Consider the following 72,089-nt stretch of genomic DNA (forward strand, 5'->3'; position numbering starts at 1 on the left):
CACATAATGCAGTTCTGGAACCAGTATATATTTTATGTAGAAAATAGTGAAGATACTAAGTAATGTATCACAAAATATCCACTGTGCAAGAAATTAAAAAAAATATACAATAATATGGATTATAAATTATAAAAACAGAAGGCAATATGAAATGCAAAAGCAGAAAGACATTTAGGATTTGGCAACATTAAAGCAGGAGGCAGAGCAAAATAGAATACTGGAATATGTTCATTGGAGAATTCCTAGCCCACTATAAATGTGCACAAAACACTATATAACAAAACTATACAGGTATTTTATTTACGGGGGGGGGGGATATATGTACAAAGCTCTTGTGAATGAAACAGATTATAAATGAATGTCTGGTTCTGGTTCTCGTACAATGTCTAACCTGCAACTGAATTAAAAAAAAAAAATCTATTTTTTTCCCAGTAATATTTTATATATACATTTTATCCTTTAAGGAATTTGCAAGGTAATTTGTGAAAAAATATTCCCTCTTAATCTTCAACGTTTCAGTGAAGTAGCCTCAATTAATTATGGAGAACCCTGCCTGTACCCTCCAGCTACAAGTCTCCGCCGCTGCTACAATGTGACCAGAGACCGGCGGGTTAGACATCAGCCGTTAACTTAAAGGGGAACTATCATGAAAATGTAATATAAACTTCTTCATACTGAAATAAGAAACACATAAATACAATCAATTCAATATTCTGTACAGGTTCTGGAATATTCAAGTTTATCTTCACTATCCCTCTCTCAGCATCTGTTTCTCCTCATTCTGTCTTCATGCAGCAGTTGGGTGTCAGATATTCATTGACCGTTAGATCCAATATATCTTATAGGGGGGCTCCTTTTGCCTAGAAGATGTATTAGAGCTCAGTCTCTTAAAATTACCAGACATCATGTCTCTCTACATGCAGGATTTGTGCAAAAGGCAGTTATTTAGTTAGATTTTGTTTGTACTGGAATCAGTTATTCGAGTGGGTGGCTTCCTTTCCTAGCAGAAGTATTAGAGCTCACTCGAATAACTGATTCCAGTACAAACAAAACCTAACTAAATAACTGCCTTTTGCACAAATTCTGCATGTAGAGAGACATGATGTCTGGTGATTTTAATAGACTGAGCTCTAATACATCTTCTAGGCAAAAGGAGCCTCCTATAAGATATATTGGATCTAACTGTCAATTAATATCTGACACTCAACTGCTGCATGGAGACAAAATGAAGAGAAAGAGATTTGGATAGAGGAATAGTAAATATAAACTTGATTATTTCAGAAACGATGCAGAATATTTAATTGATTGAATTAATAAAGTTTCTTATTTCAGTATGCTGAAGCGGATATTACATTTTCATAATAGTTCCCCTTTAAGGCAGCAGTATTTAGAGCAGGAATATAGCACATAAACTTTACTATACATTTACTGCTCAAAGCTGGGATTGCTCAATCATCAGACCTGCTGTTGTACTAGAACTTTGTAGCTGCTCTTTAAGGTTCCTGGAAGGCTGAGCCAAAGGAACCGTACCTGCCTTCTTACTAGGAATGCACTGAATCCACTATTTTGGATTCGACCAAACCCCCGAATCCTTCGCGAAAGATTTGGCCGAATACTGAACCAAATCCTAATTTGCATATGCAAATTAGGGCTGGGAAGGGGAAAACATGTTTTACTTCCTTGTTGTGTGACAAAAAGTCACGTGATCCCCCCCTAATTTGCATATGCAAATTAGGATTTGGTTCGGCTGGGCACAAGGATTCGGTTGAATCCTGCTGAAAAAGGCTGAAGAATCCTGAACCGAATCCTGGATTTGGTGCATCCCTACTTCTTACAGCTACACATGGCCAGAATGGTCAGGTTCTTATTGCGACACAAAAGAAAATGAAAACTGTATTAAGCTAAAATAAGATGAGTATTTTCAGGTTCTTCCAGGTTGCCTGTACTCTGCTCCTCTTCTGGTGTCAGGAAGGAGTGGGGATAGAGTAAACCAGACAGGCAAGAGGCAGTGCTATATTCCTACAGCAAATGCTTCCCGTCTGCTAAACTGAGCCCGGCCCACGGGTTCTGTAGAGAGAAGACCTGGCTCCGTAACGGAGATACTCTGCTCTAAGCAGTTTGTTGGGACGTAGTCATAGGTGCTGAATGCAAAACAATGGCCATTTATAAATAAATCACCCAGGTTGCATACAATAGAACAAGGGCTACTCTTAAATTATAATACTATATTACAAGACTATATACAGTGTAGTAGCTACACTCTAAACAAACCACCCCTGCCCCCAAAACTATTCAACTAAATACAATAACATTGATGCAATTTGGGGTATCTTGATGTACACCTGTTTTACATTCTAAGCACTTCATTAACTTATATTTTGTACAGAGTAATCCATTAGAATAAAAAGGTTGTTATCGTATAAATTAACTTTTCTCATATTTTGTATCCGGCTAAATCACTGACGCTTTGTCCTTTTCGGTGCGATCTCTTCTTGCTGCCCGTGAGACTTAACCGGAGGAGGACTTGGTTCTCGACGCCGCTTTGTGCCGGACAATTGCGTTTTTATCCTTTAATATAAAAAAAGACAAATTAAATATGGGCAATTGATTACATTTAAACTTTCTTCATTTTTTTTTTTGACCTTCCAAGCACAGAAATGATAAAAACAAATTTCTTGAGATGGTTAACACATCAATAATTATGTAAGGGATTGGGGCATTACCTGCATTATCAAAAGTTGACCCTTCCCAGTGTTGGAGTGTTGTGTCGGCCTATACACTAGGACAATGGTTTTACAAAACCTGTTTCTGTCCCCGCCCACTTTTGACGACAATACTCCGGTTTGCAGCACCATCACTTCTTGTTTGATGGTGGTCGGCTGTTTGCTGATAAGGCAGTTGCGGGTCCGGATTGGGTAGTGGATTATAGTGGGTAAATATGCGGGTTGCAATTCGGGTATCGGGCTGCGGGTCTTAGAAACTGGTTCCGCGCAGGACTCTAATCTTAGTATCACCTAGATGTGTCCACCATGTTCCCTCTTGAATTACACCCAGGGCAGCCATAAGAGCAGATGGCTGAAAGTATTGTGCTTTAAACAAGCCTCTTTAGCTTCCATTGACCTAATCAATTCAACTATAAGGACGAGGACCTGTGTTGGCAAATTGTGTGTAGCAAATTGTAACAGTTCAGAATGAATCTGGCAGCTCAGTGACCCAGGTACAAACACTAGAGACAGGAATTTTATACTTAAAGTGCTGTGATATCACGGTAACTACACAGCATTCACACCTCTGTGAGTTTCAGCGGTCACCTCTCTGAAAAGTTACAATGGGCCATAGTGATTGGATTAGTATAGGAGTTTATAATACACAACAGCCATGAATATTTTGTAAATTATATCCTTATAAACGGTGAGTTCTGATGTCATCAGTTATAAACGGTGAGCAGTGATGTCATTTCTGTCACGACTCACTGAAACGTGTGTATTATAATTAATAAAGTACTCCCTCTTGTAAAATATGAGGATATTAGAAGTTAACTCGGAGTTCCATGACCTGTATAAAAACACTCGGCCTTCGGCCTCGTGTTTTTATATGGTCATGAAACTCCTCGGTAACTTATAATATCCTTATATTTTACAAGAGGGGGTACTTTATTCACTATATATCCCAGGGATTTCCCATACCAGTCCGTTGAACTGAAGAAGCTGATCGGATGAGTAATGAAATGAATTCAATGATTACTCAGCAAGTCCAGTTGCTCTAGAATTACTTCTACTAGATAATCTGAAAACAACTGAACTGGAAAAAGATTCCAGAATATTGTACTTCTCCCTCTGCATAAATGCCTTTGTAGATTTCCAAGTGTGTTTAGGGTCATTGTCTTGTAGGAATATCCAACCCCTGCGTAACTTCAACTTTGTGACTGATGCTTGAACATTATCCTCGATTTTAACAAGGGCCCCAGTCCCTGAACTCGCCACACAGCCCCACAGCATGATGGAACCTCCACCAAATTTGACAGTAGGTAGCAGGTATTTTACTTGGATTGCGGAGTTCGTCTTCCGCCATGCAAAGTGATTTTTGTTATGAACAAATAACTCAATTTTTGTCGCATCAGTCCAAGCACTTTGTTCCAAAATGACTGCAGCTTGTCTAAATGAGCTTTTGCATACAACAAGTGACTGTTTGTGGCGTGAGTGCAGAAAGGGCGTCTTTCTCATCACCCTGCCATACAGATGTTCTTTGTGTAAATTGCGCTGAATTGTAGAACAATGTACAGATACTCCATCTGCAGCAAGATGTTCTTGCAGGTCTTTGGAGGTGATCTTTGGGTTGTCTGTAACCATTCTCACAATCCTCCGCAAATGCCACTCCTGTATTTTTCTTGGCCTGCCAGACCTGGGTTTTACAGCAACTGTGCCTGTGGCCTTCCATTTCCTGATTACATTCCTTACAGTTGAAACTGACAGTTTAAACCTCTGAGATAGCTTTTTGTAGCCTTTCCCTAAACCATGATACTGAAGAATCTGTTTTCAGATCTTTTGAGAGTTGCTTTGAGGATCCCATGCTGTCACTCTTCTGAGGAGAGTCAAACAAAAGCACAACTTGCAGTTGGCCACCTTAAATACCTTTTCTCATGATTGGACTCACCTGCCTATGAAGTTCAAGGCTTAATGAGCTATTCCAACCAATTTGGTGTTGCCAGTCATCAGTATTGAGCAGTTACATGCATTCAAATGAGCAAAATTACAAGGGTACACAGATTTTTGCACAGTTTTTTCACCTTTGATTTAATTTCATACAACTCAGATGTTCCTGGGAAATTGAAAGACATACCACTGTTATCTTTTTTTGTTGAAAGTGGAGTAAATTATTTCAGGCTGAGAGGGGTTCCCAAACTTTCATATAACTGTAAAGGAGCGCTAACCTTGTAAATGGCAAATCCAACATTTAGTTTAGGATTAAAAAGTTTCATTAGATAAAAGTATATCTATATATATATATCTATATATATATATCTATATATATATCTCTATATATATATCTATATATATATATATATATATATATATATATATCTATATATCTATATATATATCTCTATCTATATATCTATATCTATATATATCTATCTATAGGGATGCATCAATCTATATTGGATTTGGCCGAACCCCCAAATCCTTTGCAAAAGATTTGGCTGAATACTGAACCGAATACTATATTTGCATGTGCAAATTAGGGGTGGTAAACTGAAAACATTTTTTACTTCATTGTTTTATGACAAAAAGTCACGTGATTTCCCTCCCCGCCCTAATTTGCATATGCAATTTAGGATTCTGATTCGGTTCGCCGGGCAGAAGTATTCGGCCGAATCCTGCTGAAAAAGGTTGAATCCTGGCTGAATCGCGAACCGAATCCTTGATTCAGTGCATCCCTACTAAAGAGTCAAAGACTCTGAATGTCCCAACAGCGTAAGGCTTTACACTCACCTCATTTGTGTGTTTTTGAGTGATTTGGATTCCGATGGACTTTTATCTTTGCGCTTCTTACGTGAAGAAGGCTCTGGGCTGCTGAACTTAGAGGCAGCACGGGTAGTGGGCTTGTGAGGCAGGTTTCTGAAAATAAAACATCAAGTACATTTTATTCTAATGCTACAGTAATCCATTAGGAAAAAGTGTGAATTTCCATAATACAGCCAAGAAAATACCTGAAAAATCCTTTAATATACTTTTGGCATTTTGCAATTTCCTAATTATATCTGCCTTCTTAATCCCAAATTCCTAACTGTAAATACAGTTAACCGTCCCCCGTATTCAGCCAAGTTTAATGTAATAGTAGCTAATGATTTGTGCAACAGCAGCTGGCAGATATTAAAGGGATACTATCATGGGAAAAAAACATTTTTTCAAAATGAATCAGTTAATAGTGCTGCTCCAGCAGAATTCTGCGCTGAAATCCATTTCTCAAAAGAGCAAACAGATTTTTTTTATATTCAATTTTGAAATCTGACATGGGGCTAGACATAATGTCAATTTCCCAGCTGCCTCCAGTCATGTGACTTGTGCTCTGATAAACTTCAATCACTCTTTACTGCTGTACTGCAAGTTGGAGTGATATCACCCCCTCCCTTTCCCCCCAGCAGCCAAACAAAAGAACAATAGGAAGGTAACCAGATAGCAGCTCCATAACACAAGATACCAGCTCCGTGGTAGATCTAAGAACAACACTCAATAGTAAAAACCCATGTCCCACTGAGACACATTCAGTTACATTGAGAAGGAAAAACAGCAGCCTGCCAGAAAGCATTTCTCTCCTAAAGTGCAGGCACAAGTCACATGACCCGGGGCAGCTGGGAAATTGACAAAATGTCTAGCACCATGTCAGATTTCAAAATTTAATATAAAAAAATCTGTTTGCTCTTTTGAGAAATGGATTTCAGTGCATAATTCTGCTGGAGCAGCACTATTAACTGATGTGTTTTCAAAAAATGTTTTTTTTCCCATGACAGTATCCCTTTAATATCTGCCAGCTACTGTTGCACAAATCATTAGCTACAATTACATTAGACTTGGCTGAATACGGGGGACGGTTATTGAAAAAAACATGTTTTCCGATGACAGGATCCCTTTAACTATGTATAAGATCCCTTATCTGGTAACCTGTTATACAGAAACACCCAAATTACTGGAAAGCCATCCCCATAGAGTCCATTTCAAACAAATTATTGCAATTTAAAAAAAAAAAAAAAAAAATAGAATTCCTGTTGCTGGCAAAACAATCCTAATATGTTAATTTAATGTTTGAAGGAACAGTAACACCATAAACAAAGTCTTAAAGTAATAAAACAGCATGTTAAAACTGGTGTGTTTGCGCCAGAAACACTACTATAGTTCATATAAACAAGCTGTTGTGTAGCCTTCTGAAAAAGGAGAAGAGGATTCACAGCAGATAACAGATAACCTCTATAATACACAATGTGATTCTTCAGAACTTATTTGTTATCCATTGAGTATTCTGTGCTTGAATGGCTACCTCCATGGCTACAAAGAAGCTTGTTTATATGAACTATAGTTTTTTTTTCTGCAAACACACCAGTTTTACCAGTGCAGGGCAACAGTACATTATATTGTCATTCTTTTAAGACACTTTCAGTTTTTGGTGTTACGGTTCCTTTAAATTATATTTAGCAGATTTAAAAAATTATTCCAAATCCTATTTTATCAAATTAATCAAGCAAAATTAACTTTAATTACACTGTATAAATTATTTGAATCTTGTTTCCATCAGTCTGGGAATTCATAATTATAGCAAGCAGGCAGGAGCCATTTTGTAGACACTTATTAAAGCAAGACTTGCATCATCTCAGAATCTTGTTTGTGCACCAGAATGGGGGACCTGATGTCCATCCCCATGCCCTGGTTACACATTTAAATGGTGAAGAGAACTGGGGAATGTGTGGAGAGCAGTGACATCTAGGAAGTGCTGAATGGAAAGTGATTGTATGCCCCGCCTCTATGCCTAGTGCATAGAGGAGAAGCAGCCAATATTTGATCGACAGCAGAGATTTTTAAATGAACTAAAAACAGCTTTGAATGCTTTAATAAAAAAATAGAAATTGGATTTCATGTTTAATTTGAAAAGGACTTTTATTATACAGATTTTTGTGTCTGGATGACAGGTCCACTTTAAGGTTTTCTGGGTGTTCTGGATTACAGGTGCCATGCCTACATTTGCTAACACTACATATTGTAACCATGTCTGTATTATTTTAGAAAGAACAATACCAAGAATCCAAGGATCTATCCTGGGAATATACTAAAGTACTCTTACATAAAAAAGGATTCCCATGGGTTTGTGGTTATCGAAAGGATACTGCTTGTGTGAGACTGAGGCCTGCTGTGGTGCAGCAAAGGAAGCAGTCACTGTAGCATATTACATAGGCAGGAGAAGGTAGAAAAACCACTAACCACTAGTGTAACGCATGATCTTATGGCAGTGTACGCAAGCTTAAAAATTTCTAAATGGCTACATGTTACTCTCCAACCCCTTGGATGTTACTCATAGTGGCCTCAAAGCAGATACTTATTATAACAGCCTCCTGTAGGCTCCTAGTCCACATAGGGGCTACAAAATAGCCAATCGTAGCCCTGATTTGGCACCCCCAGGGACTTTTTTCATGCTTGTGTTCTTCCCCAGCTATTTTTACATATAGATTTGGCACGTGGGTAAAAAAGGGACTCTTGCTTTAAACTAATTAAGTATAAAAATAAAAACTGGGTAAATAGATAGGCTGTGCAAAATAAAAAAATGTTTCCAATATAGTTAGTCAATAATGTAATGTATAAAGGCTGGAGTGACTGTATGTCTAACAATAGCCAGAACACTACTTCCTCCTTTTCAGCTCTCTTGGTTTCCACTGATTGGTTACCAGGCAGTAACCAATAAATGGGGCTCATTTATGAACACTGGGCAAATTTGCCCATGGGCAGTTACCTATAGCAACCAATCAGTGATTAGCTTTTTAAAGCCAGCTGCAAGTAGAATAATAAATGCAGCAATCTGATTGGTTTCCATGGGTTAATGCCCATGGGCAAATTTGGCCAGTGTTGATAAATGACCCCCAGTGACTTGAGGGGGGTCACATGGATCATAACTGTTGAATCTGAGCTGAATGCTGAGGATCACTTGCAAACTCACTGAACAGTTATGTCCCATGTGCCCCCACTTGTATAGAGCTGAAAAGCAGGAAGTAGTGTTCTGGCTATTATGTTACACATCCAGTCACTCCAGCCTTTATACATTACATTTTTGGCTAACTAACTATATTAGAAACATTTTTATTTTGCACAGCCTATCGATTTACCTTGTTTTTATTTTTATACTGAACTGTCCCTTTAAGCCATGGTCCACATTCCTAAGCAGGCAGTAATTTAGGAAAGCAAATCACTAAGCCAAGATAATTACTTCTCTGCTTCCAGTCGAGAGGCTGCTCGTGTTGTGGCACCTTTATGATCATCTTCATTGTCAGAGTCTTCTGTATGTTCAGCATTCTCCTCCTCCTCCTCCGCTTCTTCTTCTGAGACAGACTTCTTGCGCTTTTTTTCTGGTTCTAGGAACAATAAAAACAATATGTAACACACTGCTACTTATTAAAGACAGCTCATCTGAAAGCACTGCAAGAAAACAAGAGGCTGATGAACCCAAGGCAGGTAACATGAGTCTTTTGTCCCCCTCCACCCCCAAATTACATCACAATCTGTCCATTTACTAGGGATGCACCGAATCCAGGATTCGGCCTTTTTCAGAAGGATTCAGATTCGGCCGAATCATTCTGCCCCGGCCGAACCGAATCTTAATTTAAATATGCAAATTAGGGTCGGGAGGGAAATCACCTGACTTTTTGTCACAAAACAAGGAAGTAAAAAATGTTTTCCCCTTCCCACCCCTAATTTGCATATGCAAATTAGGATTTGGATTCAGCCGAATCTTTTATGAAGGATTCTGGGGTTCGGCCTAATCCAAAAAAGTGGATTCGGTGCATCCCTACCATATACAGTAATATCCGGTCGCTTGCGATTGAGTTTTCCAGATGAGCAAACCTGTTCTTGATCTGCCCACAACTGATTCACATAGGGGTCCTTGTATGTGGTCCAGATTAACAAAGGAATGAACAGTGATTAGATTTCAGAAAGATCTAGGTACAGGTATGAGATCTGTTATCTGGAAACCAGTTATCCAGAAAGCTCCGAATTACAGAAAAGTCACCTCCCATTGACTCCATTATAATAAAGTAATCCAACATTTTTAAAATGATTATTCTCTGTAATAATAAAACATTACCTTGTACTTGATCCAAACTAAGATATAATTCATCCATATTGGAAGCAGAACCAGCCTATTTGCTCAATTTAATATGATTTTCTAGTAGACTTAAGGTATGAAGATCAAAATTATGGAAATATCCGTTATACGGAAACCCCCAGGTCCCGAGCATTCTGGACAACAGATCCCATAGCTGTATTAGGAATGCACGAAATCAAGGATGCGGTCCAGTATTTTGCCAGGATAAGGCCTTTTTTTAGCAGGATTTCGTAAAATCATGAGACTTTTCATCACACACGAGGATGTAAAAAAAATGAGCATGTGGTTCTTTTCTTAGTATATGGAAATTAGGGGTTGGATTTGGCAGAATCCCAAAAGAGTGGATTTGGTACATTCCTACTAGGTATAAACCCACACAAAAGTCAGCCAGCAGCCGAAACGAGCCAGTGGCTAAGTTTTGTTCAATATATTAAAAACAGTGTACTGTGATTGGGGGCTCCTCGTGGCTGCACAGTAATGCTCCACCCAAATGAATCTGCTTTGGTTCCAAGAAAATCCAGTACTTTACTTCAGCAGTATATCTTTAAAGGGCAAGTCAACCCCAAAATAAAAAATTGCCAAATAAAAGAAAACATAATTCTAAGCAACTTTCCAATATACATTCATTATACATTTTCTGTGCTTTTAAAGGACATGTAAAGCCAACATTTTCCTACCATGTATATAAATTGGTCATATCTTCCCCACCAAAGCCACATCATTTGTACTGCATATACCCCTCCATTTGACAGCACCATCACATTTTCCTAAAACAAATAGCAGCTTTCACCCAGCGGCCATTTTCCCTCATCAGTAACAGTGAGACATGTATGCTGTAAAATCCATGCAATGCAAAATGCAGGGTTACACAGGTACAAAATACTTTGATAAAACGTTCTGCTGGGGTTGAGCACTGTAATGGTTAAGCTAAGCTCAGGAGAAAAAAAATAGGATTAGACAACTAGTGCAGAGTTTCTTTGGGAACCAGCAATGCTATCTCTTCATTGGCTGTTAGACTGCAGGATGTGTTTAGTAATCTGAGCTGAGAAGAACGGGGCATGCTCATAAGTCAACAGCCAAAGCGGGTTAGAGGAGTAGGAGGATTTCTAAGTGATTAAGGGGATGACACAGCCTTACTGTTAACCTTTTAACAACCAGAGTGGCAGCTATCTAAAGATTTCAAAGAGGCTGTTCACGGATTACATTTTTGTGGAGGGGGTTTACATGTCCTTTAAAAACCACACATATATATTGCTCGTTCACTACTGCAAGAAGGCCCTTATTAGAAAGCCTTTGGAAGTTACCACTCTCTGAAGAGCTAAGGGAACGTTTTGGCTTCCTTCCTCTCCGACGAACAATCTCCACACTTTTATCTTCAGACCTTTCCTAAATAACAAAGAATTAAAGAGTATTAGCTGTTAAAGCCTCCTGAAGCAGCGGGATTAATAGGTTGCCACGCAGAAGAGTCACTTACATCAGAATGTCTCTGACATTGCTCAGTCTTCTCTACGGTATGCACATCTATTAGATAAACAAAACAGTTTGTTTAGATTTTTGTTTCCAAGAACTCAGTTCAGAAGAAAGTATGAGGTCAAACTTGGTTCTGGCTGTTGTATTTCAGCATTATTTTAAACAGGAAAAAAAAAAACAACAAGTTAAGTGTCTGAGCGATACTGATTCTCTTTGTCATCTTTTAACTGACCAACAAAATCAAAAGAAAGTTGTTGATGAAGAGTTTGGAACACAATATGGAAGCTAAATCTGTGCACAAATACGGTAAGTCCAAAATAAAAGCGCATGCAGTTATTGTTTCATTAGCTTTCCCCAGAGAATAAGAACACAGGTACATAAACATATAATACATCAAACAACGGCGTAAACATACCTTTCTTTGTAAGGCCGCATTCATCCTGACAATGGCGTGCCTACATAGAAATGCATGAGAAAACATATTACAGGAAGTAACTGCATAACAATGCGGATGGGAATTTTCATTTACAGCTACACAGTCATATTATTCTTTTCACTGACTATTTAAACAAATGACTCCACATTACAAAGGTTTTTTTTTTTCATAATGGGACCTGGAAGGGTAACAATGGGGATCCCTGGACTGGATAAAAGGAGAAGATTTTAGATTTCTGCATTGTTTAGCTACAGTATCAAATCATAGATAGTGTAAAACATTACACAGATATACTATTGAAAATTAGGGACGCACCGAATACAGGATTCGGTTCAGAATCCGGCCAGGATTCAGCCTTTTTCAGCAGGATTCGGCCAAATTGAATCTGAATCCTGATTTGCATATGCAAATTAGGGGCGGAGAGGGAAAGTAAAACATTTTCCCCTTCCCAGCCCTAATTTGCATATGCAAAAATCGCCCGAATCCTTCGTAGAGGATTAGGGGGTTCGGCTGAATCTAAAATAGTGGATTCGGTGCATCCCTATTGAAAATAAAATGCTGCATTTCATTAACCTACATTTGACGTTTTTCCTTCTGCAGAACTCTCCTTCTGTAGAGATGATTCTGAAAAGAAAAGAAACATTAAAGTTCAGTTTTCATGACAGCAGAATTCTATCATGATTTTTATAGTGTAGTTTTATTCCTAAATTACACGGTTTACACTGCAAATAATTCACTCTACAATATACAATTTCATTCCTAAGCCAACAAGTGTATTTTTTTTTAGTTGTAATATTGGTGTGTAGGTGCATCTCAGGTTATTTTGCCTGGTCATGTGCTTTCAGAAAGAGCCAGCACTTTAGGATGGAACTGCTTTCTGGCAGGCTCTTGTTTCTCCTACTCAATGTAACTGAATGTGTCGCAGTGGGACCTGGATTTTGCTATTGAGTGTTGTTCTTAGATCTACCAGGCAGCTGTTATCTGGTTTCCGTCCCCTTGACCTGCTGATGGGCTGCTGGGGGGGATTTCAGTGCAGAAGTCTGCTGGAGCAACAATATTAACTAATGCATTAAAAAAACATGTTTCCCCATCCCTTTAAGGTATTTAATATGTGTATATAAAAACCTGTATCAGGAACTGGAGGCACATTTCGTTTCTTTGGAGGCCGTCCTCTTTTTCTTTTCTCAGTCTCAACTGGAGGCTTGGGTTCCTACAACAACAAGGGACGAAGCTTCTGTTAGAGCCATATATATTAATAGAAGACACAACAAGGACACATTCAAAGCTTTATCCATGCTTGCAGTGAATCTGACCCGGTTGTATTAAAACCTGTATGCATTATTAGGCTTTTGACAGCAATATAACATGACTTCAGCCTCTAGTTGGTTACTCTGCCTCTCTATGGCCTACCATAGCCATGAAAAGCTACAAGCAGGGTAATTCTAGACAACCCTCATAAAGTCTACTGTGTTACATGTGTAAACGTTTTAGGGATTTCCCAGATTCACAGGGGAATCACAAAGAACACCTTTCCTCCAGCTGTGTATGTGTGACAGCAGACTTCATCATACTGTATTCAATATCAGGAGGCCTCGGGATAAATACGTAGTTAAGAGATTTGTATCTAATCTGACAAATGGCGCAATTTCACGGGTTTCAAAGATGCTTGCAGAGATTATGTCAACAAAATAAAACGTTTTAGAACTAGCTAAAAACAAAAACAGTCACATTTTTTTTTTCAAATTTTTTTGTTCAGGGAAAGACACCTGTTTAACACAAACAGAAACCTGAGCACTGTATCTGTGTGAGAAAACCTACATGTATTTAAAGAAAATAATGATGTTATAATGCTATAAGTATAATGAAGCTATCCCTTTAAGTGCAATGAAGCTATCCCTTTAAGTGTACACAAACTAGGGACTGGGATAAAAGTGACATGTGTTTGCCGTCTCTCCTTGCATCATCTGCTTTATTGTTTAAAGGAGAAGGAACGTTTAATTCACTGGGGGAAGGGGTGCTTAATGTTAGGCACCTGTTAGCGATTGTAATCAGTTAAAGGAGAAGAAAAGTTCAAAATAGAATAAGGCTAGAAATGCTGTATTTTGTATACTAAACATGAACTTACCGCACCACAAGCCTAAAGATGGCCACAGGGGGTCACCATCTTGTAACTTTGTTAAACATCTTTGCAAGACCAAGACTGTGCACATGCTCAGTGTGGTCTGGGCTGCTTAGGGATCGTCATAAATTATCAAAACAGCACAAGTCAAATAATATCTGCCAGAAGCCGATACAGCAAGACTATTTAATAATCAGAATATACAGACTGCACTGGGTCCTGTGTTGTCATGTAATCTATGACAATATATATATATTTTAAAGTTTTTGTATTGTTTAATACAAACTTTCTCCAACCAGGGGCTGCAGCAAAATAATCCTCCAAAAAGAATCCCAGTTTATCTGTTTAAATCTGGCACCATGATCTTTGTCCCTGCAGCTGGAGTTGGAAACAGTAAAGGGGATGAAAAGGCAAAAATAAAATTCAATACAAATCTCAACACAGTCGCCGACTGCTCTACAGGGAAACAAACAAAGCTGCTTGAGTTCTGCATGGCTGGGAAGTAAGGGGGGGGGCTCTCCCTGCTGTTAATAAGTATGATTGTTTTCCTGCAGAGCAGTTAGGGACCATCTGACAATTCCTATCCACAGCAGTAAATGAAGGGAGAATTTCACTGCATACAGAGTGCAACAGTACACATTTTTTTAATTAAAGTATATTGGAGATAGGTTTCTTTTTCTTTAAAAAAAGAAAAAGTGGGATTTTATTTGTTTGCCTTTACATGCCCTTTAAGTCATTACAACAAATGGGAGGTGGGGGGGTTCTAGCATTTGGCACCCCCCCCCCAGGAATTTACACTTTCATACTTTAAACTAGCGCACATTTGAGCGCACTATACTTATTGATGTCTACAGCACACACAGTTTTATAATTCCATGTATTTAACTGTTCACAAGACACCTGCCATTCATGTGAAAAGAGCGGAGAGAAAATTTTCAGATACAGGAATGGGACCTGTTATCCAGAATGCTCAGGACCTGGGTCTCTCTCTCTTTCCATGATTTAGATCTTAATACCTTAAGTCTACTAGAAAATCATGTAAACATGAAATAAACCCAATAGGCTGGGTTTGCTTCCAATAAGGATTAATTATATCTTAGTTGGGATCAAGTACAAGCTACTGTTTTATTATTACACAGAAAAAAAGGAAATCTTTTTTTAAAAATTTGGATATGTTTGGAGTCTATGGGAGACAACCTTTCCGTAATTCGGAGCTTTCTGGATAACGGTTTTTACAGATAACAGATCCCATACCTGTACTTTGTAAAAACAAAGCTAATAACTTTAGCAGAAATATATATTAAACCATTTTGGATTCCTCGGAATATCTACTTTCTAAAAAATATATATACACATTTTCTGGGGCAAACATAGTGTTATGGATAATACATAAACATAATAGACAGTTTTCCTAGTTAAACAAACCTCCCCCCATAAAAAAAAAACACTAAAGTGGAAATGGTGTAAATAAAATTGATTTATATATATAAAAAAAAGTGCAAAGTGTGGTTCATCTTAAAGTTAGAATGTTATAGAATGGGCAATTCTAAGCAACTTTTTAATTGGCCTTCATAAATAGCAGAACATGGGGGGCAGTGGTATAACTGGATGTTACCACCCCTGATGGGGGGTATAGAAACATTAAAAGCATTAGTGGTTAAAGCCCATTATTTTTTATTCTAGGCTTTTTATACCTTCTTGAAGCACATACACACAATGGCAGCAAGCAAAGAGAAAGTTTACAAACTAAGCTCCAACTTCTAGTATTCTTCAAGATCTGAGGTTTGCAGGTATTTCTTTAGTTTACCCAAAGGTGGTGGTAAACAAGTTAGACAATAACAGTGAAAGAAATATTAATTGTGGGAAACTACCTCTGGCATTTCCTCTGTATTTTTTTCCTTAACGAGGCTCTCTTCTAAAGGAAAAGGGAAACAAAAATGATAAAACTGCGATTGTATTATGATAACAAATATCACAATTCTGTTTCAAATATGCAGAATTATAAGCAGGGAGAGGAGAGTTGGGTAACTCGAGCTTATTATACACGTATATTTTCTGCAGCAGCAAAGCAAATACCAGAGAAAGAAACACATTTTGGCACCCAAAGGCTCGATTTGATAAAATCTCAACCAGCTTTTTTCTGACAGTGGAGAAAACATGAAAGGCGTAAGAAATGGTTGGGGTTATCCCTTCTATCCCTTAAAGTGGACCTGTTACCCAGGCATAAAAAGCTGTATATTAGAAGTCCTTTTCAAATTAAACATGAAATCCAAATTCTTCTTTTTTTATTAAAGCATTCATAGCTGTTGTAAGCTCATTTGAAAATCTCAGCTGTCAATCAAATATTGTCTGCCCCTCCTCTATGACTTAGGCAATTACTTTCACTTTCCATTCAGCACTTCCTAGACGTCACTGCTCTCCCCACATTCCCCCAGTTCTCTTAATCATTTAATTGTGTAGCCAGGACATGGGGATGGACATTAGGTCCCCCATTCTGGTGCACAAACAAGACTCTGAGATAATACAAGGCTTGTCTTAATAACAGTGTCCACAAAATGGCTCTTGCCTGCTTGTTATAATTATGAATTCCCAGACTGAAGGAAACAAGATTCAAATAATTTATACAGTGTAATTAAAGTTCATTTTGCTTGACTAACATGATAAAGGATTTGGATTAATTTTTTTTCGATGACGGGTCCCCTTTAAAAAGAAACTGGTCACAACTTTCTTCAATTTGGCACAGAAAGTACGTACAGGTATGGGACCCATTATGCACAATGCTCAGGACCTGGGGTTGTCTGGATCTTTCCGTAATTTAAAATAAACCCAATAGGCTGGTTTTGCCTCCAATAAGGATTAATTATATCTTAGTTGGGATCAAGTACAAGGTACTGTTTTATTATTACAGAGAAAAATTTAAAGATTTTTAATATTTTGGATAAAATGGAGTCTATGGGAGATGGTTTTCTGTAAATCTGAGCTTTAATGGATAATGGATCCCATACCTGTACTTGAAATTCTTATGCAATTTAGTTATCAGATAGTTAGGGCAGAATTCACAGCACATCACAGATGAAAAGATAGATCTCATCTGCTTTAAATAAGGTTAGATTCATTTAATACTGCTGTGTGCATATTTTACCACCCATAACCAAACTGGACACTAAGGGGCAGAATTATCAAGGGTCGAATTGAAAATTCAAATTCGATTTTTTTTTTGTTATGGTCAAAACTGTCAAATTCGACTAGAGAGTTAATCAAATTGGATTCAAGTTTTTTTTTAAAAAAAAAAAAATTGAATACAATTTAATAAAATTTATCATACTCTGGCCTTTTAAGAACTCGAATAGACTAATCGCCCCTTAAAATCAATTTGGAGTTGTTTGCAGCCTTCGAAGAAAAAACTCGAATCAAGTTTTTATAATTCGAATACGATTTTTCAGGTTGATTTAATTCATCCGAGTTTTAAAAATTCGATTTTTTTTTTTTTTATATATTTCGACTGGTCGAATTTAGAATTTATGGAAGTTTAGAGTTTTTAAAAACTCACATGAATTCGAACATTAATAATGTTCTTCTAATTGATCCTAGTCCACAGGCCACACAGACCCTAACATTAAGCTAGATCAAGCTACCAGTACATAGATATTTGCAGGTATATTTATGACATATGCAAACATTTTCTCTCTATACCTCACATATTAATAATATACCTTTCAGTTTTTCAAGACTTTTACGGCCTCTGGGCTTTTTCACCTTTGGAGTGGATTCTTCTGAAGGCGGCTCCTAAACAAAGCAAAGTGAGTTTATAAATTCTGTCCACTGTGTGGATGCACAATAAAAGCTTAATTGCAGTTATCCTGCTATTGCGAGTGCTTCCCAAATCTACAATATAGTGTTCAGTGGAAACACTGGTTCAGTTGCACCCATTGACAAGTAGATCAGTATTGGTGATATTTGCAGACTGGGAAGAGAAATAGGGCATGTAAAGGCAAAAAAATAAAATCCCATTTTTACTTTCTTTAATGAAAATTAAACCTATCTCCAATATACTTTAATTGAAAAATGTGTACCGTTGCACTCTGTATGCAGTGAAATTCTCCCTTCATTTACTGCTGTGAATAGGAATTGTCAGACGGTCCCTAACTGCTGAGCAGGGAAACAATCATACTTATGAACAGCAGGGGTAGCCCCCGCCTTACTTCCCAGCCATGCAGAACTCAAGCAGCTTTGTTTGTTTCCCTGTAGAGCAGTCGGCAACTGTGTAGAGATTTGTATTCAATTTTATTTTTGCCTTTACATCCCCTTTACTGTTTCCAACTCCAGCTGCAGGGACAAAGATCATGGAGCCAGCTTTAAACAGATAAACTGGGATTCTATTTGGAGGATTATTTTGCTGCAGCCACTGGTTCTGCAGAGTTGGAGAAAGTTTGTATTAAACAATACAAAAACTATAAAATCCACATTAGATTACATGACAACACATGACACAGTGCAGTCTGTATATTCTGATCATTAATCAGTCTTGCTGTATTGGCTTCTGGCAGATATTATTTGACTTGTGCTATTTTGATAATTTATGATGATCCCTAAGCAGCCCAGACCACACTGAGCATGTGCACAGTCTTAGTCTTGCAAAGATGTTTAACAAAGTTACAAGATGGTGACCCCCTTTGGCCAACTTTGAAAGCATAAATCATTTGTTTGATTGGCTTGTGGTGCAGTAAGTTCATGTTTATATTTAGTATACAAAATACAACATTTCTAGCCTTATTCTATTTTAGACTTTACATGCCCTTGAAGCACATCAATATTTCTGCAGTTTTGAGTTCTTTCAATGGGATGCATTGCATTATCAGATATAAAGAACCCATTTAACAATTTAAATTAACTGCAACAAAGCTTATTAAAATGACCCTGTAGCCTGTATTGAGCGCTGCTCACAGATCCCAAGGGTATGTACAGATAAGCATGGGATGATGGATTCTACATATCCTAAGGCTTTATATCCATTGCCAATAAGATAAAACACAAGGTCTGGATCGATTTTGTGTGCTCCACATTTGTCTCTGCCCCATGGATACAGGCCAGAAAGGAAGAATGCAGTCAGTTAAAGGGGAACGGACACGTATATAAACATGCACTCAAACTATAGGGAATGTATTTTTTTTTTTTTTTAATGTTGAAATGCGCATACATAAGAAAAAAATATTCAGTTCAACTTACCTCTTGTGCCTCTGAACCTGAGGTTTCACATGTTGCTTGCTCTTCTTTTGGTGCATCTTCATCTATAAATATCACATATCAACCATGTACATTACTTGGCAACTGGCTTATAGCGGCACAGCTGAATAGAGTATTACGGTTTGTAATGCCCTAAACAGATTTCCATTTGCTTAGAAGTAGTCTTATTACAGCTAACACACAGATTCACGAGTTTCCGTTCAGTTTCTCAAAGTTTAACATAATAATGTCTTTAATTCATCAATATATTATGCGCAATGACAAATTAACAAGAAATTCAGAATTACAAAGGATGATGCTTATCAGAGCAGTGCTTCATCTAATCTAAAATCTTAAAACCCAGCATACAATCTTTGAATTGAACTGTTTTTATTCACAGCCTCTGAATTATATAAAATACCTCCGATTGTCTCTAGTTTCTTCTGTTTTATGGACTGCAGTTCTTCTGAAGTATTTGTGTCTGTCATGTCTCCAGAGTTTGGGCCCTAAGAAGAAATATAAAGTACATTTTTCAAGTAAAAGGGCTGGCACTATAACATGTCAGGAAAAAAAACGTTTTACACAATATTGATTTAAGATGACCGATTACATAGAGTATAATTTGTAAAATTCTGACAATGTATGGCCTAACTGTACAAACATCAGCTTGATTTGGTTGCTCAACCTCTAGTGTGGTCGCACCAAAGAGTTGAGTGAACAAAATGGCAGGCATAGTACCTGATTAAGTGTGTGAGTAATCTCCTGGCCTTGAACTTCTTTGGAATGTACTCCCAAAAAGTCAAACTGCACGTATGCCTGAAAGATGGTCCCATAAGAAACTGGGTGAGGTATAAGGTATCTAGGACCAATCAATATTACTATCAATATTTTGAACTCTTAACTATGCTTCTCCGAAAGTGGATATGGTTAGAGATTATAAAATACTAATATGCATCATGAGTGACTTCTGCTGTACTGACATTTAAATATAATCTGTACAGTGTGAATCTAAACTTTATCTCTCACTCTTTTTAATAGGGATGCACCAAATCCACTATTTTGGATTCGGCCGAACCCCCGAATCCTTCATGAAAAACCAAATCCTAATTTGCATATCCAAATTAGGGGTGGGAAGGGGAAACATTTTGTACATCTTTGTTTTGTCACAAAAAGTCTCACGATTTCCCTCCCCACTTAATTTGCATGTGTACATTTGCAAATTAGGATTCAGATTCAGTTTGGCCGGGCAGAAGGATTCGGTCAATCTGAATCCTGCTGAAAAAGGTCGAATCCCGAACCAAATCCTGGATTCGGTGCATCCCTACTTTTAAAAAAAAAATACCAAAACAAACAGCAAAAAAAAAAAAAAAACGTATGCAATTACCTTCCCAAGATCAGAAGACTCTTGTGGTTGTGTTAATTCTGCTTCACTTTCAGACCTCCCTAGAATAAAAACCCAAAAAACCAACAAAGTCTGAATTTGATCCAAAATGTTTTGATCACATAGTTATCACCATTGTGCAATGGTCATAATTTTCCATGAACCAAGACTCAGCCATTATCCAGACTGCCAGGACTCATTTTATTGTGCCTACAAATAACATTGAATAATAACAAATGAGAGCCAAATATTCCAACACCACGCCCAGCACCCCTTTACAGTAGCAGCTGAAGAGGAAACTTCAAATTGTGGTTTACCAGTAGCTGCGGTGTCACAGGTAGGACATGCCTGACATAATCACTAATTCTGGATACTTGTACAAAACCATCACCCACTTGACCACAAGAATTTACAACATTTTTAAAGATTACCCTAGTGACAAATTTTCCAATTACCAACCAAAGTGCCAATTACCAACCGGTTTTGAGCCGTCAGACACATTTATTTTATATGGGGTATTAGTAATCAGCACAGCTCAGCAGCAACACTGAGCACTAACATAGAGCCGAATCCTTTATCCACAAAGCTAATTTTTTCAGAGCAGAAAACAAATTGTAAAATCTTAATGACATGTAATGTTTTATTTTTGTAACAAAGTTTTTTATTTATTTGTTGTTGACGTGTAATGTTTTATCTTGTATTAACAATTGTAAAATTTACCAGGTAATAAATTGGACCCATGTCTCCCAAAGCAAGTACTGTATTATTAAGAAAAGAGCTAGGTACCTGTTTCAGGTTGTTCCATTTGGGAAATCTCGGTTGCTTTGCTTATTTCTTCCTGTAAAATAAGCACAAAAAGCATTAAAAAATAAATAAATGAATATCATATATATATGATATTCTCAGCCTGCATAATAATTTTCTCCACTTTCAACAAAAAAAGATAACAGTGGTATGTCTTTTATTTCCCAGGAACATCTGAGTACTGGGGTGTTTTCCGAAAAAAGCTTTTTAGTGAAGCAGTGTTCAGTTGTATGAGATTAAACCAAATGTGAAAACTGGCTGGGCAAAAATGTGGGTACCCTTTTAATTTTGTTGAATTTGAATGCATGTAACTGCTCAATACTGATTACTGGCAACACCAAATTGGTTGGATTAGCTTGTTAAGCCTTGAACTTCATAGGCAGGTGTGTCCAATCATGAGAAAAGGTATTTAAGGTGGCCAATTACAAGTTGTGCTTTTGTTTGATTCTCCTCTGAAGAGTGACAACATGGGATCCTCAAAGCAACTCTCAAAAGATCTGAAAACAAAGATTGTTCAGTATCATGGTTTAGGGAAAGGCTACAAAAAACTCTCTCAGAGGTTTAAACTGTCAGCTTCAACTGTAAGGAATGTAATCAGGAAATGGAAGGCCACAGGCACAGTTGCTGTAAAACCCAGGTCTACAGAAGTGGCATATGCGGAGGATTGTGAGAATGGTTACAGACAACACAAAGATCACCTCTAGAGACCTGCAAGAACATCTTGCTGCAGATGGTGTATCTTTACATCGTTCTACAATTCAGCGCAATTTGCACAAAGAACATCTGTATGGCAGGGGGATGAGAAAGAAGCCCTTTCTGCACTCACGCCACAAATAGTCGCTTGTTGTATGCAAAAGATCATTTAGACAAGCCACAGTCCTCTTGGAACAAAGTGCTTGGGACTGATGAGACAAAAATTGACTTATTTGGTCATAACAAAAAGTGCTTTGCATGGTTGAAGAAGAACACCGCATTCCAAGAAAAACATCTGCTAACTACTGTCAAATTTGGTGGAGGTTCCATCATGCTGTGGGGCTGTGTGGCGAGTTCAGGGACTGGGCCCTTGTTAAAGTCAAGGGTCGGGTGAATTCAACCCAATATCAACAAATTCTCTTCAAACAAAACTCTTAAGATCTTTATCCTTAATTACTTGATCCTTAAGACAGAAATTGCAGCCCTGGTTGAAATGCTGCAAGCAGGCATGTGCTAGAAGCTGCACATTGTGACCACCAATTGTTTGGCAGTACCCAGGAGCTGATCATCACCTGGCATATTATGAAGCAGATATGCATGGGGGATGCGGCTGTTTCAGCCTTAAGCAGGGATCTTCAAACTTTTTTTTACCCATGAGCCACATTCAAAAGTAAGAGTTGGGGAGCAACACAAGTATGAAAAAAGTTCCTGTGGAAACAAATAAGGGTTCCAAGTGGCTATTGGGTAGCCCCTATTTGGACTGGCAGTCTCAAGGAGGACTTGTTTGGCAGTAAACCTGGTTTTATGCAACAAAACTTGCCTCCAATTCAGGAATTCAAAACAGAGTGCCTGCTTTGATGCCACTAGGAGCAACATCCAATGGGTTGGTGAGTAACATATTGCTCGCAAGCCACTGTTTGGGGATCACTGGCCTTAAGGATCTGTTTTAGCCTCTCCTTACCTCTTGACCACTTGTCAGATTCATATCAGTTTTGGTTACAGCTAATATAGCACGATCCTCATCTACCAAAAAATAAAAAAATATTTATATATTTACATTAAAACAAATACATATATTCAAAGTTTTAAGTTGTGAACAAAATGCAGGCTTGGGTGCAATGAATGAAATGCATTTGTGCACAAACCTGAATATACATACTTATCTGGGTACACAACTAAGCTAGAATGAAATCCATTGAAATCAGCTGCAGTGTCTGGCTTTTAATTAAAATTAGGGATGCACTGAATCCAGGATTCGGTTTGGGATTTGGCCATGATTCAACCTTTTTCAGCAGGATTCGGATTTGGCCAAATACTTCTGCACGGCAGAACCGAATCCGAATTTGCATATGCAAATTAGGAGCAGGGAAGTAAATCTGGTGACTTCGGTATTCGGCCGAATCTTTTGTGAAGGATTTGGGGGTTCAGCCAAATCCAAAATAGTGGATTCGGTGCATCCCTAATTAAAATAGACTATTACTTGCCTATAAAAAGTTGCATAATAGACTAGTTAAGAGGGCAGAGCAAAATGGCTCATTCAAGGGCTAATGAATCTGTAGGAATTAAAGGAAAGGGGAGTGTGAACACACAGACACAAGCAAATTTTACTGCTGTCTAAACTGATAGTCTGCTCATGAAAGCAGAACACATTATTACAAATCACTGCGTGTCTGATCCATAGGAAACAGTATCTCATATATGAGTTAGAAGTAATAGAAATAAAAGTAATGAAAAAATGTGTAAGCAGTGGAGTTACTAAGATAAAGCAATCAAGCAAGGTCTCTTTAAAAACTACTGCAAATACTGGAGGTAAGCTGGCACTCCAGGGCACATGCATAATACCACTATGATTATTTAAAGGAGAATTCAACCGTTAACTAAAAAAAAAACCCTACCCCCCTATCCTACGTAGACCCTCCCCCCCAGCCTAGCTGCCCCCTCCTCCCCCGGAAATGCCTTTTTTTTTTTTTTACTTACCCCTCTGTGCAGATTGAGGGATCACAGTTCACGACAGCCATCTTTCGGGTCTTGTGTCTTCTTTCAGCGTTTCAGCAAACGCTGAAAGAAGTAATTGCTCCAACTGCGCCCTTCACCAGTCTCAGATTATCAAAGACCCGGAAGATAGCTGAAGTGAACTGCGATCCCTGCATCTGCACCGAGGGGTAAGTAAAAAGCTAGGGGAATTTCCCCCGGGGGGGGGGGGGTCAGCTAGGCTGGGGAGCTGATGTTTGAATTCTCCTTTAACAGGATGCAATGAGCCAATGTGACTGTTATTAACAAGGGAAAAGAAGTCAGCAAGTCCTACAAACTTATAAAAGTAAAGGGACAGGAGTATTGGTTTGTTTTAATAGAAATAGTATTGCCTTTGACTTACTTTGCTTTGACTACTTTCATTTGTGAATTAATTTTACTTGCCTTGACTGTTACTCTCCAACTCGGCACCACTGCTTGTTGTCTCCAAACACTTCTCCTCTGCATCAGTTGTAATTTCCTTTTGCTCATCCTAAACCATAAAAAAAATCCAACTTGTTGAGCTCTCTGGCCTCAAGCAGTCGCAAAAGTAATCCTAATAAACACACGGAGCAATGTATAAGGGGCAGTTTGCACTAGGTCTTGCAACCCACAGCAACCAAACTGAAATCTGCTTTCACCTACTGAATCACTGTTGTGAACTATTGGAGTAAACTTTCCACCTGTTATTACATGATCCAGATTCCTACAAACTTTGATGTTTCGGGTGTATGTACAGGCTATGCTAATCACCTTCCCGTGAAAAGTTTAATATACTCATGAGAGTTTAAGAAAAAATTGTATATGTTTATAATATGATTGTCTCAAAGAGGCTTCCATAGGTGCAGTCTTGGGAACTAGTATGCTAGCAGAAAAGTCACATGACCCTACAGTGAGGGCAGAAGATAATTTTATGTACGGCAGTTTACAAGGCTGGGTAATAAATGATATTCAATATAAAAGTTTTAAATGGAATCAGCATTCATAGCTGCGTGCTGAACAGTTACCTTATCCCCTGAGTTAGGCACAGTTCACAAAAAGAAAATCTAGTATATTGGCACACTTTGGTGTGGTGTGAGGGAATAGAGAATCAAGTGTAAGGGCAGAGACAGATGAGAAGATACAAGGAGATTTAGTCGCCCTGGCGACAAATCGGCTCTTAATCAGGAGACAAATCTCCCCTAACTGCCTCCCCGCCAGCTAGAATCTAAATCGATGGAGGATAAGCACTCGGAATACTTCGTTTTCACGAGGAAACTTCGGGCGACTTTGGAAATCAATCGCTCCGAGAGCCATCCTACTGGGGATTTAGATTTTAGCCAGCGGGGAGGCAGTTAGGGGAGATTAGTCGCCCGAAGAAGAAGTCCCGGCCGACTAATCTCCCCGAATCTTCTCGTCCGTCTCTGCCCTAAAAGTACCAAAACACTATGTCAACATATTTGTGGTTGGGTCAAACAAAAAACAGTTTACCTGTAACTCATTCTTCTCAGAAACATCAGCCACTGGCTCATCTGTTTCAATTACAATAAATGAAAAGTTAGAGGCAGTCACATGAAGATGCTAAAAGCCAAACAATGTCACAAACCCCTTTACCTGTTCTGTCTTCTATTAAACAGCCAGCCAAGAAGCAGAGCTTGTGAAATTTGGTCATGCATATAGCTGGCTCAGATAGCATACAGTAGATCATATCATGGAACTTTCAATTTCCTTTCAATGTTCTTTACTGCTATAATGGAACATCGGCTGATACGGATATTTGGGGCAATCCGATTCAGGTACTTGCATTGGATTTTGGCAGCTCGAAAATGGTGTATGGCATGCAATGTTATACTAATGAGCAGCGGTTACCCAATACAGGATCCGCTATCTATAGGGCATAAAGATCCAATTTATGGAAAGATCAGTTATTCGGAAACCCCAGGTCCCGAGCATTCTGGATTACTGATCTGAAACCTGTACTGCCAACAACTCAAATGTTTGGCTAGCTTCTAATGGAAACTTTCACCAGTTAAGACACTTTAGGGCTGGTCACCACAAATTAAATGTTAAATGTTACTATGATGTAGATGAAGTTATTCAAAAACAGTTTGCATAGTGGTTTTTTTTTTCGTTTTAGAACTTTTGTTTCAACAGCTATCCAATATCAGCAGCTATTTAGAATGACAGACCAAAGATCAATAGGAGGAGGAGGAGCCAAAACAAAGCATAAAAATGAAAAACAAAATCGTAGCCCTATAGAGTAACACAGTTTCTTGGTTGTCGGGTCAGACAACAAGGTTGCATTTTAAATTAAAGGAACAGTAACACTAAAAAATATGTGTTTTAAAGTAATAAAAATATAATGTAGTGTTGTGCTGCACTAATAAAACTGATGTGTTTGCTTCAGAAACACTACTATATTTTATATAAACAAGCTGCTGTGTAGCCATGGGGGCAGCCATTCAAACACAGGATACACAGTAGATAACAGATAAGTACTACTATAGTTTATATAAACAAGCTGCTGTGTAGCCATGGGGGCAGCCATTCAAGCACAGGATACACAGTAGATAACAGATAAGTACTACTATAGTTTATATAAACAAGCTGCTGTGTAGCCATGGGGACAGCCATTCAAACACAGGATACACAGTAGATAACAGATAAGTACTACTATAGTTCATATAAACAAGCTGCTGTGTAGCCATGGGGACAGCCATTCAAACACAGGATTCACATTAGATAACAGATGAAGTTCTGAAGAATCTCATTGCATACTACATAGTTTATCTGTCCTCTGCTAAGTAACCTGTGCTTTTCTTCTTTTTTCAGCTTAAAGGCTGCTGTGATGTCTACACAGCAGCCTAATAATATAAACTAAGTATTTCTTTAAAGGAACAGTTCAGTGTGAAAATAAAAACTGGGTAAATAGATAGTCTGTGTAAAATAAAAAAATGTTTCTAATATAGTTAGTTAGCCAAAAATGTAATGTATAAAGGCTGGAGTGACTGGATGTCTAACAGAATAGCCAGAACACTACTTCCTGCTTTTCAGCTCTCTAACTCTGAGTTAGTCAGCGACTTGAAGGTGGGCCACATGGGACATAACTGTTCAGTGAGTTTGCAATTGATCCTCAGCATTCAGCTCAGATTCAAAAGCAACAGATATGACCCATGTGCTCCCCCCCTCAAGTCTCTGATTGGTTACTGCCTGGTAACCAATCAGTGGAAAGCAAGAGAGCTGAAAAGCAGAAAGCAGTGTTCTGGCTTTTATGTTAGACATCCAGGCATTCCAGCCTTTATACATTACATTTTTGGCTAATTAACTATATTAGATTTTTTTTTTTTTTGCACAGCCTATTTACACAGTTTTTATTTTTACACTGAACAATTCCTTTAAAACTCTTTTCTTTTTGGTGTTACTGTTCCTTAAAGAAAAGCATGCAAGCTAAAATAATTATGCATCCGTGGATTCATTTTAACTTTAGTATTATGACATTGCCGCTAGAAGTATATGTGCCGTATGGAAGGAGCACTTTTATACAGTATGACAAAATTACCTGCATAGACCACATTTCCATCACCAGGAACTGGACATTCAGTTTCTTCCACTACATCACTGTTGTTCATGGAATCATGTTCAGAGAAAGAGAGACCTTGCTCAGCTGACAGGCCATCAGGAGGTACGGTGTAACTCGGTACAGATTCAGATAAGGGTAACAAAGGCAAATCTTCATTTTTAATAGTGTGATTTGGATCGGTGTTGTCTGTACTAGTTTGCTCATCATTTGAAGACACTTGTTTGGAAAGCATAGTAAGGTCGCTGTCTTTTTGATCATGTGTTTCAGATTTGGCTACATTTAAATTATCTTGTGAACGTGAAGCCGTAATCACTGAACAACTTTCACCGGCTGAGGTGCTCAGGTCCCCTTCACTTATTTCTGAGGACAATAGATTTTGCCCTTGAACATTCAATGCAGTTCTGTTGTCATCTGCAGCAGGTTGTATGGACACACTCTCCTTCTCTTCAGATAGCTCTTCAGTACCTTGAGACGTATCCATTTCCATTTCAGCTGAAGGTTTATTCTCTTGCTGATCGAGATGTGTTTGTTGTGTTGTAGAGGGCAGAGCAGAACTATCAGTAGTTAACACTGATGCAATTTCATCTGCTGTGTGGAGATCATTCTGTTCTGCACTTTCACCTGCATTACTCTCTGCAGTAGCTTCTGTATTTGTTAAAATAATTGCACTCAGAGCCATTTCTTCAGTAATTTCATGGTTCGTTTTCTGCTCTCTCTCGTCTTCAGAGTTAACAGCCGTATGTTGATTCTTGCTATTAAAATGAAACATTTGAGCAATATTAGAATTCTCATCGGTGGCGGACGAGAATGAAGAATCTTCACTTGCAGTTCCCGTGCTAGTTACAAACCCCTCACCCTCCTCTTCCTCTTCTTTTGCACCTGTACTTGTGATAGCACTTTCGTCATCTTCTGTAATGGCATTTGAATCAGTCATCTCTTGCCTGCTCATAGCATGGCCACCAGGCTCAATTTCAACTCCAGTGCAGGAACTATTACTTTTTCTTACATCTTGCCTCACTTTTACTCTATCGCTTTCTTCTGTTATCCCAGTGCTAGTGACAGCGCCTTCCCCTTCCTCTAATGTAAATTGATTATTTGGTGTTTCGGATTCATAGGCGTCACCTATACTTACTGCAGTCTCACAATTTGCACTCTCAAATGAAGCATTGTTCTCTGTATCCTCGACATCCAAGTTTTCATCACTAGGGTCAATTCTGTTAGTGTGAGAGACTGGTGTTTCTTCCACCGGTACATTGCCGTCACCAACCATAACTCCTGTTTTTGCAGAAATCACATGATGAAACGCCTCAGAATTTTTAGGAGCCATAGAGGATTCGCTCACTTCTGCACCACCACTGGTAACAGCTCCATCTCTTGTTTGAATTTCATTTTGCCTAGAACCATTGCTGCAAGTCTTATGTTCTTGTGAGCTGGCACTACTCACAGCATCCTCCTTTTCATCAGCCCTTTCATAATCCACATTTACACGGTCATCCGAGTTAAATTCCGCAAGCATTGCTGCATTCATTGCATTTGCACTTGGCACCAAAGCCACGGTGTCTCCTGAAGCACCAGATGTGTCAATGTCACTTCGTGATGCAAAGCTTGACTCTACAGTTGCCTCAGCATTATAATAACTACCATTATTTTCACTATTGTTGCTGCTATAGACAAATGAACTATTTGCTCTTTCTGTGCTTGAAGAAGTAGTTGCATCTTCAAGATTCTGACTGCCTACTCTCACAGTCTGGATCTCCTGCAGTCTCATATTAGAAGACAGACTGGAAGAACTAGCAGCCTCCTCATTTTTATCTGGATGCGTGGTCTGTGACACATTCCCTCCTTCTAAGCTACTATCCATAATAGAATCTGAGGATGTGGCATTCCCTCTCACACTATCAGATGAGGATTCCATGGCATTGCTTGAAGAAGCTGCAGTAGCTTCACTGTTGACCTCACAACCAATATTTACATCTTCAGTTCTCTCATCTGCAGTAAATATTTCAGCTATAGCGGTGGAGGTAGTAGCGCTATTAATATCAGAAATCACATTGCAACTTGTATTTTTCTCTTTACTGCTATAAGTTGTATTACTAGAAGTGGCTGCATTGCCACTGACTTTATCTGAACTATATGTAGTTTCTTCATTTGCATCTGTGCAGTTTTCTATTGTCGTACTAGAAGAAGCAGTAAAGCTGTCTTTTTCAGTACTGATATCTTGTTCTCTGTTGTCATTGTTCAATAAAGTGCTTGAGGATGTCGAAGTACTTGCTTTTTCAGTATCCAGCTCTACGTCTTCCCCAGTACTGCTGTCCATGGTAATATTTGAAGAGGTTGTAGCTAGTGTATTGTTGCCAAGGACATAATCCGCTGTGCTGACTGTTATGTTGCTTGATGAGGTGGCAGTGTTATCATTACTGTTTCCAGGGCATCTCATGGAAAAATTCAGGTTATCGCTACTGCTGTTCATCGCAACACTTGATGATGCTGCAACATTTATATTGTTGGGACTTGAGGACGATTTATGTACTAGATGTTGAACACTGCTGCTTCTATTTAAAGAACCCGAGGATGATGAAGCTTCATCAATTCCATTTTGGCTTGGCATTTCAGGATCAACATTCATATCTTCTATACTGTTATCTAATGCACAGCTTGATGAGGCAGTATTCTCTCTTGGGTGATCTGTATGTTTATGGTGTTCGTGTCCTTGTTCTGTACCACTACTTGAACAGCTTGCTGCAACACCCCCATCTATTTGACTATTAACAGAAACTTCTGTGCTACTGTCCATATCAGGGGAGTCTGAAGAGTTTACAACATGAGTCCCTGAAGATATAATATTTGAACATCTGTTATTCACAGCAACATCCTTCTGAGTAGTAGATGTTGCTCTAGCAGTTTTGCTTTCATCAGCACTACCAAATTGTATGGTTTTATGCTGAAACATGGAGTCTCGGTCTTCGAAACTTGAAGAGCTTGCTGTATTATCTTCATTAGGATTTTGCAACCATGCACCAGAAGCATCTGCTAAAGTGCTCTCCGTTATACTGCTGGATGATGCTGCTATATTTTCATTGTCAATGTCTGAAGAAATGATAGAACCTTCAGAATGCATTATTCGGCTGCTGTTGATTGTACTACTTGAAGAAGCTGCTGACAGGACATTTTCTGAGTATCCAAGAACAACATTTTCTGCTAAACTGTCTGAGGAGGTTGCTGCATTTGCCAGAACATTGTCAGAAGCCTGAAGACTGCCACTGTTATCTACACTGATATTGGAAGAGGTTGCTGCATGCTCATGAACATCTTCAGATGCCCCAAGAGCACTGCCATTATCTACACAGATATCTGAAGAGGTTGCCGCATGCTCATGAACATTTTCAGAGCCCCGAAGAACACCATTGTTTTCTCCTGTGCTGTCTGAAGAGGTAGCTGCATTTACCAAAGAAATGTCAGACCCCTGAAGAACCTCGTTATCCACACTAACATCTGAAGAGGTTGATGCATGTGGGATAATACCAATACCATCAGAATCTCCATTTGGGTTAGAGAGTGGGGCTGCAATGTCAGATGAAGTTGCTGCAACTAACCCCCCATTTTCACAAACAACAGAACGACCATCATGTACCTCCACACTGTCAGATGATGTTGGTGCAAGCATTATTACGTTTTCTGGAATTGAAAGAGAATCTTTCTCCAAAGCATTGTAGGAGGATGTTGCTGCATTCATTGTGTCATTATCAGAAACCAAATCAGCAGCCTTATTTTCAACCACATGGTCAGAAGATGTTGCTGCATGAGTAAGGATATTTTCAGAGCTCACAAATCTATCATCGTTCTCATCTACACGGACAGAAGAGGATGCAGCATGTCTCTTGGAATTTTCAATAACTTCACCAAAGTCACCATTTTCTGTGTCACTTTCTTGATTGTTAGAAGATGTTGCAGCATTAATGGGGGTGTCTGCTGAAGATGCCATATTGCCATCTGAAGAAGTGTTAGATTTCAATATTAGATCACAAATAGCTTCTACTTCTGGCACAACACCAATTTCTCCCTGAGATGAAGTTGCTGCACTTGCCATGCTTTTTTCTGGAGAGCATACTGTACGAGTACTGGAAGTTGTTGCAACTTCAAAGCTGTTTTCTGATAACATTGTGACGTCTGCTTCACCTACGTTTCCAAAATCAGCAGAAGTGGTGGCAGTGCACTCCCCACTATAACCAACACCCACAGCATTGTCACTACTGTTTGTGGCCATAACATTATCCAGCTGTATGTTTGTTGATGTTGCAGTATTTTCACTTGAACTGTTAGTATAAGTAATGGTTCCTCTGAGGGACACATTCTCTGTATGTTCAATTGTGGAGCAGGATGATGTTGCCGTATCCTCGCACTCAGATGTTTTTCTGTCCTGTGCACGAGATGAAAGGGAGGCATCACTGTTTCTTTCAGAACTTGTTTCCACAATTGTACTGTCTGTACTGCTTTCTGTATAAGAAACAAAACAAGTTCCAACAGCCGATACGCTTTCCTCATCAATCGATTCAGAATTATTCTCTGCCATATCAATGGCCATCTGCACATCGTCTTCAACGTAATTTCCAGTTACAATGTTGTCTACTACCAAAGTATCACGGTTAGAGCTTATGTGCTTTATTTTAACAGTCTCTTCATTCGCATCAGTCTCACAAGCTGCTGTTGTTGAAATCACATCATTTGACTGTGTTGTTTCAACTGATGCATCCAGAGGAGAAATGTTGCTATTAATGGTTAAACAGGATTCTGGTTTAGGACTTGTCTGTGCAAGATCCAAAGGTCCACCTCCACTTACATGATGAAGATCTGTAAAATAGCCAATACGAGTACTTTCTGCATTTGATACACGAGACCTTTCTGAACAACTTCCACTGTCTACTGTAGCAGCAGCAGTCTCAGAGTATTGTCTAGTATCATGTTCACAAGGCTGTGTGAAATTATGACCATGTTTACTTTCACTGTGTTTTGCTGGGGAATTGCTTGAACATGCTGATTCAGCATTTAAACCACTTATGCTAGACTCTTGCTGTAATCTGCTCTCCTTTCCATACTCACTCTCTGTGCTAGTGGCATCTATATTAGGACGAAAGTTGTTTAATTCAACCGAAGTCTCTGAGGCGGCTACTGGTTCAATTGATTCGGAACCTTTCTCAACTCTTTCTGTTTTAATACTGTCACAGGAAAGTTCATCATTAGTAATAGATGCCATATCTTTGGTGTCAGAAGAACACGAAGAAAGCTTTCTTTTTCTCCCGGCATGATCATATCCATCACTTTCTAGTTTTGAACCTTTTTTAGAAGGCATACTACCTTTAGAGCTTTCGCCCTTAAATTCCAATGTGTTTTTTTTACTTGATTTTCTATCCAAACTGCTTTTTTCTCGTGCCCTTTTTTCATCAGTACTTCTGGAACCTTTGTCATCTGACTTACTACTCTCCCCTTTCTGTTTTGAATCCTTATGGCCGTGCTTTGAGCTTGTACTTTTTAGATTTTCTCCCATATGCTTCTTATCCAGTTTTGAAGAAGAACGTTCTTTATTGTCACTTCGAGATTTCTCCTTTTCCTTGTCTCCTGAATGTTTGGATTTATAACTGGCATCTTTTGATACTGTACTTGATGTTTGAGCAGAGACTGCATCTTTTCCTTCTTCACTGTCTTCAGGTTTAAGTTTTTGGTGTTTTTCCATGTAATTATGCAGTGAATTCTTATCTTTGTCATTCTTTTGTGCTGGATCTTCATGGTCACTAAGTTTTGATGATTTGATGCTACTTTTTGATTTAATCTTTGATGAAATACGTTCTTCTGAACAGCTGTATGATCTTCTTTTATCTCTGTGAGTGCTTTCCTCTTGCTTCGAATAATTTGTGTGTGTTAAATCGGATTCACTTTTATCAGCAGAGGAGATCTTTGACTTTTTCTGAGAACTACTGCTATGTTGTCTTGAATCATTCTGAGAGTCTCTGTGTGTTCTGGAATCACTAAGTGATCGCTTATACTTTTGCTCGGATCTTGATTTTTCCTCAGACTGGCGTCTTTCTTGTTTACTCTCCTTGTGAACATTTTCACCCATTTTGTTTAGATGCATAGTTCCAGATGTTTTCTCCTCTTTACTGTTGGAGGTTGATTTGCTTTCGTTTTTATACTTACTTTTTCTATCAGATCTTTCTTCAGAGCTGGATTTGCTTTGACTACGCTTGTGTAAGTTATCATCATCTTTTGAATTTTTCTTGGATTTCTGAGGGTCAGATTTATCATTTGGTTTATGTAGATTGTCTGTTTTAGATCTATGTTTGGTGGACGACCTGTCCTCAGGCACAGTTTTTTCACGGTCATTTCTATGCATTTTTGTATCCTTTTTTTGCGCCACTTTCATGCTGGGTGATTCACAATCATGGCTGTCCTTCTTTACAAGTTTTTCAGTTTTATGTACACTTTTCTGTCTTTGCAACTCTTCAACATTTGTCTCATTCTTTTCCAGTGGTGTTTTTTTCTTATATTCCTTTTCTGTTCGAATATCAGTTTTACATTCTTCTGCTGGCTCTTCTTTGGCAAGTAACATTTTCTCATGTGACTGAAAAAAATAAAAAAGAATGAAGATGACTAAAAATATCATAATTAGCACTATAAAAAATAAAGCAGTGAAAAAACGCTTTAAAAATCAGATGAAAAGACCTTATAATAACATTAATATGATGTAAACTGCAGTATTCAAAGACAGTTTGCAATAAGTGAATTATTTAACATTACACTTAAGATAAGATTTTGAGCTTGGAATGTAAAAATCAAACCTTGATTGGATAATGAATAGGGAGGGCATATTTACAGAAGGATACATTAAAAAAAAAAAAGAAAATGAGAAAAAAAGATGAACAAAGAACCTTAAATACGTTATATATATTTAATTTAAAAAAAAAACCCTAGGGGCTTGCATATAAAATTGATAGAAAAACCACAAATGGATACTGCTTATATCGATGTATAGATATATTAGTTTAAAGTTTTCGAAGTGGTGCAAAAAAAGCTGCATAAGTGTCATGCTTATTTAATATACCAGCAAATCTCACACCAAAAAGCTGCATTATTTACCAGATTTTCAACTCTCAACTCAAAAATGGAGCACCAAAGGAGCCAATTATTTGTCCATTAAAAAACAGAAATTTATTAAAGAATCATTAAAGATGGTAAAGGCATGTCCAAAACATATTGTGGGTTGCCCACTTTACGCGTTTCATGGCTACCAGCCACTTCCTCAGAAGCTAATGGCAGCCTACCTTTATCTCCCTTAAGAAAGTACAAACCCCTCCCATATAAAACCCCTTCCCATTCCAGCCTGATATCATAACATTAAGGTAAATTTAATTTAATATAACTCATACAATCCTTAAAACACCAAAAGGTTAACCACCTCATTTTATAACACAATAACATGTTAAATGGCCACAACTTATGTTATATAACCCGTTGCTATTTTCCGAAAGGGATAGCAACACCCAGAATACAGAAAATACAAAAGATAACACCAGTATATGCCACTTATTTGCAGATCAGTGAAAGAAAAGGAGGAAAAAGACTGAGGAGCAATTTTATATGTCATGTTGCTATGTTCCTAGAGGCATAGCAATGCACAAAATACAGAAAATACAAAGAATAACCCCAGTATATACCACCTACTGCCAGATCAGTGGAGGAAAAGGAAGAAATGACGAAGTAACAAAAACACTAGATAAATTGTATAATAGGTACAGACAGTTCGTAGAAACAGGATATCTCCCACTCTCTATTCATACCCCCCATATACCTCAATCATTTTCTGCTGGTGAATCCAATAAGCTTCTCTTAGAACCTCCTTTCCTTATACTCAAACTTAACTCATCAATAATTTGAAAATGTATCTTCATCTGACCATTGTGCTTTTCCTGTATACGTTTGGCTACAGCGGATTTATAGTCTTTCCTACGGAGGGCCGGAATATGTTACGTTAGGAAGGAAGTGGCCGGTAGCCACAAAACGCGTTAAGTGGGTCATTTGAAAAAACCGCTGACCCTGAGGAAGGAAACTGATCATGACAAACTTTGGATTACTTATTTCTTTTCAAATAGACCCTTTTTGTGAACAGCAGAGTTCAGGGCTAAACATTTTTATTTTATACGCATTTTATTTATATACATATACACACACACCGCAACCCAATAACTACCTCATTTTTCATTAAATCCTTCATATCTTCTTCCAAAAGGTTTGGTTTCAACGACTTTTTTTCATTCCTGTAAAGTTTAAACACAAAAACTAAAAACATGCAACAATGGATATTATTGCTAACATAATAAGAAAAATTTATTCTAGTCAAGCTACTTATACACACAGCTCCACCTTCTTTTTAATAAAGGGGATTATTTATCAAAATCCAAAAATTTCTGTAAATTTTCGGTAAAATAGTCCGACCAAATCCGCACGGATTTTTTCCCCTTATTTATCAATCCATTTTTCCAGAAATTCCTGTGCGGGAAAAAACCTCTGTAAAAACGTGAAAAAATTTGAATGGTACAAATTTTTCGGATTTGGCACCCGAAAACCACGAAATCATCAGATTATTGCACGAAACTCATCGCAGATCAGCATATCTTCGGGACTTCTCCCATCGACTTCCACAAAAACTCGGCAGATCTAAGTTTTTTTATTCTGACTTTAAACACCCTCTGGGTTTAATAAGTTCTGAAAAATTCACGTTTTTTTTTTCACTAAAAATTTGGATTTTGTAGTATAAAAACTCGCATTTTTTAACGGACTTTAATAATTAACCCACTAAAAGGTTGGTAGAAAAAGAATTAGCAATATAAATATTAACAACACTCACATAGATTAAGGGGCCTATTTATCAGGCTGTGTAAAAAGACAGCGACTAAATACACCGCACCTTGTCAGGCACCACTGCATAAAAGCCATTGTGTATGCGGTTTCAGTGATTGTGTACCTCTATGTAAAAATCCTGTGTGAAAGTAAGCGGCCACTTCAAAATGCTATGGGGAAATACAGCGTTCATCCATTGCGTTTTCTTTAAGTGGTTATTTCCAGAGTGACTTTCGAAAGAACTTACTTGCCACTTGATTTTTTCCCCATTGAATTTAATGAATTACATGAGGTCTGAAGTGTTTCAATAACGGTGTCAGATAAAACACACAACCTAATAAATTCGCCATTTATTTTACACAGCTTTTCAGGCCATTTTTTCAACGTTCGTTGTTTTACCCAACATGATAAACAGGACCCTGAAGAAGGGCTGATATTGACATTGGTTGGGGCAAGGGCTAAAAACTGAATCAGTTTAAGTGTTAGTGCTTCCGTACCCACAAGGATAACCTAAATACATAAATATTGTTTAGAATTCTTTTTCTTTGTACTTCTTTTTAATGTCTTTGGAGTACTTTTTAAGGTGGCCACAGACGTAACAATTACGATACTTTTTGGAAAACATCTTTCCAAGAAAGATCAATTGTGTAAATACACACGTGTAGAGCTGAATCGTCAGATATACAGGTAAGAAACAATAGAATTCTACCTGATTCATCACTAACAATGGCCGATGTTTGAGTCCCTTCAAAGGCACCTGATCAAAATTTTCCATCCAGCCCAATCGACGAGCCGACCGATATCCAAGTCTTCTGCCGATATCGGTCAGCTCTTTTCCCACCATACACGCACCATATATCATATGAAAATTTGTTTCGTACGATATTATCTGTGCGTCTATGGCCACCTTTAATCTGTATTTCCAAACTTGCCCTTCAGATTGATCTAAATAAGGATCTCTAAACTGCAGGGTTTTTATTTCCAGAAAATGTGGCAGCTATTTAACGCCCTCTAATCTTACACAGACATATTGTGAAGGGATAATTCTATTATAAACCAAACAACAACAAAAAAATAATACACTGCAAATGAATGTCACTCAAAATTAGGAATTACCTTGACCCTCTTATTTTCTTCTTGCTCCTAGCTACTTTTTTTTCTAAAAACATTTGTTCTTTTAGCACCTCCTTTATGCTGGTAGATTTTCCCTTGACGTGTTTGGAAGGCCCTGCTTTCCCTATAATAGGATAAAAATAAGTCAACTGAACATTACTGAATAAATCATATTTCAATTAAGAATATATTTCTTGAATGCAGCAGTTTCTCCTTTGCAAGAAGTTGCCAAAACTTAAAGAATCGGTAACACCAAAAAATAAAAGCGTTTTAAAGTAATTAACATAAAATATAGTGTTAGTATAAACTGGTAAAAGCTCAGTGTTTGCTTCAGAAAGAGAGAGAGATATATATATATATATATATATATATATATATATATATATATATATATATATATATATATATATATATATATATATATATATATATATATATATATATATATATATTATACTGCTGTGTGTACATAAGGGCAGCCATTCAAGCTGGAAAAAAAAAAAAAAGGCACAAGTTACATAGCACATAACAGATCAACCCTGTCAAATACAATGGTGTTTTATCTATCTGCTGTGTATCCTGTCTTTTTTCTCAAACTTGAATGGCTGCCTCCATGGCTACACAGTAGCTTGTTTATATAAACTACTGTAGTACTTATCTGTTATCTACTGTGTATCCTGTGCTTGAATGACTGCCCCCATGGCTACACAGCAGCTTGTTTATATAAACTATAGTAGTACTTATCTGTTATCTACTGTGTATCCTGTGCTTGAATGGCTGCCCCCATGGCTACACAGCAGCTTGTTTATATGAACTATAGTAGTACTTATCTGTTATCTACTGTGTATCCTGTGCTTGAATGGCTGCCCCCATGGCTACACAGCAGCATGTTTATATAAACTATAGTAGTACTTATCTGTTATCTACTGTGTATCCTGTGCTTGAATGGCTGCCCCCATGGCTACACAGCAGCTTGTTTATATAAACTACAGTAGAGTTTCTGAAGCAAACACATCAGTTTTACCAGTGTAGAGCAACACTGCATTATATTTTAATGACTTTGATAAACAGTTTTTGGTGTTACTGTTCCTATTCTAGATTTAGTTCAAACTCCCATGCAATGCTGGAAAGTGTTCACATATCCTTTAAGAGAGACATACCATTAAATAATGGCAAATGAAGATAGCCTCCTAAATGCACTTATGTACAGTGGAATAATTAAGTGTATAGTAAAAGGGCAATGTTAAAATCTTGCATCAGAATGGCACTCTTACCCTGGCTGATTTTCAAGTTCTTTGTTTTCTCAGCCGCTTTCTGCTTACGCTTTTCTTCCAGTCTCTCCCTTTTCATTTGTCTTTTCAACAGTCTCTCTTCTTTTTCCTTAGCCTGGAAGTAAAAAAAAGAAAATAAAAAACCTGTATCAAAAGCAAAGACATGGGAAGCTTACACTACTGCAAAGCTAGTAGGAAAAGTAAAGTTAAACTAAAGAATTAGGCTAGAAATGTTGTACATTATGTTTTGTGCTTCTGTACCAGCCCAAGGCAACCACAGCCTGTTAGCAGTAAAGGTCTATGTCTCCAAAGATGCCCCAGTAGCTCCCCATTTTCTTTTCTGCTGATTCACTGCACATGCTCTGTGCTGCTGTCACTTACTGAGCTTAGGGACCCACTCACAATATACAGTACACATAGAATAGAAATGTCACAATATAAGGCTGATTAGTAATTAACACAGATAATTACTACATGGCAGCACAGAAACCAGTGCAACTAGCGTCAGAATTTAATAATCAGCCCTGTAGCATCAGCTTATATTACAGGGGAACCTCATTTTCTGCTGGATAATTAGTGACGAGCCCTAAGCTTAGCTTCTCAACAGCTGCTCAGAGCCCACTGAGCATGTGAGTGTCACAGACACTTTCCAAGATGGTGACCCCCTGTGACAAGTTTGAAGTCCTGGATCATTGCTGCTATTGACAAGCTGAAACTTTAGGCTGGTGCAATGAGTTCAGTATATAAAATATGCCATTTTTAGCCACATTCATTTTTAGAGTTTAGTTCTCCTTTAAAGGACCTGTCCCCCAGACATAAAAAAGCTGTATAATAAGTCCTTTTCAAATTAAACATGAAACAAATTATTTTAATAATTAAAATATCCATACCTGTTATAAACGTATTTAAAAGTCTCATCATATATTGCCTGCCCTTCCTTTATGCCTTCGGCAATTACTTTGGCTTTTCATTCTGCACTTTGTAGATGTCACTGTACACCCCAAATTCCCACTCCCTCCTCATTGTCTAATTGTGTAGCATATAAATCTATAAAACGCATTTGTTTTGTTTAGTTTATCATCATGGTGCCTACTGAGAAGTGGCAAAGCTGCTTTGTGTTATGGCACAGAAAAGTGTGGCAACATCCTAAGCTTCTTCAACCTGAAGTGCTTCTTTGAAAACGTGGCGTTTTTAAAAAAAGCTCCGTCGGGCGTAAATACGCAGAAACTGCACTTCCACTGAAACGAATGGAAAACGCACTATGGAGCTTGCAAGCTGAAATCCGCCACGGGACGCCAGTATTGGCGTTTTTTTTAGCAGAAACACCAATACGTCAAGAAACTAACAAATCAATAGACTCTACGGGATCTACAAGTTTGAAACCACACTTTACGTAAATACACAGCGTATTTTAAATATGGCGTCCAAATTCTCGCGAGATAAATGACGTATATATATGTTTTTAGGGCCAGTGAAGTCATTACATTGCGGATTGACGACCATTCCTTCTCCATTTTGCATGTAAATAGTTTTTTCTATTTCTATTTCTAAATAGTTTTTCTATTTTCTATTTCCAGCCAGTGGAATTATGGGGAACGAGAATAGGGAAACCTACGTGTTGAAAAACCCACGAAAAACGCATGTTGACAGTCGTGTGTGGTTTCAGTGGCGTATTTACGGCCGACAGAGTTTTAAAAACGCGATGTAAAAAACACCATGTCTGGCCTTGCCCTCAAGATCACCTGAAAATGACATTTAGTACAGGCCAAATGAAATGGGCTCACAGTAAATGGGTTCAAAGCCTCCTCCAGCATTTAAAAACTTTTCAAATGGGGTCTCAAATATCAAACGTCTCAATTCTCCAAAGATTAAATTTGCCTAGAGTGTTCTAGGCAAATTAGTATATTTTCAACCATTTTCAAGATAACCGCATAATTATACCTCTAACATCTGGCTGCCTGCTGAGCAGCTCTGTCTCATTTTGCTATGTCAGTGGCAGCATGTTTAGTAATGTAGGTGGCATAACCAAAAAATGTTTTTACCTACACCTTCCCCATGAGTTTCCCTTATTTCAGATATTGTGGACCTTAGTGTGCACTAACCCAAGAATAATTTAAAGCTAAACTTGGATGAATTAAATCGAACCGAAAGCGCGAATCGAATTTGAATTTTAAAAACTCTATTCGTGTTTTTTCACTGAGAAAAAAACTTGAATGTCAGGAAGGCTGCAAACAACTACAAAATGATCCCTGTACCTCTCCAATTGACTTGAACCGCAATTCGGCAGGTCTTAGGTGGCGAATAATCGAATTTGGGTTCTTAAAGGGCCAGAGTATGATAAATCTTGAAAATCGAATTCAATTTTTTTTAAAAAACTCACAACAGACTGCCGATGTTGCTCCACTGACAGTTCATCATCAGAATCACTGTAGTATTTGGAGTACAAGTATGGTTTGTGCACATATGTCTGCCGATTTGATTTTGTCTTTACTTCGTTCTGCTCCGCTTCAGGCTTGGCAATATTCTTGTCCTCTTCATCTAAGAAATAAATGATAAACATTTGTATACAGGTTATATTGAATAGCTGCATATCATAAAATTGACAGAGCTAACTCTCAAGTTTAATTTTGAAATCTGACATGTCGCTAGACATATTGTCAGTTTCCCAGCTGCCCCCAGTCATATGACTTGTTCTCTGATAAACTTCAGTCACTCTTTACTGCAAGTTGGAATGATATCAAACCCCCCCCCCCTCCAGCAGCCTAACAACAGAACAATATGAAGGTAACCAGATAACAGATCCTTAACACAAGATAACAGCTGCCTGGTAGATATAAGAACAGCACTCAATAGTAAAATCTAGGTCCCACTGTGACACATTCAGTTACATTGAGCAGGAGTAACATCAGCCTGCCAGAAAGCATGTGTTATGTAGAATTGAATTGTTTTAAAAAAATAAATAATAAATATGTTACTGGTAAGATGCATAGGAACTCACCAGAGGTAATTTCTCCCTCCTCAGTACTATCGGAAACCACTGCGTCTTCCTCACTTTCTTCTTCAAACGAAGATAAGTCACTTGTATGCACAGAGCTGACAGTGACATCTGTATAATCATCAGTGTCTGAATCTACAGAAAGATTATCTGCAAGGAGTAAAAATGTGGCCATGAAAATACAAGTACAATTTACACACTGAAAATGAAGGCAAATTAAAGGCAGTATACCCCATTTCTCAACATGAGGGCAAGGAAAATTGTTTTTCTCATAAAAAAAAAAAAAAAAAAGAATCTACGGTATGTTATATTTTTAACCAAATAAGGAATAAGGAAAATGAAGCTACACCATGTTTGGTCCTTACAAGGATTGCAAATTGTCTTACCAATTTTCAACTCATCCTGTCCCTCTTTGTTGTTGTTGTTTGTGTCTTGTTATCAGGAGTCCATTACGCAGGGGAATTATATTTCCATTAGTATTTTAATTATCTACCTCGCAAGGATCATATAGAGTTGCTTCTGTTATACGCTTTTGCCATTTAGCTCAAGAAATAAACATATTTTTCCTGATTTCAACAAGAGACAAAAAATTAGGGATGCACTGTATCCACTATCCTTTGTGAAAGATTCGGCCAAATACCGAACCCTAATTTGCATAAGCAAATTAGGGGCAGGAAGGGGAAAAACATTTTTTACTTCCTTGTTTTGTGACAAAAAGTCAGTCAATTTCCCTCCCCGTCCCTAATTTGCATATGCAAATTAGGATTTGGATTCGGTTCGGCCTGGCAGAAGGATTCGGCCGAATCCTCTTGAAAAGGCAGAATACTGGCGGAATCCGGAACCGAATCCTGGATTCGGTGCATCCCTACAAAAAATGTGGAGCACAGGCCTTATTAAATGAAGTTATATACTACTCCTTTTATGTATTTTCCCCAAAGCCTACCCTTGTCATTTCAGCTGCATAATGCAACTCTACTGTCAGACGTATAGAACAATTGGAACAGATTTTTTTTTAAAAGGTTTAATGTATGTATGCGTGTCTAAACTTTTTGCAACAAGGGTCGGATTTGGTGAGGTGAAAATGTGTGGGGGCCGACCATTCAGCCCGACATTCTTTGAACCATAAACATCATTTAAACAAGGAATTGCGTAGCTGTAGCAGTAATATTTGGGCACATTAGTAAAATGATCTGCCACTTGGTCTATACTGCTCTCGCATACGTCTTTAGTTTACTGCACTGGCACGTCAGAACGTCTATTGCACCTTCAGCCCTAAAAAAGTATGCGAGAGAGGCGCATCACTATGTGCCAGTACATGTCTATTGCTAATACTTAACACCAAATATTGCTGCTACGGTTATGCGATTCCTGATTGCACTATGCTGGCGGGCCGCAATATTATTAATTTCATGATGGAGGCTGAGGGCCGGTGTAAATTAGCAATGGCCGCAATTGGCCACCCGGCCTGACTTTGGACATGCCTGCTCTACAGCATTAGAGAGATTATACATCATTCACATTAGATCACTATCACATTCATAAAAACTATGGTCAGGTTTAGAAGAAAGATAATCTGCCTGTATACTCTTGGAGTGTGGGAAGAATCAAAATATCCAGGGTTATGGGAGATTGCTCATAGTAGAAATTGATCCAGGGACTAGTCAGAAAGGATTTTTTCTCCCCTCTGAGGCAAATTCGTAGGGATGCACCGAATCCAGGATTCGGTCTTTTTCAGCAGGATTCGGATTCGTCCGAATCCTTCTGCCAGGCCGAACCGAATCCTAATTTGCATATGCAAATTAGAGGTGGGGAGGGAAATTGTCACAAATGTGTCACAAAACAAGGAAGTAAAAAATGTTTTCCCCTTCCCACCCATAATTTGCATATGCAAATTAGGATTCGGTATTCGGCCAAATCTTTCATGAAGGATTCGGGGGTTCGGCCGAATCCAAAATAGTGGATTCGGTGCATCCCTACAAATTGGAGAGGCTTCAATTTGTTTTTTTTGCCTTCCTCTGTATCAACTGGCAGTTAGGCAGGTTATATATAGGTTACACTTGATGGACGTGTGTCTTTTTTCAAGTACTATGTAAATACCCTACCTTCTTTTAAGGTACTAGTTGCCTTCTGTTTGCAGCTGCTCTTGTCTGGTTCATTTTCACGCTCTTTCACAGTGCTTTCCTCCTTAACCTTTACAGCATCACCACCTTTTTTGGGGTTTTCATTTCTTTTTTCACTCTTTGCTTCCTTCTTCTCCTCTTTCTTCTCTGTTTCAATTATCTCATATTTCTTTTCACCCTCTATGGCTTTGGCCTTGTGTTCATCACTTTCATTTGGAATGTCTTTGCTTTGTGAGATGCCAACTGTGTCAGGTGGTTTAAAAGCTTCTATAGTGGAAGTGGAAGAAATATCATTTGAATCTTCTGTCTTTATATCAAGCTCGGTTTCGGCCACCAGCATGTCGGGGACGGATTTTTCCACTTCTTGAGTTTCCTCCGAAGTACAATCTTTTTCTGCTGTAACATCAACACCTTGTTGCATTGTTCTTTTGGTCCCTTTGTCGCTGTTTTTCTGGTTTGTAGTGTCTATCAAGGCACGGGCAGCAGTTGCTTCTTGATTTAGTGAACTAATTGTTTCCAAAATGGACATTGCGTCACTTGCTACATTGGTGCTAGGTCCAACTGCTGGTAGAGAACCTAAAGAAGAAAGGTTAAGATATGATTAGATTTTTTTTTTAAAATATAAATTAAAGATGCACTGAATCCAGGATTCAGTTCGGTATTCAGCTGAACCACAGAAATAAAAAAGATTTAATGTATAATATAGAATTGTGTTTTATTCTGTATTTCCATCTTCTTTATTATTCATCATGGCCAAATATTTCTTAACTACTTTTTTTTTTTTTTTAATACATAATTGTGTATATACTCGAGTATACGCAGAGTTTTTCAGCCCTCAAAATATGCTGAAAAACTCTACCTCGGATTATACTCGGGTCAAGCGTAAAAACGGTCGCGGGCGCCTAAGAATAGTCGCCGGCTCCTAAGAATAGTCGCCGGCGTCCAAGAATAGTCTCCAAGAATATTCGCCGGCGTCCAAGAATGGTTGCCGGCATCCAAAAACGAGACGCCGGCACCTCCAATGGGAGCAGAAACTTACCAGAATCTGCTGCATTTCTCATCCTAGGCTTATACTCGAGTCAATAGGCTTTCCAAGTTTTTGGAGGTAAAATTAGGTACCTCGGCTTATACTCGAGTATATACGGTACAATATTTTATTTTGTAGAGTCACACACATAGACATACGTACACACATACCAGGAAGAGTGACGGAGGTTTCCGACCTTTCCTCGTTTTGTTCTGTATTTACATTTCCATCTTCTTTATTATTGATCATGGCCAAATATTCCTTAACGACTTTTTCCACCTGAGGCCTGAATAAGTGGTTTATCTTTGGGTCAACAACCTGTGAAATAATTCTATCAATGCCAGACTCTAGCATCCCAGACCTGCAAAGAGCACCAAAAAAACAAAAATTGTAAATAAGAAAAGATGGTTTTTTGGCAAAATGGAATAAGATTAAAACATTTATAAGTAATACAAGAACAAACATTGGGATCAAAAATATATTTAACAATGATAAAATCAAATGAAGTGCAGTCAAGGGGACATTTAACTTCCAGTTACAGTATTATACAGATTGCGGAGAACTGCTTAAAGGATAAATAAACCTTAAAAAACAAGTGAATGTAAAATTGATGAGTACTTTTGTAAGTACTTTTGCAATGTACATTCATTATTTATTTGTTTTTTTTAATTCCAATATATTAAAGGATGCATGTACTATTTATATAAATGAATTTTGTCCCAACATCCCCACCTGCCTGACCACCTTTCTCAAATATTTTCTAAAGGTGGCCATAGACGCACAGATAATATCTTACAAAACAGATTTTCGTACGATATTTGGTGCATGTATGATGGGAAATGAGCTCGCCGATATCGGTCAGCTCGTCGATCAGGCTGGACGGAAAAATTTGATTGGGTGCATTTGATTGGGTGCCTTTGAAGGCACCCAAACATCAGCCATTGTTAGTGCAGAATTGTCAGATACAGGTAGAATTCTATTGTTTCTTACCTGTATATCTGACTATTCAGCTCTACACGTGTGTATTGAAACAAACAATTTTTCTTGGAAACATCTTTTCCAAGAAAGATTATAATTGTTACATCTATGGCCACCTTAAGCCAAAGAACATCAGAGCTGCTTCTTTCTTTCGCCTGGAAACTTCCTGGACTACTTGGTGGTCAGACTGGTCAGAAAATGACCAGCAAAATTTATTTATGTTAACAGTACATGTATCCCTTAATATCTTGGAATAAGAAAATAATGAATGTACATTGCCAAAGTGCTTAGAATAGCACCCTCATCAATTTTTTTAGGTTTTACTTATCCTTTAATGAAATACCAGTGCACTTGTCAGCAAAGAGGTATGCCAGTCCCAGGTCTAAGGTAAGCATTTATATGCTTACCTTATATGGAAATCATCCTTAATGGTTGTGTTTAGCCTATGTCTAGTCAAGGGAATCATATTTATAAAAATACCAAGGAAAGGGGGAAAAAAAAAGTTGAATCCAAATTTAACCTTAGTGAAATTTAGGCTAGGATCATGTGATCAAAATGTTGGGTCACTCAAGTGGGTCGGTCCTACAAAGAACCTTTGCCCTGTGGCTATTAAAATCGACTACTTACTTAAGCACCTGTTGCCTGATGTTGTTCCTCAGCTGGTTCTTGTTTAGATGCGGGCTCCATGTATGGCTTGCTAAGTGACTGGCCACAAAGTTATCCACTCGCTGACGCAAATTTTGATACGCTGGCTACAAAAAGGAAACAATTGGTATTACAATGGTGTTTATGCATTACACAGCTATTAATGAATAAAGCATTTCACGAATGTCCCAAGCAATAATAATTGAAGCCTTGTAACACCAGTAAAGCCTGCACGGGTTATTGTCCGAGTTCACATGAGCTAAGCTATAGTTAAGTACATCCAAGGCTCTAGTTATACAGGTATGGGATCCGTTATCCAGAAACTCAGTATCCAGAAAGCTCCAAATTATGGAATGGTCATCTCCCATAGACTCCATATGTTTTATATAAATAATCCAAATTCTTAAAAAAATGTCCTTTTTCTCTGTAATAATAAAACAGTAGCTTGTAATTGATCCAAACGAAGATATAATTAATCCTTATCGGAAGGTATGAAGATCCAAATTACAGAAAGATCCGCTATCCGGAAAACCCCAGGTCGCGTGCACTGGATAACAGGTCCCATAACTGTACTAAAATCTACAGTTAATATAAATATTGGTAAATATATTTTCAGTGATTGCATGTGTTGGAACTGGGTTTCATTTGGAAGGGATGAACTTGGACTTCGGTCTTTTTTCAACCCAACTATACAATGTAACTAAGAGGTGGTTCACCTTGAACTTAACTTTTAGTATGTTATAGAATGGTTAATTTCAAGATATTTTTTAATTCGTTTTTTTAATTATTTGTCTTTTTCTTCTGACTCTTTCCAGCTTTCAAATGGGGGTCACTGACCCCACCTAAAAAAGCCTTCTCTGTAAGGCTACAAGTGTATCGTTATTGCTACTTTTAATGACTCCTTCTATTCAGGCTCCTATTCATATTCAAGTCTCTTATTCAAATCAATGCACGATTGCTAGGGTAATTTGGATCCTAGCAACCAGATTACGGAAATTGCAAACTGGAGAGCTGCTGAATAAAAAGCTCAAAAACCACAAATAATAAAAAATGAAAACCAATTGCAAATTGTCTCAGAATAGCAATCTACGTCATACTAAAAGTTAATTCAAAGGTGAACAACCCCTTTAAGGCTGGGTCATAACAGTTCTTTTTCCTGCAGCCATTAACAATATGATCCACCAAAATATAGCCAGCTGCTAAATACAGAGTCAAATGGAAGTGTGTCAGCTCATCAATTTCTCTTCTGTACTGCTCTTCTTATTCTTTAACATGATCCATATATCTATTAATGCGTTCGTAATAGTGTGAAAACGCTTTTTGTCCTACCAGGTACATATTACCGCAATCTTCTGTTTTATATAATCTGCTGTACAGACGGGCAACTTTCTTGTAAAAAAAAAAATAAAGCTTTTATACACTGTGCTGAAATTTAATTCCTCCCCAAAAGGCTTATTCGTTCAATTAACTGAAGTTTCAAATTGAAGATGGCTTAGAGATTCTTTACATTTAGGGGGTTATTTACTAAACTCCGAATGCAAAAATCTGATTTTTTTTATAAAATCAGACTTTTAAAAAATCTAAAATTTTCAGAATTTATTAAACCCTGAGGATGGAAAAGTCAGAATCTGAAAATCCGACATCTCAGACCTGTCGAGGTTGCAAATAAGTCAATAGAAGATGTCCCAATGATTTTTTGATGTGCGCTGGGTTTCGGGTGAAAATTCCGAAAAAAATCTAGAAAAATCGGATGAGAAATCTGAAAAAAATCGTGAAAATCGGATTTTTTTTTTTCCCCCACAAAGCAAATTTTCGGGAAAATGTAATAATAAATAAGCGTAAAAAAACCAAGCTGATTTGATCGGAGTTTGTAGCAGAAAATATTGAGATAAATTCGGACTTTGATATATAACCCCCTACGTCTCAAAAAAAGCAATTCATAAGGAATAATTCCCTTCAGCCAGCCAGTAACCTGCCCTTCGCTGTACAATCATATTTAGAGAGTCTTCATAGGGCACAGAAAATACTATGCATAAAGCAAGAATAGCATTCTTTCCAGCTGTCACATGGGGGTCACTGATCCCGGCAGCCAACAATCTATTGCTCCATTATTTTTACTTTTTAATGACTTATCTCTCAAGTACAGTCCTCCCCTGCTCATCTTCCAGTCGCTTGTCCATACCACGTCATGGTTGCTAGGGTAAACTGAACCCTAGCAAGCAGATAGCTGTTCAAAATTCTACATTGCTGAACAAAAAGCTAAATAATGCAGAAACCACAAAAAAGAAATAAAAACCAAATGCAAACAGTCCTGAAATAGGCATGTCTGCATCATACTGAAAGTACAAAGTATTCTGAAGTTTCCTCGTCAGTAGGGTTGCCACCCGGCCTAGCCGGTAAAACACCTGCCAAGGCCGGTATTACAAATTTACCGGCAATGCTGTTGCCGGTAATTTGTAATATCCTTTAAATAAAAGCCCTCGGCCTGCCCCCAGAACTTACAGAACTTACCTTTTTTGTAGTCTTCTTCGCATCGCCGCAATGTTACCCCGCCCCTTTTTGCGGCGCTCCGTATCCCCGCCCCTTTTTGTGTCATGGCCCGCCTCCTTTTTGTACCCCCCCCCACCGGCCGGTTCTTTTTTTCATTAAAGGTGGCAACCCTACTCGTCATGCAACTTTGGAAAACGAATCACTCCGAGTGCCATCCCGCTGGCGATTTACATTTTAGCCGGCAGGGAAAGCAGTTCGGGGAGATTAGTCACCCCGAAGAAGAGGTGATTTGTTGCCGGGGGCGACTAATCTCCCCAAATCTGCCTGTGTGCCCTGACCCTAAGGCTAAGGCCACACTAGGCGATAGCGCCGCGATTTGACTCGCGGCGACTTTTCGCCGCGACTTTTAAGCAATCGCTGGGGAAACTTTTGCACTGGCGTCTATGGGGAATCGCGTAAAATCGCCAGCGTAAAAACACACGCGGCGATCTTTTCTCTACTGTCGCTCGAAATTGCCTCGCTAGGCGATTTCGAGCGACAATAGAAAAAAGATCGCCGCGTGTGTTTTTACGCTGGCGATTTTACGCGATTCCCCATAGACGCCAGCGCAAAAGTTTCCCCAGCGATTGCGGCTTAAAAGTCGCGGCGAAAAGTCGCCGCGAGTCAAATCGCGGCGCTATCGCCTAGTGTGGCCTTAGCCTTAAGCAGTTTAACTGTTTAAATTGATACTTTTGTTATCTTTGTCCCTGCTGAGCAGAATCCCTTAGTTTCATTAAAGGCAGCTGCTATTGATACAATAGTTGCTAATATTCCACAGATACTGCTTCAAATGTGAGAAATGTTTCAACTAATTGACTATGAAGATTTTCATACATCGTGTCATGGTATATCTAAAATAAGTAATTCTAAACCAACTCGATTTGCCGAGTAATCTTTGAAGACGTCAACTAAATGTAGCAAACTGTAACAGTTCAGAGGCTCCTGGATCACTGAGTTGCCAGACTGAAACACTAGAGACATGAACATTAAAACAGCGGTTCACCTTTAAGATATTTTGTTATAGAACAGCCAATTTGAAGCAACTTTTCAATTGGTTTTCTTTATTTATTTTTTTATAGTTATTTGCCTTATTCATCTGACTCTTTGCAGCTTTCAAATGGGTGTCGCCGACTCCCCTTCTAAAAAAACAAATTCTGTAAGGCTACAAATGTATTTTCACTTTTTTATTACCGATCCTTCTATTCTGGCCTCTCCTATTCATATTCCAGTCTCTTATTCAAATCAATGCATGGTTGCTAGGGGAATTTGCACCCTAGTTACCAGACTGCTTAAAATGCAAGAGCTGCTGAATAAAAAGCTAAATCACTCAAAACCCTTCAATAATAAAAAAATAAAGCATACTGCAAATTGTGTCAGAACTCTCTACATCATACTAAAAGCTATCTCAGAGGTGAACAACCCCTTTAAACATAGATTTTGGAAAAATGGTAAAAAATAAATAATGGAAAGTAATTGAAAAAAGCCTTTGTTTCTGTTGAACAATCTGAAACCAACTCAACTGAAAAAAGTGTTTGGAAGGTGAACAACCCCTTTAATTGATCCATTGCGGTCACCAACAGTCCTAGCATTAGAGTTTTGTATATATCATTTATATTTGCAGACTTATGATTGGCAACTGGTTACTACAGGTAACGGCACTGGTGTAATTATGCATTATGTTACAAAATCAGCCCGAGTATCGAGCGTGGGGTGGGGAATTGGATATTAAAGGGGCTGTTCACCTTCCAATCACGTTTTTCAATTCAGTTATTTTTAAATTGTTCCCCTGAAATAAATACTTTTTTCAATTACTTTCCATTATTTTTTTTTACTGTTTTTCCCAAAATCTAAGTTTAAAGTTGAATGTTCGTTCCTGTCTCTGGTGTTTGAGTCTGGCAGCTCAGTAATTCAGGTGCAGATTCTGAACTGTTACAATTCTGCAACATTTAGTTGATCCATTTCTCAGCAGTATCTGTGGAGTATTAGCAACTATTGTATCAAGTCTAACAGCTGTCTGTAATGAAACCCAGAGATTCAGCTCAGCAGGGACAAAGATAAGAAATGTATCAACTAAATGTATCAATTTAGAACAGTTTACAGGGTCGGCGACCACCCCCCCGAACCCGCCCGACCTGAGGGAAAACCCGTGGGTATTGGGTCAGCCTGCACATCGTTAGTAGAGAGTGATATTTTGATACAATTGGTTTTCATGTATTATATGTGGTTGTAGAGATACTTAGCATCAAGTTTGTAACGTCAGCAATCTGGTTGCTAGGGTCCAAATTACCCTAGCAACCATGCACTGATTTGAATAAGAGACGGGAATATGAATAGAGGAGTTTATGAATAGAAAAAAAAAAGTAATAAAAAAGTAACAATAAGTGTAAATGTGTAGCCTTTGTTTTCATATGGGGCGGTGAAGTTGAAAAGAGTCAGAAGAAGGCGGCAAATAATTAAAAAACTATAAAAAAAAAAAGAAACAATGAAGACCAAAAGTTACTTAGAACTGAACATTCTATAATTTACTAAAAGTTAAATTAAAGTGAACCACCACTTTTAATCAGTTCAATCCTCCCTTTTAGGAGCAGCATTTAGTCAGGGCCACCTCTTGGGTGCTCAGGTCAAATTTCCCCCTAATTCACCTTCAGTAACAGCTAAAAGAGTAAAGAGGAATTCTGGCCTAGTCTCCACATTGCTGGGCCCCACAGTTATGTACAGTGATCAGACACACTCCCTTCAGCCGCTCACTTCAAGAGCTTTAAACCTGAGACAAGGGAACGTCTCACAGCACTAGTAGCGCAGAGGATGATGGGAATTGTAGTTCCACGCACGCACCACACGCTGTGTCTCTAATGAACGAAACTCTCCTGCTAAAGTACAGCTCCCATGAGCCTCAGCGTACCGACAGACTAAGCAGTTTAAAGGCAGCAGGAGCTGCCATATTACCTTGGTGTCCACATCAGCCAGGCAATCCCTTCGGAACTGATCAAACAGCCCCTGACTCTTCAGGTGATTCACTATCTGGGAAACAAGTTTGGGATCTCCGGGCGGCGGATTGGCCATGACGTCAGTCAGCGAGAGCGCGTCTCAGCCGCAACAACCTCCCGGGAGCGGAGCTCGGCGCAACAATCGGGATGAAACGGAGACAAACCCCTGTGTTTCGTTTTCATCACCTATACAAAAACACAGCCGCTGTTCTGCAAGACCTGACCCGGAAGCACCATGGAATTGTGGGAGTCAGACTCCGGCGTGAGTAGGAAACACTAGGGTGACATCGAACAAACAGCGCCATCTGCTGCACTGGAGGCTTCACAGCCAGACTAAGGCGATCCATTACTGGAGAGATGTTTGGAGATATTGCTCATAGCAACCAATCAGATCTTTGCTTTTGTTTTCTAACTTATAGGTGTCTGTTTAAATCTCATTGCTGGTGGGCACCATCTCTAGAAATCTCTCCAGGTTTATCTCCAATGTTAGTAAACATGCCCCTGAGTTTCTCACACAAGCGAACGTTGTACTCCAGCCACACAAGTGTATTTCTCTAGCTGTTAAAAAAACAAAGAAGGAGCTTACATGCCGGGCAATTAGGGTTGCCACCTTTTCTGGAAAAAAATACCGGCCTTCCTATATATTTAACTTTTTTCCCTATTAATAACATTGGGGTCAGCCATCGATTTTACCGGCCAGGCCAGTAACATACCGGCCAGCTAACCCTACGGGCAATATGGGATGATAGAAGATGCTGTACGTTTAAAGTGCTAGCAGAAGGTTCAGGGACCACAGATAAATGAGACAATTAAAATGAAGGGAGGGAGGAAAAAAAATATGGGGGGGGCAAGTGGTCAAAATGTTGTGCCTTAATATATAGAAATATCTCTAATATATGATAGGAGTTCATTTCTTTTTTGACAGATGATAAAAGTCTCAGCAACTCCTTAACCATTTGCTGAGACTGCATTCAGGGCTCCGTTATGTGGCCACATTTTGTATATTATAATATTTAGTTTTTATTTATATATATATATATATATATATATATATATATATATATATATATATATATATATATATATATATATTATACAGGTATGGGATCCGTTATCCGGAAACCTGTTATCAGTGTCGGACTGGCCCACCGGGATACCAGGAAAACTCCCGGTGGGCCCAGGTGTCAGTGGGCCCTCCTGCCTCTAAACATTTGGCTTATTTCATGACCAATCCCTATTTATATAGGTATAAAAAGGCTAAATAGCTGGAATAATAGGTTATAGTATGTAAAGAAAAGAGAATAGGAGAATAGAGGTTGAGTGAGGAGAGTAAGAAAATAATACTTACTAAGCCTCGAGTGAAGGATTCGAAGTAAAAAAACGTAGAATTTCGAAGGTTTTTTTTGGGTACTTCGACCATCGAATAGGCTACTACAACCTTTGACTACGACTTCGACTTCGAATCGAACGATTCAAACTAAAAATCGTTCGACTATTCAACCATTCGATAGTCGAAGTACTGTCTCTTTAAAAAAAACTTAGGCTACTTACTTTGCCACTTATGAGCACAAATGTTAGCCTATGGGGACCTTCCCCATAAGCTTTCTAAGCAATTTCTGATGGAAGGAAAATCGTTCGATCGATTTAAATCCTTCGAATCGCTCGATTCGAAGGATTTTTCCTTCAATCAAAGTAAATTCGGTAAATCCTTCGACTTCGATATTCGAAGGATTGTACTTCGATGGTCGAATATCGAGGGTTAATTAACCCTCGATATTTGACCCTTAGTAAATGTGCCCCTTAGAGTGGGCCCCTGGTCTAAGGGTTTTTGGTGGGCCCCTGTTGTCCCAGTCCGACACTGCCTGTTACCCGGAAAGTTCAGAGTTACCAAATGGCCATCTCCCATAGACTCCATTTTATACATTTTTTAAAAATGATTTCCTTTTTCCTCTGTAATAATAAAACAGTAGCTTGTACTTGATCCCAACTAAAATATAATTAATCCTTATTGGAAGCAAAACCAGCCTATTGGGTTTATTTAATGTTTACTTGATTTTCTAGTAGACAAGGTATGAAGATCCAAATTACAGAAAGATCTCAAGGTCCTCCTGAGCATTCTGGATAACAGGTCCCATACCTGTGTATGTGTATATTTTGTGTATTTTTCATATTACATATAGTAATGTTATCATAATGGGGAGGTGTAGCTCACTTTTTGTGATTAGTGATGGGCGAATAAATTCGACTGGCATGAATTTACAGCGAATTTCTGCGTTTCGCCGGTGGCGAATAAATTCACAAATCTTCCATGAAATTTCCCCGGCGTCAAAAAATTTTGAACGGGCGTCTGAAAAGTTGCTTGCTTTTCAGACTCGCATCCAAAATTGGATGCTGGCGTGAATTTTCACGATTTTTTCAAAAATGTTTTGCCGTTTCACAAATTTTCCGTGAAATACGCACATTTTTCTGCGAAACGGGAGAAATTCGCCCATCACTATTTGTGATGTGATCTTATGATATCATAGCATATATAGCAAATGTAACCAGTTGATGTATCTTATGATTTATCTATCTTGTCCTCTGGACAGGGCACATGGGATAGCTATCCTGGCAGAGGCCTATAAGGAAGGAGTCTCTATTCCTACAGGTCACTTCTTGCTATGGGCAAAGCAATCTACTTGTCTTGTCCAAGCAGCTGATTACAATGTAAATCCACAGTGCGGAAATGAATGAATTTCTTTGGACCTGCTGTTCTCTACCATTATCCAGAATGCTGGGGACCAGAGGTTTTCCAGATAATGGATCTTCATATCCTGCAGTAAATGTGGAAAGCAATATGTAGGTCAAACAGCCAGGTCCCTGAAGGAATGCATACGTGAGCATGTATTGGACATGAAAGGGAACAGAGGTACTAACGTTTCAGAACATTTTTCTGACTGTTCGAAGGGCGAAGCAAACTTCTCTCTGTGACAAAGTTATTCTAGGTCTCAGGGGAGGCAATCTATTAGTTGTTTCAAACAAAAGAGAAGTGAAATGAATCTTTATGCTAAAAACAAGACAACCTCAGGGTATAAATTATGACTTTGATGTGTCTTGCTATTATGAATAATTCACTGTGACTTTAATGGAGTTTTGTCATTATGACTGACCTATAAATGACTTGTTATGAATGTCTTATAGTATTGTTTATATATATATATATATATATATATATATATATATATATATATATATATATATATATACATATATATATATATATATATATGGTCTCCTCGAACATCTTGTTACTATATGTTTGTTGTATGCCCTTGGATTCCTATTTTCTTGTTTGCACATTATTATTAATGTCCCTCCCCTCTTCTATTCCATTGGTTAATTAATGTATTCTGGTGATTGATGGTTTTGGGTTATATATCTGGTATACCTGTGTGTTTTTTTTAGTACAGCCTATAATTAAGTGCCCACAGGCACGAAACATGTAAGGCTATGTATTAACTTACTCTGTGGCCTAAAATAAAATTCTGAGTCTTTTTACAAGCCTGTTTGTGGGATGTGTGAGTGCCTGCCATTTTTCCTTTGGTCGGATACCTGCACATCGAGCTGTAGGTCTGGGGCATGAGCACCTGGACCCCACGTACTACTGGTGAGATTATAAACTTGTTGGCTTTACACTGGGATTTTTTTCTTTAAAGGGATACTGTCATGGGAAAAAACATTTTTGCTCCAGCAGAATTCTGCACTGAAATCCATTTCTCAAAAGAGCAAATAGATTTTTTTATATTCAATTTTGAAATCTGACATGGGGCTAGACATATTGTCAATTTCCCAGCTGCCCCAAGTCATGTGACTTGTGTTCTGATAAACTTCAATCACTCTTTACTGCTGTATTGCAAGCTGGAGTGATATCACCCCCTCCCTCACCCCCCCAGCAGCCAAACAACAGAACAATGGGAAGGTAACCAGATAACAGCTCCCTAACATAAAGATAACAGCTGTCTGATAGATCTAAGAACAGCACTCAATAGTAAAAACCCATGTCCCAATGAGACACATTCAGTTACATTGAGTAGGAAAAACAGCAGCCTGCCAGAAAGCATTTCTCTCCTAAAGTGCAGGTACAAGTCACATGACTGGTACCTGTTTTCTGAAAAATACTCCCACCAAATTCACGTGGGCTTTTTTCCTTTATTTATCAATACATTTTCCCGAAAATTTCCTGTGCGGGAAAAAACCTGAACATTTTTTAAAAAAAGGCAAATTGTACGTTTTTTTTCGGATTTTCTGCCTGAAAACCTGAAAAATCTTTGGATTGTTGCGCGAAACCTAGTGCAGATCAAAATATCTTCGGGACTTCTATCACTGATTTATTTACAACCTCGGCAGGTCTGAGATGCCGGATTTTCGGATTCTGACTTATTCTATCCTCGAGGTATAATAAATCCTGAAAAAAATCAAGGTTTTTTTCCCCACTAAAAATTCAGATTTTATAGTAAAAAAACACAAATTATTCGGGTTTTTGGCATTCAGACTTTAATAAATAACCCTCTAAATATTCTATGTGTGTGTTTATACAGTACATGTTCTTGTCAAGGCAGAGTTGTAGCAGTTGGAAGCGGCAAGACTGACTGTACTGTTGGCAACAAGAATAACAGGGGCTTGGAGCTCTGAAAAGAAGGCTTGTATACTTTGTGACATGCAGTGGCCTTCGGCTTGACACCTCTGATATTTTTCTAATATTTTTTTTTGTGATCTCTGGAGCAAAACTGAAATTACCAAAGATTCCAGTTTCTAGTTTCTCCCACTGAAATTAAACAGAGCAATCCTTGTCACTAGCAATCTGTGTCATTGAAAAGATAAAGCAGCTCCTTAATGGGACCGGTGAAAGGAAGGGAATTAAATGTCCTTTAGAGAAAAGGGTTCTCAGATGATGATTAAATCTCCAGTAAGCAATACAAGTCATTGAGATGTGTAGCTAAAATGTGCTTAGAATGGTATAAAGTAACAGCTGTTTTCCAATGCATAACTGTAAAAAGCTCAAAACAAGTGAAGGGCATGTAAAGGCAAAAAAAATAAATCCCATTTTTGCTTTCTTTAATGAAAAAAAAACCTATCTCCAATATACTTTAATTAAAAAATGTGTACCGATTTTATAAGAAACCTGACAGTGAAATCCTCGCTTCATTTACTGCTGTGGATAGGAATTTTCAGATGGTCCCTAACTGCTGAGCAGGGAAACAATCATACTTATGAACAGCAGGGGGAGCCCCCGCCTTACTTCCCAGCCATGCAGAACTCAAGCAGCTTTGTTTATGACGATCCCTAAGCAGCCCAGACCACACTGAGCATGTGCACAGTCTTGGTCTTGCAAAGATGTATAACAAATTTACAAGATGGTGACCCCCTGTAGCCAACTTTGAAAGCATAAATTATTTGTTTGATTAGGCTTGTGGTGCAGTAAGTTCATGTTTATATTTAGTATACAAAATACAGCATATCTAGCCTTATTCTATTTTAGACTTTACATGCCCTTTAATCCTCATTTAAAACATACATGTATTTCCCTAATTCTCAATTTTAAAAAGGACAGGGCCACTTCTCTATGATCTAACATATTTTACCCATGAGCCACATTCAAATGTAACAGTTGGGGAGCAACACAAACATGAAAAAAAGTTCCTGGGGTGCCACATAAGGGCTGTAATTGGCTATTTGTCAGCCCCTATGTGGACTTGTCTCCAAGTCAGGAATTCAAAAATAAGCACCCGGTCACTGGGAGCAACATCCAAAGTGTTGGGGAGCAAAATGTTGTTCTGCTATAGCTGGAGGTATGAAATGTTTTTGTTTAGGAACTCCAGTGTTTAATCTATTGTTTGCTAGATTTCGTAAACGATTAAATGAATACTTGGAAGCAGGTTGAGGATTCCGTATTAAAGACTTAATTCTATAAACCGCCAAACAATTCAATTAATTTATAAAATCTTTATTTGCACATATCAAAAGATAACTACATTGCTGGCATGGAGTCTGTATAATTCTGGAGCCTGTAGATCAGGGCCTAATTTGGTTTCCTTTATTGCAATCACAAGTACATTGATGTGCCAATTGTCTGTAATAATGCAGAATGTATGAATTAATAAGCACAGTGGCAGCACAATGACAGCTACCGTACAAAGAGTAACGTAGAATGAATACTGAATTGTACCAAACTGGGACCCAGACTGTGTCTCATAGACTTGATTTTCAGTTTCAACAGCGCTAGACATGTTGTCTAGATGTTCCAGAAATAATGCTCTCTTTAACACTGATACCCAAAGGCGCAGTAAAAGCCTGGAATGTATTCTGTAGATCTTATTCATTTTTATATTTTTTTAGGATTGTATTACACAGATGGGGTTGTGAAATTAGAAGCATTGGTGTGTGGACAGGTGTATTCAACCAGAGAACAATGGGATCAAATTTTGTCGCCAGGCATGGAATCGCTGCGAGTTTCCAGATTTCGCAGATGGCGAATGTTTTTGCAAAAATTCACTGTGGGAAAATCCACTGCAACAAAAAAATTGTTGCTCGTCAAAATTTTCGCACCTCAAAATTATTTGGACGCCCATTGACTTCAATGCATTTGGACAAAAGAGTCGTGCATATAAAAATTGAAGCTCATGTCAAAATTGACCAATATGTTTTGCGACTTTTTCACTGTTTTACTTATTTAGAAATAACACTTAGCCATTTGCCCTTTTCTATACATTGCTGTATGTAATATCTCTAGCAGTCACTTATCATATATCCATATCCTGGAATGGCAATTCTATATCTTCCTTTTAACCAAGGCCTCCTATCAGGTGCATTGACTGTTAAAAGACTGCTGTGTGTGGGTACATCAGCACCGCAGGTCTCGCTAACAATTCAAGTGTTAATTATTATTATCTTTAAATTAACTTTTGTTACGATGTAGATGGTGATATTCAGGAAAAAAATAATCAAAATTGCAATAATAGAATTTCATCCATAGGAATGTTTTCATCTTTTGCTCTCGGCAGGAATGAGAAGGAACACATCAGGTACCAGTATTGGACCTGTTATCCAGAATGCTCAGACCTGGGGTTTTGTGATATGTGAGGTGGACTTCCCATAACTAGCTAGCTTTCTGGATGACAGGTTTCCTGATAACTGATCCCATACCTGAATAAAATATAAAGAGATAAAAGTCATTGATTCAAGGAAAAATATTTTATCAAAATATTCTCTGTTCAGCGGGTCATATACTCCAATAATCCCACAATACATTTAGATGTGGGTGGTACTAACCAGTAGTTTGCCCCAGTATTGCACAAGTCTGTTGAATGGGATGTTAAACTCGAAGATAACATTTTGCATGAAGAAAGGACATTCCATTCAAAGCTACTTTCCAGTATATATTCATTATAAATGTTCAGCGTTTTTTGTTTTTTTTTTTAAATTTGTTTTTATTAATTTTCATAGCATGTTATACATTTCTTGGACATTTTATATGTCCAATTATTAGAACAGATATTGATCATTGATGTACATGCATTAAATGAAGAAAAGAGTAAAGTAAATAAAAAGAAAAGGTAAATATAAAGAGTTAACATTGTAGTATATTTTCATAAAACTAATTCCGAGATTTAAAGGAAATTGTAAATGTGATTTGTATGTGTAAGTAATAAGTAAGTTTGCCCAGGTGCAGTAACCCATAGCAAACCATAAGATGCTTGCTTTTAGATAGCTGATCTGTAATGCTTCCTGCTGATTGGTTGATGTAAGCGATTAGACCAGAGTAATCTTTGCACCTTCAGTCTCATCCAACCACATACTGATGGCAGTTTTTCTTTAATCCAGTAGATGGCGTCATCTGCCTTTTAACCACTTTTATAAGAATCTGCATAGAGTTCTATTTAATTCCCAATTAAAATGTAATTGTGCTTGCAGCTCCCTACAATGGATTAGTATGCACGTGGCATAATTGCACCACACCAAGCCAAACTCATTGCCAGGAACTTGCCTTATCTGTCTTTGTCCTTCCTTATGTTTCCACTTCTACTCGGGTAATGACCTTTTATTAGAGGAGGGACATCAATTTTGCAACTTTCATGCTGAAGAATAGTGTTCTAAAATTATTTACATGATATTGTTTGTTGACACATAACCCCATATGTAATATAAGGCACTAAGTTTGCCCAGGAGCAGTAACTCATGACAACCAATAAGAGTCTTGCATTTAAACAGGTGACTAGTAAATGCTACCTGCTGATTGGTTGATACGGATTACTGCCCCTGGGCCAATTTAGTGCCTTTTATTACATAATCCCATTATTTTGTTAAAACCTAAATAGGGACAAAGGGAAACGCAATTGTTCCAATCACCACAATGGATTATGATTACGGGGGGGGGCACATTTATCAAGAGTCGAAATTTGAATTCAAGTAAGTTTTTTTTTTTAAATGTCCCTAAACTCCCATAAATTCGAAATTCGACTAGTGGAAATTTGTTAATAAAATCGAATTTTGTAAACTAGAATGAATTAAAACGACCCGAAAACTCGAATCGAATGAGATTCCAAATATAAAAATTAGATTTGAATTTAAAATAAATCGATTCGAATTTAAAAAACTTGATTTGAGTTTTTTTTCCCCCGGAAAAAACTCGAATGTCAGGAAGGCTGCAAACATAACCAAATTGATCCCTGGACTGCTCCCATTGACTTATACAGGTTTTAGGTGGCAAATAGTTGAATTTGAGTTCTTAAAGGGCCAGAGTATGATAAATCTCGAAATCCAAATTAAAACTCGAATCAAAAGTTTTGACAAAATAAAAAAAAAAATTTAGCAGTGCCTCATGTGACTTGCAAAGTACTGTACTCATTCCAGCATGTGGCCTCTTGTTGCTCATAAATGTAGTTTTTGAGTTATTTAGCTTTTTATTCAGCAGCTCTCCAGTTTACACATTCAGAAATCCAGTTGCTAGGGCCCAAATTACCCTAGCAACTATGCATTGATGTGAAGAGGAGACTTGAATATGAATAATTAAGAAATAACTATACATTTGTAGCCTTACCAAGCACATTTAGATGGGGTCAGTGACTTCCCCCAATTGAAAGCTGGAAACCGTCCAAGTTAAAGGATTTGTTCACCTTTAAATTAACTTTTAGTATGATTTAGAGAGTTGTATTCTGAGACAATTTGCAATTGGTTTTCATTTTTTATTTTTTGTGGTTTTTGAGTTATTTAGCTTTTTATTCAGCAGCTCTCCAGTTTGCAGTTTCCTCCATCTGGTTGCTGGGGTCCAAATTACCCTAGCAACCAAGCACTGATTTGAATAAGAGACTGGAATATGAATAGGAGAGATAGAAAGATGAGTAATAAAAAGTAGCAACAGCAATACATTTGTAGCCTTGCAGAGCATTTGCTTTTAGACACAGTTACAGTTAGAGCTGCAATATTTCTGGTCAGGTGATCTCTGATGGCAAAACACAGACCATCACGAAATGGTGGTTCAAGGCAAGAGATGTAAAAGGGCAATATTTACTTTAATATATATTCCAGTTTGATAAAACTCTTTAATATGCCACTTAATTTGATATAAACTATCTGTTGCTCATTTTGGGGGTATAGTTTTCCTTTATGACAGTTGGCCAGTAAAGGGGCAGATTTACCAAAGGGTGAAGTGGCTAATGCTATCATCAATTTGCTAGCGTTACCGCCCGCAGGGACATCGCCAATTTACTAACGGGTGCAGGTGCCAATTCGGTCGCAAAAGAGACAGGCGCTAGCAGGAGACAATTCACTCTGGCGAATGGACGTTACTCCGCAAATTTACTAAAGTGAGGATTTTACTGAACGTTACCTCTTTCACTAGACTTGCCTTCACCAGCTCAGACCAATGGAGTGCAATGGAGTGTATAGATCTTCCTCAATCTTCTGTCACTTACATCATATTCTGTGACTAGAAAATGCATCAAAGTTCAAATAACGGTGGCGACTTTTCCTTTTTCAGAGTGACAGGCAGCAAAAGTCCTAAACATTTTTTTTTTTTTGTGTAACCGGGTTCCCCCCTACATTTTCTAACATATGGAACATAAACTAAACAGTGGGCTCATGTGTAGGGCATTATATTAACTCTATTGTCTTTATTAAGGTTCCATGGACATGTGTAATTAACAGTAGAAATGTAATGTATTTGCTGCAACATATAACATAAAGACGTCCATACAACTTTAAATTTCCTGATGTATGTAAATTAACCTGAGCGCTAGACCCCTAGCGAATTTGCGCTAGGCAGAAATGAACGCTAGCGCATCTTCGCATTGAATTGCTTGCATTGCCAAAGTAACGCTAGCGAAAATTCACCAGCGTTCGGCGCCCAGGACGAAACTCGCATGTTAGTCAATTAGCGTTTTTTGGGCGAATTTTCGCTTGGCGTTGCGATGGGTGCGAAGCGTCAGAATGATGGACTGGGGGGTGATTTGTGCCAACTTTTAAATAAATTGATAGCAAAACTGAAAAGAAACGAGGGAGCCTGTATGGGCCATTATTATCCATCAAAAGTCTGGTGTTGTTTTGTTATGGGGAAGGAACAGGATATGTGGGGGGTAATGCAATAGATAAGGTGGTAAGTGATCGGTAAGTATAAGGTATATGATATTCCCTCCACTCCAGGCCTTTCACAGTCATGATTTATATCATGGAGAGGAACATGTTGTTATCATTGTAAGGAATTGCCCATTGACGGCAATTAAACATTAGCTGATTAGCTGCTGGGTTAGTGGTAGCTGTATCACGTGGTCACTAGATGTGGAAGGGGAGCAGACATCCCCAGCATTTGTCTTTAAAGGAAAACAACACCCTCCATTTTAAATCTAAACCCCCCCCACAAAAATGTAATCAGTGAACAGCCTCTTTGAAATCTTTAGATAACTGCCACACTGGTTGTTAGAAGGTTAACATTAACCCATTATGCCCCCTTAGTCACTTAGAAATCCTTCTCCTCCTCTAACCCACTTTGCCCTCTTCCTCAGGAATTTCCTTTGGCTGTTGACTCATGAGCATGCTCAGTTCTTCTCAACACAGATTACTAAACACACATAGTCTCCGACACATTGTGACTATTACTGTCGTGTATACAAGGTTACTCGTTGTTCTACATAACAAAAACAAAATCCAGCAATACAGGGGCAAAGTTAGTCTGGTGACTTCATCCAGCTTTTCCAATGAGTCCAAATCTCTAAGTAAAGTTGCTAATACCTTGTACACATCAGAGTAAAGCCTACAACAGGAAATACAAAGTCGTTTATCCCTGCACCACAGTGTGCAAAGTGCAACTTCCAAAGCAATCAGAACTTTTTTTTACCCACATTTCAATGTTGTTCCCATAATTCCAGCATCACTTCAGTTGCCAGAGGAGTTGCTCCTGACCCAGGAGCAGATTTGTCAACCTAAGAAGTGCAGTCTATGGGACCTGTGCGGCATGATCAGTGTGCCAACGAGAATTTTCACGAAAACCAGATGTGACGATGCACACTCGTACGCACCCGTGGAACTTACATACATCATGCAAATGCGCAATTGTAAGGCTCCGCAGCTCCATGCCGGAGCTGGCGGTTGCCTTCCTCTGGCTACTTAAGGGTGGCGCATGCGCAGTTTCGCTGCGCAGTTATACTTACGTCAACCCATAAGTAACTTCAGCGTCTGCATTCTCTGTGATTCTCTCGGTTCCTGACTTTGGCTCGTTTCTGGATTTGGCTCAGTTCTTCTCCCTTGGCATCTCAGCATCAGTGGGACGGATATTTTGGCTTGACCCAGTGTGTTCCTGACTTCAGCTACGCTCATTCCTCACCGGCTCTGTTTCCTGGATAGTGCTCCTTAGCAACGGCTCTGCCTTGATTCTTCCTGTCCGTGAGTGACTATTGCAGCACCAATATGCATTTATTTTCTGCCTGAAACTTTCACTTTTAAACAAAGGATAGCACTGGTGGATTCCCTCCTAGACTATGTATTAACCCTCAACTCATTCCCGCTAAAGAGTGCTGTTAACCCTTGCTTGTCTATGTTGCCTGGCTTAGCTTCTTACTGCATTACTCTATATTGACTGCATGGTTATCTACCTTAGTGGGGGCTTACATCATTGATTGGCTCCTAAATCCGGGACTGTATACTTACCAAAGTTTCCAACAGTCTGTGATTACTTACCTCTATGAGAATCAGGGTTCTTCTCAGCTGTATGGATTAACCCCATCTCTTCCAGTAAGGAGGTTTACCTTTTGAAGGACCCATTTCTCCAAGTACCTCTAGGAAGAGGTCATCATTAAGACCACATATCTCCAGTCTGAATTATCTTCCCGTTACAGTTTTACTTTCCTGGAAGCTCAGGCCACTCTTCTGTCGGCGTGTGGGTCAGCTTCTCTTGGGATCCGTGAGGAATCTTTCGTTACCTGAAGACCAGAGACACTATTAATTCCCTGGTATATACTATGTTTTCTTGCTGCTTCAGTACAGGATTCACCACATTATTACATTAAATTCCTAACAGCAATTGCTCTCCTGAAGCTACTCAATGCTACCCGCACATGCTCCTTATAATGTCAAATTAAAAATGTTTTCTGCCAATCCAGTCATGCAGTGATTCTGTCTATATGAACCTGACTAACTGCTTGTTGATCTGCTGCTACACAATAACAATTCAAGTGTTGCTTTCTTGGATATCTCCTTTCTACATGATGTTCCACCCATCGCTGGTTGTCCATTTGTTGAGGACCTCTTTGGCAGCAGTCGGCCAGAATCCAACAACAGGTGAAGAATCCCATATTGCAGACACAATCTATTTGCTCTATGCTGCCCTTCTAATTAGTCCACCAAATTGAGTGTCTGCATTATTTAGAGATGTTCTGTAAATAATTCATGTGGAATTAATTTCTAGCTTTCAGCAAACTGTAATTTCATGCTCATTCATATCTTCATCTACAAAACAGGCAGCTGACATTTTGAGAGTTCATCAGTCTTAATTTCAGCATCATGCTAAAATGGCATATAGTTAAAATTAATTAGATTAGTGTTAATGATCACTAACTTTAGACAAAGCAATATTGACTCTGAGAAAAAAAATCCTGTAAAGTAAAAAAAGATGCATGAAAGGTGGATATGCCAGTTTATACATTAATATGTCACCATTGCCATGATTTATGTTGTAAAAGGGCAAATACTCCATATTTGTTTGTAGGTCAACTTTAAAAAGGGGACCCGTCATCCAAAAAAATTATTCAAATTATTCCTATTTTATCAGATTAGTCAAGGAAAATGAACTTTAATTACACTGTATAAATTATTTGAATCTTGTTTCCTTCAGTCTGGGATTTCAAAATTTTAACAAGCAGGTAGGAGCCATTTTGTGGACACTGTTATTAAGACAAGTCTTGTATCATCTCAGAATCTTGTTTGTGCACCAGAATGGGGGACCCGATGTCCATCCCCATGCCCTGGCCACACAATTAAATGGTGAAGAGAACTGGGGGAATGTGGGGAGAGCAGTGACATGTAGGAAGTGCTGAATTGAAAGTGAAAGTAATTGCCTGCCCCGCCTCTATGCCCAGGGCATAGAGGAGGGGCAGACAATATTTGATTGACAGCCGAGATTTTTAAATGAGCTTACAACAGCTATGAATGCTTTAATAAAAAATAGAAATTGGATTTCATGTTTAATTTGAAAAGGACTTTTATTATACAGATTTTTGTGTCTGGGTGACAGGTCCACTTTAAATGTGTTTTACATTACATTTGTTATAAACATACAGACATAGTTTATAGTCTGCTGTATCTCTCTATTGCTGTTTTAAAGTTCAAAATCAAAAATTGTATATGTTAGTCCATATATTTCTTGCAGCATTCGAGAAGTGCACTTGATTAATGTACCAAATTCAGTTAGGAGCACTCCCTGTGTCATTTTCACATGCTGATCCCCAAGTACTGCCTTATCTTTAGCAGGACCGGAACTAGGAGTACCATGTATAGAATATTCACAGATCACCAGGAAAATGCTTCTTCTTTAACGGAGAACTAAAGATTAAGTAGGGTAGAAATGTTTTGTGCTTCTGTACCAGCCAAGGCAACCACAGCCCTTTAGCAGTTAAGATCTGTGTCTCCAAAGATGCCCCAGTAGCTCCCCATCTCCTTTTCTGCTGATTCACTGCACATGAGGAAATTCAAACGAGAACGATCCAAACTTGGAGAGGTGAGCATGCACAGACAGCCTGGTGGATGTAACCGCTGGGTCCGCTCTGGCCGCGGCAAACAACAATCCAAGGATATGGGGGTTGCGGACACCGCCAGCTGGTATCAGTAAATGTGAACCGGAACGTATTAAAACAAATCCATCTTTATTAGACAATTTAAAAAAGCTTCTGATGAAGTGACCTAGACGTCACGAAACGCGTCAAGCCTGTTCTCCTTTCCCCTGCCCGCTATTTTTTAAATTGTCTAATAAAGATGGATTTGTTTTAATACGTTCCGGTTCACATTTACTGATACCAGCTGGCGGTGTCCGCAACCCCCATATCCTTGGATTCACTGCACATGCTCTGTGCTGCTGTCACTTACTGAGCTTAGGGATCCACTCACAATATACAGTACACATAGAATAGAAATGTCACAATATAAGGCTGATTAGTAATTAATACAGATAATTACTACATGGCAGCACAGAAACCAGTGCAATTAGCATCAGAATTTAATAATCAGCAAACCTGTAGCATCAGCTTATATTACAGGGGAAGCTCATTTTCTGCTGGATAATTAGTGACAAGCCCTAAGCTTAGCTTCTCAACAGCCAATCAGAGCCCACTGAGCATGTGAGTGTCACAGACACTTTCCAAGATGGTGACCCCCTGTGACAAGTTTGAAGTCCTGGATCATTGCTGCTATTGACAAGCTGAAACTTTAGCCTCGTGCAATAAATTGACTTTGTAAAATATGCCATTTTTAGCCACATAAAATAAAATAAATAAAATCTCTATGTTTATTATATCCATGTTAAAAACAGATATTCATGGTAACTCACAGTACATCCTCCCACCATGTGCTTAACGCGTTTCATGGCATCACGCCATTTCATTACCAACAGAAACATTAAGGGGCAGATTATGAGCAATTTTTGTGTACTTCGACTATCGAATAGGCCAAAATTCGACTATTCGAATATCGAAATTTATCATGTACTGTCTCTTTAAAACGTCAATTACGACCATTTACCATCTAAGACAATTTTAGCCTATGGGGGGCCTCCTAAAACTTAGTTGGAGTCATTTGGTGGACTTTGAAAAATCGAAGGTTTTTGGGGCAAAACCTTTGGTTTGAGTTCGATCAAGTGCACTTAAACTTCTATTCGAATGGTTGGAATACAGCCTATTCACCCCCAGAAAAAAACTTTGATTTTATTAACAAAATGTGTTTTTTTTTTAAATTTTTTATTCGAATTTCAAAGTTATGGGATCCCATCACCCCGAAATTTGACCGTAGATAGACCCACTCCTGCAGAGAAATGTTTCAAGTCCTGTATCAAACCATTTAGATGAAGAATAATAAGCTTCTGCTAGAAAATACGGGAAGCGATGTCTTTTATTTTACAGTATTCTTTGAGATTTGGTTGCCGATTCACTAACTTCGAGTGAAGGATTCGAAGTTAAAAAACTTTGAATTTCGAAGGTTTTTTTGGGCTACTTCGACCATCGAATGGGCTTCTTCGACCTTCGACTATGACTACTACTTCGAATCGAAGGATTCAAACTAAAAATCGTTCGACTATTCTATAGTCGAAGTACTGTCTCTTTAAAAAAAACTTCGACCCCCTGGTTCGCCATCTAAAAGCTACCGAAGTCAATGTTAGCCTATGGGGAAGGTCCCCATAGGCTTGGCTAACTTTTTTTGATCGAAGGATATTCCTTCGATCGTTGGATTTAAATCCTTCGAATCGTTCGATTCTAGGGATTTAATCGTTCGATCGAAGGAATTATCCTTCGATCGTTCGATCGAACTATCTGCGCTAAATCCTTCGACTTCGATATTCGAAGTCGAAGGATTTTAGTTCCTAGTCGAATATCGAAGGTTAATTAACCCTCGATATTCGACCCTTAGTGAATCGGCCCCTTACAGTTCTGCCATTTGAAGAAACACCATACAAATACAGTTACCCTTCCCATTTCTTCTACCATTTTAAAATGATTCCTTCAAAACCCAATTGCTGTTAAAATGTCTTCTCCCAAGTAATAATATCAGCTGTGACCAGAGTTGGCCAACTATTTATCTGTTCTGTGGGCTACTACTCAATGTGTGTGTGTAATGGCTGGTTGCTCTGTAAAGGGACACAATTCAGCTCCAGGAATCCTGGCTCACCTCCCTCTGGAATTCAGGTATGTATATAAAATTCATGAATCACTTTATGTATTCAAATAAAATGTATAGAGATTCCCCAGTAGAGTCAGAATATGATTTTCAAAAGCATCCGGTTATAGGTATGTCTATCAGAATATGAAATCCTGTGCATGATCAGAAATGCAGGAAAAAATTCTATCATCTTCATTCAAATTCATTAAATATAAATCACAGCAGCTTCTTCTATTTAGTACTGGATATTACCCCTGGTTTGCAGACACATAAGGAATTCTAACCTCCTTGTAAGCGTTGCCCTTTCCTTTGCATCTGCCTTATAAATGGCTTTCCTTCTCTATCTGCAACGACACAAAGATCATACGATTCCCTGAAGAATGCGGCATCAATTCTCATCTTACATCACGTTTTCAGAAAAATTGATTCTGACTTTACTGATTTTCTGAAAAAAACAGACGGCTAATGCAAAAATGTCATAACGCCATAAACTGTAAAATTCCACTGAAGTGTATATATGAAAATGTAATCACTTTTGTGCAATAAAGTGCTTTATATAAATAGAGAACGAGATCTGTGTATCTGACTTATATTTTCTTTTGAATATATGAGTTTTGGAATCGAATACCTTTTTTATTTACATTATTTAAAGGAGAAGGAAAGTCTTTTTGCACTTGGTGGTGCCAAATGTTAAGCATGTCCAATTGATTGTATTGACTTCCCTGAAACCCCAGGCTGCTGCTCCTATCAGGATAAAACTGCACCAGCCCCGGGTTATTCCAGTGAGCACCATGGGGTGATCCTCTTCCGGCTTCTTCCTTCTTCAAATTTCCCAGGGCAGACGCATCCGCAGTAGAACAAAATAGCCGACTCTTTCGCTCTACTGCACATGCGGAGCATTCCGTGGTGCTCGCTGGAAGAACCCCGGGCTGGTGCAGTTTTCTGCTGATAGGAGCTGGGGTTTCAGGTAAGTCAATACAATCACTTGGGGGTGCCTAACATTCTTTATCTCCCTTTGGATACGCCTGTAAAGAGTTGGAGAAGTTGAAATCTAACTCTAAAGACATTAATTGATATCAGCTATAAGGATTGCAGTCTTTGGAGAGTTGGCAGCTAACTGGCATCATTATAGGGCTAAAGTGTTAGCTGACTGATATCTGATTGGGGCTCACTCAGAGGAGGAGGACTAGAATTGGAGCTATGGATGCAGTCCATTTCAAATTCATGTGCTCCCATAAAATTCCAAATTTAACCAATCGAAATTTATTAATAAAATAAAATTTTCTCAGTTTTTGAAGTTTTCACGAATTGAATTGACCCGAAAACTTAAATCGAATTCAATTTGAATTAAAAAAAAATCAATGTCAAAAAACTTGAATGCCAGGAAGGCTGCAGACATCACCAAACTGATCCCTCTGCCTCTCTCTCATGGTGAATAGTTGAATTTGAGATCTTAAAGGGCCAGAGTATGATAAAACTTGATTTCGAATTGAAAATCGAATCGAGTTTGGATAATTCGCAATTCGAATTTGAGAGTTTTGACCAAAAATAAAAATTCTAAAATTTTGATTAGAATTTTCACTTTGACCCTTAATAAATATTCCCCTTGAAGTGGAATCAACCAATCTTCTTTATAGTTCTTATTCGTGGAATTAGTTGCTGGTTCATACGTTGTGGATGATTTACTCACATGAATGGTGGGTCCAATCACATGGCTCAGGAAGGTTGTGTGGCTATTTACCGATGGGACCTTCACAGTGGCACACTCAAAATATTTTCAGTTCAGATCTGTTTAATCTCGTAATGGATTTGAAAAAGTTTGTACTTAGTACCCAAGCTTCCTTTGGTGAAAACAGTTTAAAAGATTTAAAGGGGCCAGTATCTACATGCATAGACTGTACAGCTTGAAATCTTGCTCAATAAATAGAATGGTGTTAGCTACGTGAAATCAATAATATATAAAGTCAGATAATGTTATGTAACTGAAACCGTGTAGCTTTCTGATACAAATTAGTGATGGGCGAATTTATTCGGCAGGTGCCAATTTGCGCAATTTGCCGCCGGTGAATAAATTTGTGAAACTGCCGCGAAAATTTGCCCGCGTCAAAACGAATTTCACCGCCGGTGAATAAATTCGCGAAACGGCCGCGAATGTGCACCGGCGTCCAACAAAACAGATGCCGGCGTCAAAACGGATGGCCGGCGCCATTTTGCAAATTCACCCATCACTATACACAGTCTTTTGTTCAGGCAGCATGTACGAATATACACCGGTTATCCAGAATGCTTGGGACTTGAGGAATTCTAGATATGGGTTGTTTTTTTTTTGTAATTTGAATCTCCATATTGTAAGTCTCCTGAAAATTTTTTAAATATTAAATAAACCCAATAGGACTGTTTTGCCTCCAATAAGGATTAATTATATATTTGTTGGGATCAGTTACAAGGTACTGTTTACAGAGAAAATTATTTTGGAAAATTTGTTTAAAATGGAGTCTATTGGAGATGACCTTCCCAAAATTTGGACCTTTCAGAATAACAGGTTTCAGAAGAATGAATCCCATGCCTGTATAGTAAACAAACAAACTAGGGTGGTAATGTTAAAATATTATATTGCTGCAAAACTGTACCATACTCATTACATTACAGTTCAAGCTGCATATTTGTATTGATAATATACAGCAGTATAGACAAAACAAAATGATACGTTGCAAATAAATTTGATATCCATATCCAAACATGATATGCACCATATACAAATCCTTTATAGGAACCCATTGCAGACATAATAACATAATCAGACATAATAATCACTATCCCCCCCCAGCCCAGCAGGACGTCTTAGTCTTCAGGGCCTTCATGTCTCCATCATGCAATAAAGTGGAAAAGAAAATGTCTTTTTTTGTAATACTGATTGACCCAGATTATTAAAATTGCACGTTGATTCTTCTGGAATTGACATAAAGAGAAATTCCAAGTGCTTGAGTGAAATTCCAGAAGGGCTGGAGGACAAGTCAGCTAAATACAATACCCGGTGGATATTGTTAGGTAACATGTTGTTCCTATCACTATAGTTCATGTTAAAGGAGAACTAAAACTTAACTAAATATGTAGCTAGAAATATTTTACATTACGTTTTGGGCTTCTGTACCAGCCCAAGGCAACCACAGCCCTTTAGCAGTAAAGATCTGTGTCTCTAAAGATGCCCCAGTAGCTCCCCATCTTCTTTTCTGCTGATTCACTGCACATGCTCTGTGCTACTGTCACTTACTGAGCTTAGGGACCCACTCACAATATACAGTACACATAGACTAGAAATGTCACAATATAAGGCTGATTAGTAATTAATACAGATAATTACTACATGGCAGCGCAGAAACCAGTGCAATTAGCATCAGAATTTAATAATCAGCAAACCTGTAGCATCAGCTTATATTACAGGGGAAGCTCATTTTCTGCTGGATAATTAGTGACGAGCCCTAAGCTTAGCTTCTCAACAGCCAATCAGAGCCCACTGAGCATGTGAGTGTCACAGACACTTTCCAAGATGGTGACCCCCTGTGACAAGTTTGAAGTCCTGGATCATT

General features: G+C 38.3%; 1 protein-coding gene across 2 annotated transcripts; it reads right to left on the reverse strand.

Moving 5' to 3' along the window:
• Positions 1-2,091: 2,091 nt before the first annotated feature.
• On the reverse strand, positions 2,092-52,371 carry LOC108706544 (biorientation of chromosomes in cell division protein 1-like 1). Of its 2 annotated transcripts, XM_018243052.2 has the most exons (27): positions 52,073-52,368; positions 46,580-46,704; positions 45,145-45,335; positions 43,930-44,523; positions 41,831-41,977; positions 41,213-41,370; positions 38,836-38,947; positions 37,565-37,685; positions 35,799-35,865; positions 27,539-34,172; positions 25,471-25,511; positions 24,406-24,493; positions 22,952-23,013; positions 21,280-21,331; positions 20,497-20,555; positions 19,534-19,618; positions 19,116-19,177; positions 17,603-17,675; positions 15,761-15,804; positions 12,896-12,980; positions 12,348-12,394; positions 11,750-11,789; positions 11,339-11,385; positions 11,169-11,250; positions 8,968-9,112; positions 5,493-5,618; positions 2,092-2,568 (listed from the first exon to the last, which is right to left on the reverse strand). In XM_018243052.2, the coding sequence occupies exons 1-27, from the start codon at positions 52,187-52,189 to the stop codon at positions 2,457-2,459; spliced, it is 9,516 nt and encodes a 3,171-aa protein (XP_018098541.1). In that variant the 5' UTR covers positions 52,190-52,368; the 3' UTR covers positions 2,092-2,456. The 2 variants fall into 2 exon arrangements, with proteins under 2 accessions (XP_018098541.1, XP_041435340.1); XM_041579406.1 differs by lacking the exons at positions 2,092-2,568; positions 5,493-5,618; positions 8,968-9,112; ... (7 more) ...; positions 19,116-19,177; positions 19,534-19,618 and adding an exon at positions 19,785-19,928 and having other exon boundaries at positions 52,073-52,371.
• Positions 52,372-72,089: the final 19,718 nt, after the last annotated feature.

This window comes from Xenopus laevis, chromosome 1S (assembly GCF_017654675.1).
Source record: "Xenopus laevis strain J_2021 chromosome 1S, Xenopus_laevis_v10.1, whole genome shotgun sequence".
In the NCBI taxonomy this organism is placed as follows: domain Eukaryota; kingdom Metazoa; phylum Chordata; class Amphibia; order Anura; family Pipidae; genus Xenopus; species Xenopus laevis.

Coding starts and splice junctions, on each gene's coding strand:
- LOC108706544 (XM_018243052.2), bottom strand. CDS start 52,189: ATGGCCAATCCGCCGCCCGGAGATCCCAAACTTGTTTCCCAGATAGTG. Junction 34,173..35,798: donor AGGATTTAATGAAAAATGAG/GTAGTTATTGGG, acceptor TATTTTTTTCAG/TCACATGAGAAAATGTTACT. Junction 17,676..19,115: donor CAGGTTCAGAGGCACAAGAG/GTAAGTTGAACT, acceptor TGCTTTGTTTAG/GAGCCGCCTTCAGAAGAATC.